The sequence below is a fragment of the Nomascus leucogenys genome, chromosome 25 (assembly GCF_006542625.1).
Source record: "Nomascus leucogenys isolate Asia chromosome 25, Asia_NLE_v1, whole genome shotgun sequence".
Lineage (NCBI taxonomy): Eukaryota > Metazoa > Chordata > Mammalia > Primates > Hylobatidae > Nomascus > Nomascus leucogenys.
In genome coordinates, this window is record NC_044405.1 from 901,014 (window position 1) to 973,102 (window position 72,089).

Consider the following 72,089-nt stretch of genomic DNA (forward strand, 5'->3'; position numbering starts at 1 on the left):
TGCTCTTACTGTTTCTTGGGTACTAACAGAAGACATGAGACTCCTAGATGAGAGACAGAGGACTTTATTACTTACATCACAGCAAGCAACACAAATGAATATAGTTGCATTTAGTTTCTCTTGTACCTAAGTCCCACGGGGTGACAGAGAGGGTGCAGATAGATGCTGTGCATGCATAGGGTGTATGTCACAGTCTGAAGAACACTGAGTTTGAGGAAATCCATCACTTCTGTAGTAAGCAGTAAGCAAGCCTAATCTCTGCCTCAAATGGAAGTTTTATTTCATCCCTCAAAGAAACTTATGAGAACACAGCCTTGGAAACTGGCCCAGGTAAACGAGCAACCAGGGCCTTGAAATCTCGGCAAGGAGTATGAGAATCCCATGAACAGCTATGTCTCCCAACAGATTCAAATGAAAAAAGTAAGGCTGTAGACAAGTGAGCATTTGAAGTAAAACCTGAAATTATAACAGGTAAATATATATTGTTATTGCTTAATGTCATCACGTAAAGCACGATAGGACTCTGATAAATATTCAAAAATCCGACAGAACTAGTTCATAATAATCTTGATCAGGGTTTCACCAGAGTTGAAATATATTATGGAACGCAAGGCACTGACAAATCTCCAAGGACTTCACATAAAGCGTACAATTTCTGAAATATTTGGATTAATAACATTAACCTTTACAAACTTAACCTGGAGAAAAGTGTGTCTTTCCAAATTTGACCATTTTTCCCATGCAGTTGTTATAATAGTAGCAAATCAAACAAAACTCATTATTTCTAGTGCCTCTTTTTATGAGCAAAAGAACAAATTTTTGTGATTGTTTTCCAGGAGCCCTCTGGGAAACCTCAAAGATAGTTTATGTGTAAATGATAGTCTGAATTTTTATTTTATTTTTTCCATACTTAGGACCTGAATTTGAGAAGGCTAAAATCACAATGTCTTCAGAGATTTGGAACCAAGATTGAGATAAGATGGTGGGTGCCTGAGAAATAATAATTAGTTACCTATTTAAGTAAAATGACAATAAAACAAAAATAAACATTTAAATTAGCAGGGTGGTGAAAACCTTAGTTCTAGGCTGGGCACGGTGGCTCATGCCTGTAATGCCAGGACTTTGGTAGGTCAAGGAAGGTGGATCACCTTAGGTCAGAAGTTTGAGACCAGCCAGCCTGACCAACGTGGTAAAACTCTGTCTCTACTAAAAATACAAGAATTAGTTGAGCGTGGTGGTGTGCTCCTGCAGTCCCAGCTACTTGGGAAGCTGAGACAAGAGAATCACTTGAACCTGGGAGGCGGAGGTTGCAGTGAGCTGAGATCATGCCACTGCACTCCAGCCTGGGTGACAGAGCAAGACTCCATCTCAAAAAACAAAACAAAACAAAACAAAACAAACAAACAAAAAACAAAACCTTAGTTCTATTATAAGTGAGGAAGCGTTCTTTTTTTTTATATATATTACAGAATTAAGAAATTTAGTCAACAAAAAGCACATAAAATAATGCTGGTAAAATAGAGAATCTCTGCTGCTATCCACATGGATTACACAGAAGGTAAAAAAGAACCTGTCAAATTGTTGGCAAAGACAATCCGTAACCTAAAAAAAGAAACTCATCAAGATTTAGTATATTTTGTTAAAATTTCAACACTTTTAATAGCTTGTTTTACACTCAAGTATTATGAACCGTAAGGAAAAAAATCACTTTTCTTTTTCGTTTGTTTGTTTGTTTTTGACACGGAGTCTTACTTTGTCGCCCAGGCTGGAGTGCAGTGGCGAGATCTCGGCTCACTGCAAGCTTCGCCTCCCAGGTTCATGCCATTCTCCTGCCTCAGCCCCTCAAGTAGCTGGGAGTACAGGCTCCCGCCACCATGCCTGGTTAATTTTTTTGTATTTTTAGTAGAGACGGGGTTTCACCGTGTTAGCCAGGATGGTCTTGATCTCCTGACCTCATGATCCGCCCGCCTCGGCCTCCCAGAAGTACTGGGATTACAGGCGTGAGCCACTGCACTCAGCCTAAAAAAAATCACTTTTAAAATTTCGATCTTCTTTATATTCTTTCACATTCTGGAATAAATTGGCATTTTACTTTAGGACAGATCTCAGGAGGCTCATGAGTAAAAACTTACTTCACAATAATGCTAAGATATTTATGTTAGCATGCAATGTATTCATCATGACTATATTTAAATAAATCCATAAATGTTTAAAACTTGTTTAAATTTTGAATATGATAAATATCGATATGTATAGCTCACAGAAGCAAAAGCTGAGTTCCTCAATAGGTTCCAAAAGCCTGAGAATTGTTACCTTAAAACAAAAGTACTTTTTTTCTTCCAAAATACATACACAGTTCATTTTTGGGTCATCATGCTCCAAGGGTAGTTTCTATTACTCGTGTTAATTTTAACATTTAATAAACTCTCACAGAGAAAACTAGGGTAGCCGAGTGTCTGTCATACAAAAGTATTTTAGCCAATTAGCAAAGCTCATGGACACACAGAAAATGTCTTTCAACAGCCACACAAATACATTTTATACTTTCCTTTCTTTTCTTTTCTTTTTTTTTTTTCTGGAGACAGGGTCTTGCTCTGTCACCCAAGCTGGAGTGCAGTGGTACGTGGCTCAATCATGGCTCATGGTAGCCTCGACCTCCCGGGCTCAAGCAATCCTTCCATCTGAGCCTCCTAAGTAGCTGGGACCACATGCATGCACCACCAAGCACAACTAATTTTTTAATTTTTGTAGAGATGGAGTCTACCTATGTTGCCCAGGCTCGTCGCAAATTCCTGGACTCAAATGATCCTCCTGTCTTAGCCTCCAAAGTGCTGGGATTATAGACATGAGCCACCTCACCCAGTTTACTTTCTTAATTAGGCAAAAATGAATACATCCATCAACAGGGACAAAGATAATAGCCTTCCTGTAGCATTAAAAAGGAATGCACATACAGTCATGCTTGGTAACCATTATTTCAATACTCCACATTACCTCAGAATTTCTGGGTATCCAAAGATTATCCACGCAAATCAATCCAATTTAATCAATTTAATGCAATCCACTCCATCCATGAGCTTGGAAATTGTCTTCCAGCTGGCACATTATAACACAATTACTGTTCAAACAAAACTTTGTTAGAATAATTAAATTTATACAAATGTGTCCTTTTTACAATATTAAACATTATATAATAGTAATGTTAGCTTATTTGATCAATAAACTTGGGTAAGTTTAAGAAAAACAAACGTAAATAGAATAAAATGCATGCTTATATATTAGCCTTGATAAAAAGGAGAGGACTGCTGTTGCTAGTAAACTGAAATTATAGATCTAGCTTCATTTACCAAAGATTTACCTTTATTATAGAAATTGGAGTTCTTAAACCATTTCCAAGTTAACTCATGTAAGAATGTTTTAATTCAAGCGCATTAAAAGTATTAAAAGTTTATTTTTATTATTTTTCTGGACATTTTAGTAATATTCATTTTTATGTATTTTTAATCTACTCAGAATACAGCTCCTGTAACTTTAGAGGCTTTGTAGTCTAATTAAATATCATCTAAAGATAGGAAGATTTTTTTTTTTTTTCGAGACGGAGTCTTGCTCTCTCTCCCAAGCTGGAGTGCAGTGGCGTGATCTCAGCTCACTGCAAGCTCTGTCCCCCGGGTCACCATCTCCTGCCTCAGCCTCTCCGAGTAGCTGGGACTACAGGCGCCTGCCACCAGGCCCGGCTAATTTTTTGTATTTTTAGTAGAGATGGGGTTTCACCGTGTTAGCCAGGATGGTCTTGATCTCCTGACCTTGTGATCTGCCCGCCTCGGCCTCCCAAAGTGCTGGGATTACAGACGTGAGCCACTGTGCCCGGCCAGGAAGATATTTTACATTAGCACAAAGAGGCAACATTTTTTCTGAATTATAGAAATATAAACATACGGAGTCACTGAGAGTGTATAGTTTCAGATTTAAAACTTGAGCCACAGGTTAACTGTAAACAGAGAAACACAAAAATCTCAGTCCAGATCAAATAGCTGCACTCCTTTCTAGTAAGCACAAAATTCTTAAGTATTCTAAGCACAAAAATAAACAAATTAACAAACAAGCAAAAACATTAGTAAACTAGTTTACCTCTTGTCTGTTACCCAACAGAGAATATATCTCTATCTACCATCTACAGAGCTCATAAATAATCAGACCATAAAAACAAATTTCCAATTATTGCTACCACCAGTGCATAACTCATTGGCCATGCACAAACCAGAAACAAAAACAAAACACAGGATCATTAGAAAGGAAAAAGAATTACAGAAACAGAGGTTAAGTAAATTTATAGTTCTATTGCTGCTTGTGATTCACTTCTGGGAGTCAAGAAGAGAGGTGTCTGGGCTTAGGCTGCCTACGAGGTGCCCTTCTCCAGCAATGTGGCTTACCAGGCTCTGTCACATGAATTCATTGGGCATCTTGGTGGAAACTTCAAAACTATTAAAGGGTAATTTTTAAAAGAGGACATAATCATCACTCTCATACAAATATCAAGTGAACAGATGCTCAGCGAGTAGAGCCAAGAGTCTTGATGACATTTGAGTACCAGGTTTTCATTATTCCTGGTCCCAGATAAATTTCTGTTCTTGGGGTCTGTGAGTCACTGTGTATCTTGACAACTTCTTTTTTTTTTTTTTTTAATATAGTTTGAGTCAGGTTTCAGTTACTTCATTTAGGAAGCATTTTTACAGGGGCCGTAATGCAGCGCTACTCTAGGAGGTGCTGTCCAATACAGCAGCCATCAGCCACATGTAGCTATTTAAACTTAAATTAATAAAAATTAAATAATATTTAAAATGTAGTCACATTAGTCATATTCCAAATGCTCAATAGCCACATGGGGCTGGTGGCTACGACGTTAGATACCACAGACCCACAGGGACCTTCTCGTCCCCAAGCCATATTGTAAAGCAGAGTTCACAGCAAATAGTTGCTGAGTTTACATCTCAGTTCAGTAGACTGAGCAAGAAACATTCTAAGAAATGTAGAACAAACTGTGATCAAAAGATGGTTACTTTAGTAATAATGTAAAAGAGAGTTTCTATATAAAAGTGGATGCAAACAAAATCATATGTCAAGTACAACCAAGATTTTTATTAGATCAAAATCACGGAGATACTATCAGATTTAGTGTCTGTGAGGTTATTTAAATTATTTTCTTACATTGCAATGGAAAGAAATAGATTGTATGAACCAAGTGTCTAGTATAAGAAATTGTTACAGGTTGAATTGTGTCCCCCAAAAAGTATGTTGAAGTCCTAACCTCCAGCACCCTCAGAAAGTGACCTTATTTGGGAATAGTGCCATTGCAGATGTCATTAGTTAAGACGAGATCTTGCTGGAGTAGAGTGGGCCCTTAATCCAATATAAATAGTGTATTTAAGAGAAGAGACACAGAGAAAACATAGGGAGAAAATGGCCCTATGATGATGGAGGCAGAGAATGATTGGAATGATGCATCTATAAGCCAAGGACAACCAGCAAATAGCAGAAGATAGAAGCAAGGGAAGATTCTTTAGGTTTCAAAAGGAACTTGGCCCTGCCAACATCTTGATTTCAGAATTCTAGCCTCCAGAACTGTGAAAAAAAAATTTCTGTTGTTTAATCCATCCAATACAATAAAATAAACATATCTGAAAGATTTTATTTAATTCATCAATTAATGAGGAAACCTCTACAACATCACAAGCCGTTCAAAGACTAAATCAAAGTATTACACATGTAAAAACAACAATGCTTAAATAAATGTACAAGTGAATACAAAAATGGCTTATTTTGTGGGAGTGAGAAAAGGATTTGGAGAAGGAGATTAATTGTATTTCCAATGGAAAAAATTTACTTGTATGGCTATGGATAAGAATTATTTGCATTGCTGTTAGTCATAGACAATTGAAAGAGTTGTAAAGTAGCTCAAAGACAACAAAAGGTACAGACAATCCATGGACAGTCGTGGAATAGGAGAACCCAGAATGTACCAGTAGACATAACCTTTTTGGCACATTTTAAAGTCTTTCATCATTTCTTCCTTTATCCATAACAAAACATTTTTTAAACTAACATTCATTTTGAACTTTATATTCTATTTTAGAGGCCAAAATGATACAGAAACTTCAAAAAATTATTTACGAAGGAGTAGTCTAAATTATAAGAAACTATAAGTTTTCTGAGAAACAGAAATTAAAACTCAGGGGAGTGGGAAGGTCTCGTTTCTTAAATCCATTTTCCATTTTTCTTAAATTTCACTTATGATGTATTTCAATTCAAATGTAGGAAGACCCAATTAAAATTATAATAGCTAAATGAATTTACAGATAGTCTAAGACAAAAATATGAGTTTGAATGAAGTTTATTTGATTACTATATTAAGATAGAAAAGTTAGCTGCTCTAACAAACATCTGTATCTCAGTTTTAATAAAATAACATTTTATTTCTTGCTCATAGAAAGTCCAGAGGTATTGGGCAGCTTTCTTAGATGTCTCTCCTTCAAAGGATAACTCAGGAATCTAAGTTCCTTTCATTATATGGTTCTGCCATTTGGGAGCCTTTCACTTCCACACACACAGAGCGAGCAAATGAAAAACCTCATGAGAGATATTAGGTACTAAGCCTGGGTTTGACTTTCAGTTCTTGTCTGAACTAGGCACATGGCCCTAACTCAACCGCAAAGAATTCTAAGAAATGTATTCATCCTGAGTGCACTGAAAAAGACAACAGGTTTCTCAGCAGCTAGCCTATTACTTCTATTATCATTCTTACTTATATAATTAATTGCCAGTTAAAACTGTTCCTCGTAAACTATGATAATTGATTTGACTTATCTTTTTTAAATTCTTTTAATTTATCTCTATTAATTTATAGCCAATGGAAAGTTGCCCAACTTTCTGACTTTGTCACTCTGAAGACCCAGTATGGAAGGTTCTTAACAGCAAAAGCTGTATCACATTCAGAAGAGGACAACCACATGGAAATAAATGAGCAGTGAAGCTGACACGGGTATCAATGTGTCTTTCAATGCTTCGTGCATCATCAGCTGTTTATTTCAATATTTTGTATGTCATCAGCACTTTGTCTGACAGCTCCATTTGCTCACTTTTCATACTTCTTTTGAGTAATCAGTATGTATAAGAGCTCCATTTTGGAACAGCACATTAATCTTCCCTAGTTAAGGGATGACTTGTTCTCACACTTATCATTGCACCTCTCTTGTGGTAAGACATCACCCCCTCATTTGCTGAGATAAATGCCAAACAACAACATCAGACTGGCATCTGAATTTCTACATTGTCTATTTGATTTGTATCACAACTTTGAAATATAAGGAAAGGAGGACACTAGTCATTAATGAAGCTACTTTTTTTTCTTGGCACTTTTATATTTTCTACAAGATTTGTACTTACTATTGAGAAACTCGGAGAGTCCTAAGCCAATTGTGTGGCTTGCTCAGTAGGCTAAATCAAGCTGTGCCTGAAAACCCAGACGTATACCCATCTCCCACACAATGGAGTGGCAACCAGCCTCCCTTGTCCTTCGGCACCCATGGGAAGCTTGTCCTCTAGAGCACTGAGTTATATGAGCCATGAGCCAATGGCTGCATTTAAAACAATTCTGGAAGGTTTCTATAGAAAAAAGACCTATGAAAGTTGTAATTCATTTACAAATAACTCATGAGTTCAGTCCTGTCCAGAAGGTGATGCTGAAATACTGTACAATAACAATGTTTGTTTGCCTAAAAAGGACATTCAGCAGCGGTGGTTCTCTACAGGTTAGGCACCATATTTCAATTCCTAATCAAATTCTATTTGGACCTTTCATTTCCTGAAATGACCTTGAAAATGTTATCTCTACTCTAGCTGTCACCCTTCCTGCTTGTGATCTCAGCTTGAAATCTAAGTATTGGAAACTGTAGAAGACTGTGACTGGATTTGGCATTGTTCCAGTTCACTATGAAGACATATTTAAACTGAAAAACCTACAGTAAACTAAATGAGATGAACTGATCTCCATAACAGGAGAAGGTAATACGATGATGGCTTATAATTTGGAATAAAAATCATGTAGTGTCTTTAATATCTTTCACCCACAAGACATTATGGGTATAAAGACTTAGAAAATTACAAAATTACGGGAAAACATCCAAATGTCCAAGAGCAAGAGAATAAATAAATTATGCTATGCTCAAATAATGAAATAATATGTGGCAGAGAAAAGCAGTAAACTACAGGCATGACTGACAATGTGTAGGATTCCCATGAACAAAAACGTTGGAAGAAAATGTCAAATGAACACAGAACAATATGGTATAAGATTTTGTATACAAACTTTTAAAACGTACAAAAGGATATTATACACAGCTAAGAGTACCTGCAATTATTGTACGAAAAACACAGGGGAAGAGAAATACTGGTGGCTCCCTCTAGAGGCAAGGAAGAAATGAGACGTGATCAGAGAGGAATACTTAACGGCACTTCAAATGGGCAGGCTGTGTTTTATTTGCTAAGCTGGTGTTCACTTTATTTTTCTTTATACTTTCCTTGTATGTGTAAATATTTGCAAAATAAAATGTAATAAAACCATGTAGGTGGCGATTCCTGCCCTTAGAAATTAAAAAATCTTATTATGGAGAAATGACACTTACACATTTTTTCAACTTTACATATATTTTATTGTTGCAATAATATAGACTACAAGAAATTAGCTTATTAAGTAAAATCTACCTTCATTTATATACATATATACATATATATATTATATATATATAATACTTTGAGTTCTGGAGCACGTGTGAATAACGTGCAGGTTTGTTACATAGGTGTATGTGTGCCATGGTGGTTTGTTGCACCCATCAACCCTTCATCTACATTAGGTATTTCTCCTAATGCTATCCCTCCCCTAGCCCCCCACCCCCCAACAGGCCCCGGTGTGTGATGTTCCCCTCCCTGTGTCCATGTGTTCTTATTGTTCCACTCCTACTTATGAGTGAGGACATGCAGTGTTTGGTTTTCTGTTCTTATGTTAGTTTGCTGAGAATGATGGTTTCCAGCTTCATCCATGTCCATTCAAAGGACATGAAATCATCCTTTTTTATGGCTGCATAGTATTCTATTGTGTATATGTGCCACATTTTCTTTATCCAGTCTATCACTGATGGGCATTTGGGTTGATTCCAAGTCTTTGCTATTGTGAATAGTGCTGCAATAAACATACGTGGACACTTGCACATTTTTAAAAAGGTAGATGACAACACAAGGTGACAAATGTGTAAATTCCAAATGAATCTTACTGATAACCTGATAATATTCCTGGAGTCCTCAGGGAAATTTTATTTGTGGAAATAAAATGTCTTATTATCAAAGAAGCAGATGGAAACAGGGAGAGGACTAAGAAGAATATGATCCATGTCCATACAATTATAATGTATATCTTCTTACTGGAATGTTATCTTCATGAAGGCAGGATCATCTGTTGTGTTCAGTGCTGAATGTTGAGTCCCTGGTATATCCTAGGTAAAACCTACACACAATAACTTTCATGGAGAGAAGACTGGCATTCTCTAATACCAGTAGTCTTGAGATAGAAAACACATAGAAATTCTGACAGGTTAGTAATATACAGTGTTTTACACAGCAGTTCTCAACCTCATAGAACTCCTTTTTCCAGAGAAAACATATGGTAGATATTTTAGGTTTAACATTTGTGGCTGATAGATCAGTATTGCATGAGAAAGAGAATGTAAGGGTGTATCTGATAAAGCAACTAGTTTGATCCTTTAACCTGAACCATGATGCTCCTGTAGCAACTAAAAATTAAAGTGGAACAATAACAACTAAATCTAGGACACTTCAACCATTGATGTCAAAAATACTGAATTGAGAATTAGTACACGTAAAATAAAAGTTACTCTATTGTTTGCACTTGATCTAGAGGTTGTATGAAAAAAAAAAAACAGAAACAGAAAATAGTGATGGGTTTTAAATAGTTCTTTGTGTCCTTAAAAGCCAACCAAACAACAACCAAAAACGTAGATCCCAGAGGCCTTTGCAGGCTGTACATTTCAAGATCAGATAAAAGGTGAGAGGTCTCAAGTGACAGACCAAGATGGGTCACAGGATGCCTGAGAAACCACATGATTAGGTGCAGTCAGACGAACAATTGTAGATTCAGTGAAAAATCAATCTGGTAGTGGCAGAAGCCTGTGAGTGAAGTGTCTTTTCCATATTTTTTAGCTATCACTCTGTCAATACACGCACTTGAAATTGGATGCACTTGAGAGTTAAAAGATATTAGATCTATAAAGCATTAGAACAGTGTCTACTAGGTACTAATGTCTCAATAAATACTGTCTACTTTGCTGAAGTAATAAGTATATTAATAACAAAATTTTTTAATATTGAATTAAATTTTTTTATTGTATATACAGAAGCTTCTTCAATGCTATCTTTTATTTTCACCATGGCTTCACATTACCCTATCACAAAATTCTACTCCTTACCTACGATCTCATTTAGGGGTTCTTGCACTAGGATGTACTAAGAACACCAAAGAATCTAAAGAACTCATGGTTATGGCAATTTCTAAAATGAAGATAAACAGGGATTGTGCAATTTGGTTGACATTCAGGTCCCCAGTACATACTCTTTGGCCTTTCATGTTCATACTATGTGCTGCTCTGCTTCTATTTATATCATCTTCATCAAATAACAGGCCTAGTAGGAGAATTGGAGGCAGGGGGTGAAGGAAAAAACAAAATGTATGAAACCTTCAACCAAACACATCAACTTTATATTGCCAGTACTGGTGGGAGATTTGTTATAGGACTAAAAAAATGCAGAAGAATTCATATAAGAATCAGGAGATCCAAGGCCTACTCTAATTTGCCACTAACTATCTGGGTCACCATGGGACTAATTCCTTAACATCTGTGAGTACAATACTATACTCAAACTAGAATATCTTCCAGATCCCTCCCATTCCATATTTATGATTTGTCGATGTTGCACCTTCCCAGATAACCAAGAATCACCTATAAATAGGAAGGGGCAGGCATTTCGCCTTTCTCATCACATTCTCTTTTCCAATAGGTGTTACTACCCTCTAATTTTTTTTTTAATAAAATCCTCTAGCAAAGGCAGTGATTCCTCTATTACTCATCATGAACAAAAGGGCCAGATATGTTTCCTGAGTCATAGAAATATCTAAATAAACACGTGGTGCAGTGTCAAAAGCCCTGGACATGGAAGATCTGGGGCTAACCTCTGATTTACTACTTACTAGCAGTTTTACTTTAGAAGTGATATAGAAATTATAATATTGGTGGCTACTGTCTTGGAGATTTTGTCTTTGATTTCACTCACTTTAGAGAAGAGCAAACACCCTCAGTGAGACCGAGGATAGATACTGCCAGAGACATGGTGAGAACATAGCGATTTTCCCCCCAAGACTTTGAAAACAATTTTTTGGTTTCAAAGACTGAAAAAAATGTTATTAATTATAACAAAAAATTCTTCCGGTAAAGGCCCATGTGCAACTTTAATATATTATCAGCTCGAAATGATATCGTTGTGGTGAAGAGAAGAAGCAAGAACCTTAGGTACTTTCACCTGACTTCTCCCACCTCCCTTCCCAGCCCCACAAGGTAAGAAAAACTCTGACTCCTAGGGCTCTTCCAAAGCTCCTCCTCAAAGTGGCCATTTGCATCACCTGAGAGCATGAAAGCCTTGAAAAATCTCAGGCCCCATTCCAGGTTCAGTGAATCAGACTCTACCATGTGACAAGATCCCCAGGTGGTATGTGTACACAGTGAACTTGAGAAGCACTGATCTAGAATACAATTTTAAAACTACCAAATTACCCCATGCTGTTCTTCCTAATTAAAATCTCTGGCTTAGCTTTCCCAATGCCTACTTCACAGTGTTGTTAAAACCAAGAGTGTGAACTCATTTTGTAAAGTACACATTCTATAAACAAAAGGTACTCTTATTCGTTCCAAGTCCTGGAAGTTTCTGCTACCTCTCTGCTTGTGTTCTAGCTTAAAATCTTGAAATTTCCATTAAAATAATTCTATATGATAATGCTATCCCCATGTCTTAGCAGATATTCACTAGGAAAACAATCCTTGTTTGATTTGCTTATAGAATTTCTGTGTAACAAATAATTCCATATGAGTTGTTTCTCTGATCTCTGCTTATCTAAGTCACTTTCTATGATTGAAATATTTAATTGTGTGTTACTTGCACCGTGTACTGGGTGAGCTGTATTTGATAAGTCAAGTGCTTTATCTAGTAATCACCCTTAAATCCCCTTCCCAATTAGTACACCCCACCTTAAATATTTCAAATAATGAAGTAAAGTCCATTTTAAAAAATTAATACAGCTAAACAACATATGAACCGATAGGTTATTAATAAATGATGGACACTCAAATATATTGAATGAATGAATTAAAAATTTGAAGAAATAAATTTCAAGGAGGTTCAGCAAATTCCTCACCAACTATTGTATTTAATCCTTTGTTTTTATCTGAAAATTCATTTCAACGAGGCTACTCTGTAATGCTAGTTTTGTTCCAACTTATAATGTGATACATAAAAACTTATGTTGGCAAGTTTCCAAAAAGCTCAAAACTATGCAGCTAACCTAAGTTTGTGATGAAAAGATTTGACTTATTGAGCTTTTTGTGTGTACCCTCCCTGGTTAATTAATTTAAGAAGAAGTCTCACTTACGTAACTGAGATGTTAAATGGCTGGATGATCTCATGATTCCCATTTCAGTACATTGACTTTAAAAAAAAAAAAACTTAATTGTAAGAGTTGTCATTAGATTACTTAGAAACAAGAGTATTAGAGTGTGGATTGATTCCTCTCTCTGTTTTCTTTCTATAAAAACTGTACAGATAGATGCATCTCCCGGCAGGAAAAGAAATAAAATTAACCCCATATCTATGTTTAATTGTCTTAATGTGAAATATATGATATTTTCAACCACCAGTAGATTGTATATCCAATCATGTCATTTTATAGCTGGATCTTAGAGATTACTATTACATATCCCACACTCATGCCCTATTTTCTCTCCAAACTGGTTGCATTTCCTTCCCTGTTTCTGTATATTTTATTTTATTTTTTGCTTTCTTGCTCTCTTTTTACAGTACTTTGGAATTTTGAAAACGAACATTAAGGTAGCACTAAGGTTATGAATTTAAAATGCTGGAGGTGAGCATAGGCAAAGGGTAAGTTTCTTCAAGTAACACTATATATGATTAAAAATAAACTATGTGCTTTCAAAAATGCATGCCATAAGGAAGAAATAAGGGGTGGGATGCTCACTGTTATATTGAATGAAAAGAACACATTAAAAAAGAGTCATATAATTTGTTTTCTAGGGTATAGAACCATGAAAAAGGTATACTTAAGCTCTTAAATGCAGTACATGATTCTTCCCTATCAAATACTTTAGTAAAATTTAATCCAAATATCCAAAAAATATTTAGTTTATTAAGATTGTAAGTGGCTAATAGCATCAGACTCAGAGGGAACGAAGGGGTAGAGGGACAGCCCTTCATAGGCAGCTAACATTTAACTGTCCCATTGTCATCCTTCGTGTCAGGAGAGCTAGGACTTTTAGGTTACAGAGGATTTTCCAAGTAAATAATACTGAGTAACTCTGCCAGCTGAAGTCTACACGATCTGAAGGAGAAAATAACACAGAAGTCCCCCTTTAGGTTTAGTTTTAAATACAACATCCACTGAGATGATAAGGAACTACTAGTGTTCGAGAAGTGTAGAGCCTAGAGCAGCTCGATGCTGTCTCACAATAAACTGACAGAGTTCATCTGGAGGAATTCAAAATTGTCTCAGAAAAATTTCTGAATCTACTAATTTTTTTTCAAAGACTATAACTTGTGATTCTAGCATAAAAGATAAAAGACAAAAATATCAAAAATAACTATAGCTACAACAATTTGTTAATGGATTTATAAAATTAAAAGGTGTAAGGTGTGACACAAATAGCATAAAATATGGTGGGGGTGCAGAGTGAAAATGTAAAGACTTTGTATGCAATTGAAGTTAAGCTGTTATTAGCTTAAAATAGAATGTTATAACCATAAAATGTTATGTATAAACTCCATGGTAGCCACCAAGAAAAAACTTCTAGAAGATACAGAAAAGATAAAAAGAAAGGAATCAAAGCATAACACTATAAAAATTCAACAAATCACAAAGGAAGACAGCAAGATTGGTAGAAGGGAACAAAGGAAATAGCAGTAATAAAATGGCAACAATAAGTTCTTGCATGTCAATAATTATCTTAAATGTAAATGGATTAAATTCTCAATCAAAAGACACAGTTGTTAAATGGAGTAAAATTTTGTATAAGTCCATTTTCCTGCTACCTGGCAAGGCGCAGTGGCTCATGCCTGTAATCCCAGCACTTTGGAAGGTCAAGGCAGGCAGATCGTGAGGTCAGGAGATCAAGACCATCCTGGCTAACACGGTGAAACCCCATCTCTACTAACAATACAAAAAAATTAGCTGGGCGTGGTGGCATGCACCTGTAGTCCCAGCTACTCAGGAGGCTGAGGCAGGAGAATCGCTTGAATCCTGTAGGCAGAGGTTTCAGTGAGCCAAGATCACACCACTGCACTCCAGCCTGGGCAACAGAGTGAGACTCCATCTCAAAAAAACAAAACAAAACAAAACAAAAAACCTACCTGAGACTGGGTAATTTATAAAGGAAAGAGCAGTTCTGCAGGCTGTACAGGAAGCATGGCTGGAAAACCTTAGGAAACTTACAATCATGGCAGAAGGCAAAGGGGAAGTAAGCACATCTTACCATGGCAGAGCAGGAGAGAGAGAGAGAAAGAAGAGAGCTCAGGGGGTAGTGCTACACACTTTTATACAAACAGATCTTATGAGAACTCCCCCACTATCATGAGATCAGCAAGGGGAAATTCTGCCCCCATGAGCCAATCGCCTCCCACTAGATCTCTTCTCCAACACTGGAGATTTCAATTCAACATGAGGTTTGAGTGGGGGTACAGAAACAAACCATATTATTCCACTCATGGCCCCTCCCAAATATCATGTCCTTCTTACATTTCAAAACCAATCATGCCTTCTCAGCAGTCCCCCAGAGTCTTAGCTCATCCCAGCATTAACTCAAAAGTCCAAGTCCAAAGTCTCATCTGAGACAAGCCAAGTCCCTTCTACCTATGAGCCTATGAAGTGAAAAATAAGTTACTTCCAAGATACAACGGGAGTACAGGCTTTGGGTAAATGTTCCTGCTCTAAATGGGTGAAATTGGCCAAAACAAAGGGGCTACAAGCCCCACACTAATCTGAAACCCAGCAGGGCAGTCATTAAATCTTAAAGCTCCCAAATAACCTCCTTTGCCTCCATGTCTCTCATCTAGGCCGTACGGATGCAAGGGGTGGGCTCCCAAGGCCTTGGGCAGCTCTGGCCCTGTGACTCTGCAGTGTCTAGCCCCTGCGGCTGCTTTCTCAAGCTGGCATTGAGTGCCTGTGGCTTTTCCAGATTTGTGGTGCAAGCTGTCATTGGATCTACAATTCTGGGGTCTGGAGGACAGTGGCCTTCTTCCCACAGCTCCACTAGGCTGTGCCCCAGTGGGGACTCTGTGTGATGGCTCCAACCCCTCATTTCCACTTTGCACTGCCCTAGTAGAGGTTCTCCATGAGGGCTCTGCCCCTGCAGCAAACTTCTGACTAGACATCCAGGAATTTCTGTACATCCTCTAAAATCCAGGTGGAGGCTCCCAAACCTCAACTCTTGCCTTCTGTACACCCACAGGTCCAACAACACAGGAAGCAATGACCCAAGCTGTACCTTCACCCCTTTTAGCCATGGCTGGAGCTGGAGCAGCTGGGATATACGGTACCGTGTCCAGAGGCTGCAGAGACCAGCAGGGCCCTGTGCCTGGCCCATGAAACCTTTTTTTCCCTCCTAAACCTCCAGGCCTGTGATGGGAGAGGCTGCCACAAAGGTCTCTGAAATATCTTGAAGACATTTTCCCCACTGTCTTGGCAATTAACATTTTGTTCCTCTTTACTTATGCAACTTCTGTAGCAGGCTTGAATTTCCCCCCAGAAAATTGATTTTTCTTTTCTACCACGTGGTAAGGCTGCAGATTTTCCAAAGTTTTATGCTCCTCTTCTGTTTTAAATATAAGTTCTCTTTGCTTATGCAAATGGCCATAGGATTTTAGAAGCAGCCAGGTAACCTCTTAAATGCTTTGCTGCTTAGAAATTTCCTCTGCCCAATAACCCAAATCACCTCTCTCAAGCTGAAAGTTCCGTAGATCTCTAGGGCAGCGGCAAAATGCTGCCAGTCTGTTTGCTAAAGCATAGCAAGGGTGACCTTTGTTCCAGTTCCCAATAAGTTCCTCATCTCCATCTGAGACCACTTTAAACCGGACTTCATTCTCCATATCACAATATGTGTTTTGGTCAAAACTACCAACAAATCTCTAGGAAGCTCTGAACTTCCCTCATCCTCCTGTCTTCTCCTGATCCCTCCAAATTGTTCCAACCTCTGCCCATTATCCAGTTTCAAAGTCACTTCCACATTTTCAGGGATCTTTATAGCAATGCCCAACTCCTCTAGTACAAAGTTTTTATATTAGTTCATTTTCTTCTCTTTTTTTTTTTTTTTTTTTTTTTTTGAGATGGAGTCTTGCCCTGGCTGGAGTGCAGTGGCACGATCTCGGCTCACTGCAAGCTCCTCTTCCCGGGTTCACGCCATTCTCCTGCCTCAGCCTCTCCGAGTAGCTGGGACTACAGGCGCCTGCCACCACGCCCGGCTAATTTTTTGTATTTTTAGTAGAGACGGGGTTTCACCGTGGTCTCGATCTCCTGACCTCGTGATCTGCCCGCCTCAGCCTCCCAAAGTGCTGGGATTACAAGTGTGAGCCACCGTGCCCGGCCATATTAGTTTATTTTCACACTGCTATAAAGAACTATGTGAGACTGAGTAATTTACAAAGAAAAGAGTTTTAATTGACTCACAGCTCGATATGCTGTACAGGAAGCACGGCTGGGAGGCCTCAAGAAACTTACAATCAGGGTGGAAGGTGAAGGGCAAGCAAGCATGTCTTACCATGTCAGAGCAGGAGACAGAGAGAGAGTGAGCAAACAGGGAAGTGCTACACACTTGTAAACAACCAGATCTCCTGAGAACTCACTCACTATAGTGAGAACAGCAAGGGGAAAATCCACCCCCTGATCCAATTACCTTCCACTGGGTCCATCCCCCAACAATGGGGATTACAATTTAACATGAGATTTGGGTGGGGACACAGAGCCAAACCATGTCACCTTTTAAGGATTTATTTTTAGAAGTGAGATCAAAGGGTATAAACATTCTTATGACAGAGGGCATGACATAAGAATTTAGAAAACAGAGAATTTAGAAAATAGTCCAGAATTGCTGTCTAGAAAATACTAACTATTGAAAAGAAAATAAGCATTTGAGATAGAAATATAAAGTTAAGCATAAAAGTATTAACATCTAATTATTGTAAACTTTCTGTAATTGAACTTGAACTGCTAGGACAATTTTTAAAGGCAGTGTAGTGGTTCAGCATTGCCTTTGAAGCCATCCTTTATGGGTTTAATTCCATTTTGCTATTTGCTTGTTGGGTATTGTATAATTTTGCTATGGTTTCCATAACAGAATACCACAGATTTGGTGGCATAAACAACAGACTTCTATTTTCACAACTCTGAAGGCTGGAAGTCCATGATCATGGTGCAGGGTTGGGTTCTAATGAGGCCTCTCCTCTTAGTTTGCAGATGGCCGTCTTCTTGCTGTGCCCTCACATGGTCTTCTTTTCTGTGCATGTGCATGCCTGGTGGGTCTTCCTCTTCTTAGAAAGTCATAGGTCCTATTGGATTATGGCCTCACACTTCTGACCTCATTTAACCTTATTAAGCTCCTTAAAAACTCTATCTCCAAATATAGTCACATCAGAGGTTAGTGATTCAACACATGAATATTGGGAGGACACAATTCGATCCATAACAGGTATGCTTGGCCAAGTTACTCGATGTCTGCATATCTGAGTTATCTCATTTGTAAAATCAAGGTAATAATACTTTATTGGCTATGATGGGATTAAATGTGCTTTTATGCACAAAGCATTCAAGAACAGTGCCTAGCACATGGTGAGTATTCAATAGACAAATAGTGTCACATTTAAAAATTGAAAGTGTACATGGACATGGTATGCATTAATCACAATACACTATAAAAATATCTTCCATAGCAGGATTTCTAAATTGGATACAATAATAATTCTTATAATTATTAGGAGTAATTAGTATTAATGGAGAAGAAATAGAAACATTAAGCAAGTAATCCAAAACCATATAATGAATTGACAGCATGATTAAGAATAAGTACAAATGTTTCAAGAAAAGTTATATCCTTTTAATTCCTTTTAAATTAAAATAACAGTCATAAAGAAGACAAGTCATCTTCTATAGTAAATATTTTTGAATTTTAGTAGGTGGAAACATGGACTTATAAGTTTTTTAAATCACTTGGAAGATTTCACTTATTTCAGCTTTTTTAAACTGCTCCATCCACATAGAAAATAAACCTCCCAATACAACTAGCTCCAAAATGTTTAGTAGGATGTTTAAGAATAAGAAAAATAGGCCAGGCGCAGTGGTTCATGCCTGTAATCCCAGCACTTTAGGAGACCAAGGTAGGCGGATCACCTGAGGTCAGGAGTTCAAGACCAGCCCCACCAACATGGTAAAACCCCGTCCCTACTAAAAATGGAAAATAAGCTAGGTGTGGTGGCACATGCCTGTAATCCCAGCTACTCGGGAGGCTGAGGCAGGAGAATCGCTTGAACCCGGGAGACGGAGGTTGCAGTGAGCCGAGATCGTGCCATTGCACTCCAGCTTGGGCAACAAGAGTGAAACACCTTCTAAAAAAAGAAAAGAATAAGAAAAATAAGTGTCAAGATACTAAGAGCATCCACATTACCCCCTTATTGAAATAAACTTACTGGAAAATGAAGCAACGCACAAGTAATATCTGAGTTGTATTTTGTGAGGAGTAGTGGGCAAGGTAACATTGAAAATGCAAAGGAAGGTATGATATGTAAACAGATAGTTAAGATAATATAGATATTCACATAATATCCTTGAGTATAGCTGAAGGACACCTAACTCAGCATGGCCAGCAGAGATTGGGCAAGAATTCCATCATCATAGTGGTCATCTTGGAATAAATGGAGAAATGGCATTGAGCTGAAGATGACTACAAGATAGCTACCAACAGGGGCAGTGGAAAGGGATAGCTTAGCCAAGCAGAGGTGTAGAAGACAGGCTTAAATGTGACAAAACTAGAGGCAGATAGAGTAGTAAAGACAGCTGTGATGATCCAGCCAGAATGAGGCAGTGGGGATAAAAGAAAAAGAGCAGAAAAGGTTGAGAAACACTTAAGCATTAAAAGTATTAGAACTATGGATGGGTAGGTATGGAACTGTGGGAGAGGAAAAGGATTAGACAGCAATTCAGGAAGAAGAGCAATTTAGAGGGAAGATGACACATTCAGATTTCAAAATATTAGGATCAATGTGATGATAAGTGGTTGACAGAAGGTTGAATATGTAAATCTAGAGCATGGGGATTAAGGCTGGGCTGTACAGCAGTTGAAACAAGAGACTGGACAAGATCACCCACAGAGTATTAAAAATGACAAGCAGGTAGGGAGAAGAAACGGATAAAGTTAGGTATAAAAATATAGTCAGATAGAAGAAATAATCCCTAGTATTAGGTAAATCAGTAATTATAGTAAACAATAACCTATTGCACATTTCAAAAGGGCTAGTGATGAATAATTACAATGCTTCCAGCATGAAGAAAATATAAATGTTTAAGGTGATGGATATCCAAATTACCCTGACTTGATTATTACACATTATGTGAATGTATCAAAATGTCACATGTACCACAAACACATTTAAATTTATCATGTATCAGTAAAAAATATTTTGACCAATGACTTAGAGACAGAAGCCTGGAAAACATCAATATTAAAGGAAAAAACACATAGAAGAAACCCATGAAGGATCCGGAGGAGAGATGAGAACCAGCAAAAAACTGAGTTACAGAAGATAAATGTGCAGAGATTCTAACACAGGGGAGCCTTTGATAAAAGCCCATTGAATACACCAAAAAGAAATTAATTTGTGATCTCAGAGATGACAGTGTCTGTATGGTGAGGGAACTAGGAAGATGAACAGATTGTAGTGAATGCCTCTGAGTAGGAGACGAATGTCTAGAAATACCTTAGAATATTTCTCAGCATATACAGCAAGAAATAGTGTCTCACCTAAGGTAATATCTCTGTAGTGAAACAAACTTAGACAGAAGTGTTCAAAGCAAATGATGTGCAGAGACTAGATGGAGAAGTCTGGCCCAGACAGCAGACTACAGTTTAAGCTAGGATTATCAGCCTAATGAAATGCTTTACTTGGGAGAAAACAGAATTTCAAATGGAGAACTAACCAATGAGAAAAGAAAATGCATCATTATTTCAAACAGAAAACGAAGGAACCACAAGCAGAATTGGCAGTAATGTTGACTTTTGATGACATGTCCTGCAAGTTACTCAGAAAGGATTCCTTAAATACCCTAGACTAAGGGCAGGACAAGTTTCAGAGAATGAACTGGGCTTGAATGTGTCAGTAAAGATCAAGTGGCTCCAACAAAAGGAGAGGAGTATGGGCACAGGGAGCTTGGGAAGCATAGGAATAGATTGACAGGGGAAAACATGATTATACAAGTTTAATCTGCATAGATATGCAAGATGGACTTCACAGCTAAACTGCTAGGACACATGAAAGAGTCAGGGAAGTAAATTATCCAATGGAATAAGAAATGGACAAAAGAAGAAAGAATAGCATGTCAGAAGTCAAATACGTGAGAGTTTCCATGCCTGGCACATAAGAATGTGGTAAAGTTTTATTGAATGAAGAAATGAATGAGTAAACAAATTAATGAAAAAAATACTGAATGCAAAGACTGGTCACAGTTTTATTGTTTCACTTTATCTAAATTAAGATAGAAAGACAGTATCCATGCTTCATCTAAAATTTCCATTTTTAAATTATGCATGGATTATCCCCCTCACCCCCAAATTTCTCTAGACAAGAGTTGACTTTATAAAAGAAAATTAAAAGTTAATTAAATTTTATTTATTTGGAAAATTGAAAAGAATTAGTGGGAGCCATTGATGAAAATCACAAACATAAAGAATTACTTTTCCTTTACTATTGTCTACTTTTCAGTTTCCTCTCAGTAGGAAAGTTATTAATCTATTGTGTTTTATTGCAGAATCATAATTTTACATTTAATTATACATACAAGCTGCACTAAGCATACCCTCACTAAAGAGCATACCTTAATAAAGATGATACAACATGCCTCTATAACCTAGCAAGGTCAATCCGTGAGAAGAATAAATAAAAACGTAATTTAGTAACTGCTAGAATAATCTGAGAAGATAGAAATGCAGATCATTTCTGGAGGACAAAATGATTTTTAAAAAATAGAAAATGATGAGGTCACAAGGTAAATGATTTTTAAAAAAGGCTGGATTTGGCGTCAGAAGACAGTTCTTGTTCTGTGACTTGCTTTGTAGTCTAGGACAAACCATTTAATGTGTCTTGCCTTGTTTTCCTCATCCACTATGCAGAAGCCACAGTGATCTTTTTAAAACATAAATCAAATCACATCGCTTCCCTGCCTAAAATCCTCCAATAGTTTCTTCTTACAATTGGAATAAAATCTAACCCCCTCCTCGTGACCTTCAGCATTGTGAACATGAACGGAACCCTGCCTACCTCTTTAAACTCCTGTCTTTTCCTTTTTCCTTTTATTCACTGTGCCTAGATTGTTCTTAAACCCCGTGAAGCTTACATTTGCTGTTCATCTGCCTGAAATACTGAGTCCTAAGTCCTCTTGTTGACTATTTCTTGTTATTTAGGTGTCAGCTCAGATGCTACCTGCTCAGAGATGCCTTACTTTACTTTCTATAGAAAAATAGCTACCTTACTCTCATCTATCAATCTCTTTCAAATAATTATAACTTATTTTGGTTAAACTAAGTATAGAAAATAATATATTATTCACTATTTATGTCTTTGTATATTGTGTGTGTCCTCCTATCAAACATCTCCTTGCCTATCTTGTTCATCACTGAAATCTTTGACTCTGGCTAACAATTTATGCTTCACAAGAATTTGTAGATGAAAGGAGAAAAAAGGAAAAAAAAGGAGAAGAGAGAACAGGAAAGGAGAGAAGAGGAGAAGAAAGGAAAGGAATGAAAGGGGAAGGAAAAAAGAGGAAGAAAGGGAGGGAGAAAACAAATAAATAAAACACTTTGGAAATAAAATGAGAAAAAAAATGAGAAATTATACTAGAAAAAAACCATCAAGGCATTGTTTAAATATCACTTCATGCTTGAATATATTTAAATACCACAAACTTGTTATGATTTAAAGGAACTCCAAAGACTATTGTTTTCGTTTTCTTGATATTTCTGTGAAGCCTGCAAAATGTATATGTGGGGAAGTGAGAGTAGATGTGTGATTTAATTTTTGTGCTTTATTTGGGTGAAACTGGAGTAGGAAGAAACATAAGAGACACCCTCAGAGCACAGTCAAGATGTCAGCATTCACAAACCCATGTGCTACCCCTCTAAATTATACTCCTCCAGATGGCTTGGTTAATTTTGAAGTGGATAAAGCTAACAGTGCCAGATCACACCCAAGCAGTATAAAACTGTATAAGAACACAATAAAACAGTAATAAACAATAGATTATTTTAGTGGCATATGGCAGATACTGAGTCAGGCCAGCCTCAAATGTAATCTTTAGATTCTGTTTAAAAATCAGTGTCTGAATTATAGCATTAGCATTCAAAGCACTCTTGTAAGCAGTAAGCAACTATTCTAAAGAAGAGAAAGGGAGGGTTAGATAAAGGAGAAAAAGAAAACGCAGTGGTCATTGGAGAAGAAAGATAAACAAGAAATAATAAGCAGTGCTTGCATGACAATCTACAAGGGGAAATATAAAATTCATGAAAGCATTCAACAGGAAGAGATGGCAACAAGTAGACCAATATGAAGGAAATGGATATGGGAACTCCCAGCAAGAAGGGGAGCAAAGGAGAAAGAGGAAAATGCACACAAACAAAAATAACAATTCCTCCCTTTTCTGAATATCTGGACATAAAATTTATTAACTTCCATTAAAATGACAAAAATTGTATGTTGCATCATAAAAGTTGGAAATACATTGTTAAAACCTTAACTCTGCAATCCCTCAGTAAAAATTCCCTCTTCTGAACATATCTTCACCCCTACACTAAACCCAACCATCTTCTCCTGGGAGAAGGATGTTGCAGAACAATGAGAGATCTGTTCAAATTGCTGAAATTAAAGCTTCCAAGTGAAGAGCCCAGGATATAGCCCCCTTTTACCTACTTATATCCTATTTATAGTACATATTTCAATGTAAACAAGACTTCCTCCATACCAAGTGAGAGATTGTACAACTAGACACTAAATAAAAAAGTATTTTTTCCAGAAAAATACTTTTCAAGTGAGAGTTTTGTTAATGGATAGTTTCTTGATAAGATGAGTGATCTGAATAAAGTTAGTTATCCACATAATTAACTATATGTGGCTGAATAGGAAGCCCCAGCCTTCGTTCCCACACAGAAACACTAGCTGCCCACAAATGTACACACTAAACATTTTTATAAGAATTCCAGATTCCAATTAAGATGTTGCAGTATTCCAAGTGTGCACAAAGTACAGAATAGTCAAATTGAATTGAGTAAGAAGAGCAATTTCATTTACCTGGGTCCGCCTCTCCCCCAAGTTAGCACAGCTCAGTGCCAAGACAGAATGCCCCTTCACATCTTTTTCCTCTGGGAGAAAAGAATGGAGCATGCCTCAAACATTCCAGCTTTTCAGAGAGCTGCCCAAGAAACTGGTCTCTTACTTCCTTGATTGGTGTGCCAACAGAACTAGCATAATTTGAATGTCTGGGGGTCACTGAGGACAATGGAAAGCAGCAGGTGGCTTGATATGGTTGGCACAGCGTGGCACAATTGGGGGAGGAAGTGCACAACTTAAGACTTCTTCCTTGGCAAGGAGGGAGAAGAGTGGAGCATGTGTTGGCATTCTGGCTCTTCAGAGGGCTGCCCGAGGGACTAGTTTCTGTCTTGCCTCACTTGGAGCACTGATGGAACTAGCATAGTTTGGATGCCTCAGAGCCACTGAGAGCAAAAGTTAAAAAAAAAAAAAAAAAAGCAGTAAGCAGTTTGCTGTTTGCTATAGCTACCATACCTCAGTAAAATCAAGAGAAGATGCACAACTCAAGGCTTCTCCTTCAAGAGGGAAGGAGAAACAAGCAAGAAATGAGTCTGTCATTCTAGCTTCTTGGAACACCAGCTTCTGAGAAACTGATATCTGTCTCACCTTACTCAGTGTACTGACAGGAAGCTGGCATGCTCTGGATGTTTGCCAGCCACTGACAACAAAAGAGAGTGGGAAACTTGCAGCTGTAGAACCAGAGAACTTGTGGTGGCACAGGCAGACATCAGAAAAGATAATGAGTTCCTGAGGGGAAACAAAAAACACAGTAAACCTCTCTGAGAAACTGCATGCACAGGCCCAGATACCCCAAAAAAGTTTCAGAGGATTCCAGAATCTCTTTCTGGGCTACTTAGTGGGAGTCTTATCTAAAGAAAGCCAGTCTGAAGACTGGGAGAAGTGACAGATCCTAATACAAAGCTACAAGTTGCGTGAAAAACAAGGAAACATGCCTCAATCAAAGGAATAAACTAACTCTCCAGAAACTGGACCTACAAAGAGGTATGTGGACAACTTGAAAGAGAATTCAAAATAATTGTCATAAAGACGCCCAGTGAGCTCAAAGAAATAACAAATGAACAGAATAAAGTATCAAGAAAGATACAGAAAATATAAAAAAGAAGTTTTGGAGCTGAAAAAGAAAATAAACTGCAAAATTCACTAGAGAAGTTTAATGGCAGACTTGATATTGCAGTAGAAAACATCAGCAAACTTGAATATGAGTTATGTGAAATTATCTGCTAGAGGTGCAAAATGAAAAAAGAATGACAAAGAATAAAGAAAACCTAAGGGACATATGAGGCACCATCAAATGGGCCAATATTTGCATTATTGTTGTTTCAGAAGGGGAAGAGAGAGAGAGAATGGGGCAGAAACATTACTTAATAAAATAACGGCTGAAAACTTCCCAAATGTAAGGATGGAAATGGACATCTAGATTTGAGAAACTACATGCTCCAACTAAGATGAATTCAAAGAAGTACACACCAAGCAACATCATAATCAAATTGTCAAAAGTCAAAGAAAAACAATTTTGAAAGCACCAGGACAAAAGCAACTTGTTATGAACAAGAGACTATCACCAGATTTCTCAGAAGAAATCTTCCAAGACAGAAGAGAATTGGGATGATATATCAAGACACTGACAGAAAAAAAACCTGCCAGTCACGAATACTGTATCCAGAAAAACTATCCTTTAGTAATTAAGGAAAAATATTCTCCCAGATAAAGAAAAGCTGAGGGAATTCATCATCACTAGACCGCCTTACAAGAAGTGCTAAAGGAAGTTTATCAAGTTGAAACGAATGGATGCTAAACAGCAGCATGAAAGCATACATAAATACAAAGCTCACTGGTAAAGGTAAATACATAAAAGCATAAAGAATACTATTGCTGTGATCTGAATGTTTGTGTGCATTCAAAGTTCATTTGTTGTAATCTTAACCCCCAATATAATGGTATGAGGAAGTGGGGCCTTTGGGAGACAATTAGGTCATGGGAGCCAAGCCTTCATAAGTGGGATTAATGCTTTTACAAAAGAGGCCCCTGTGATCTTGCTTGCCTCTTCTACTATGTGAGAACACAGAGAGAAGGTACAGTCTATGAATAGGAAGTGGGCCCTCATCAGATACCAAATCTCTTGGCACCTTCACATTAAACTACCCAGCCTCCAGAATTATGAGAAATAATTGTTTGTTGTTTATAAGCTACACAGCTTATGGCATTTTATTACAGCAGCCTTAAAAAACTAAGACATCTGTAATATTGTAACAATGCTGTATAAATCTTTTAATTTTTGTATAAAAGTTAAAAGATAAAATTATAAGAAATAATTATAAAAATCTAGCAATGGGTATACAATATAAAAAGATGTAATTTGTGACATCAGTAGCATAAAGTGTGGGGGAGGTGAGTAAAAGTTAAGCGTTTTTGTATGGAATTGAAGTTATCAGTGTAAAGTAGATTATTTTAACAATAACATGTTTTATGTAAGTTTTATGGCAACCACAGTGAAAGTACCTATCTAGCAGATATTCAAAAGAAAATGAGAAAGAAATCAAAACATGCCACTATGAAAAAGTCAGAAAAATACAAAGTAAGAGAGTGAGAGCAAAAGTGAGTCAAAAAGCTACGAGACAGCTAAAAAGCAATTTAAGAAATGGCAATAATAAGTCCTTTCCTATCAATACTTTAAATGTAAATAAATTTAACTCTCAATTAAAAAGACTGATATAGTGGCTGAATGCATTTAAAGAAAACAAGACTCAACTATATGTTGTATACAAGAAACTCACTTTGGACTTTAAGACCCACACAGGCTGAAAAAATAGAAAAAATAATCCACACAAATTGTAGTCAAAAAAAGACAGTAAGAGTGGCCAAATTTATATCAGACAGAGTAGATTTTAAGTCAAGAACTATCCAAAAAGGCAAAGAAGGACAAGGACATTATATAATGATATAAGGGTCAATCTGCCAGGAATATGTAACAATTATAAATATACATGTGCCCATAATCAGAGCACCCAAATACAGGAAGTAATCAATGAAATAATTTAATAGAGTAATAGACAACACACAATAACAGTAGGGAATTTCAATATACCACTCTCAATAATTGATAGAACATCCAGACAGAAGATCAATAAGGAAATAAATAAGAGGATTTGAACCAGACTATAGATCAAATGGAACTGACAGACATTTGCAGAACATCCCACCCTATAGCAGCAGAATACATATTCTTCCCAAGCATGCATGAAACATTCGCCAGAATAGATCACATGTTAAGTCACAAACAAGTCTTAACAAATTTAAGAAGATTCAAACTGTGTCAATTATATTTTCCAACAACAATGGAATGAAATGAAAAGCAAAGGAAAATGGAAAAGTTCTTAGATATGTGAATATTAAACAACACACTCTTGAATAACCAATGAGTCAAAGAATAAATCAGAAGGTAAACTTTAGCAAAATATTTTGAGACAAATAAATATGAAAAGAGAACATAACAAAATGTATAGGATGAACCATGACCAAGTCAGATTTATCCCTGGGTTACATGGATGGCCAAAATACAAAAATAATCAATATGAGACACCACATTAACAGAATAAAGGATAAAAATTACATTATTATCTCAATATATGCAGAAAAAGCATCTGAAACATTTAACACCCTTTCATGATAAAAACACTCAATAAGCTAATAGAAGAAAATTACCTCAACATAATACAGGCCACAGTTAATGCCATGCTATACAGTGAAACACTGAAAGCTTTTCCTCTAAGATCAGGAACAGTTAAGGATGCCCACTCTGACCACTTCCATTCAACATACTACTGGAAGTCCTAGCCAGAGAAATTAGGCAAGAAATATAATAAAAAGGCATCCAAATCAGAAAGAAAGAAAAACAAATTTTCACTGTTGGCAGATAATATGACGCTATATGTAGAAAACCTTGACAATTACACACACACAGACACACACACATACACAAACCATTAGAACTAATAAACCAATTAAGCAAAGTTGCAGGATACAAAATCAACACACAAAAATCAGTTGAGTGTATGTACACTACCAATGAACAATTGGAAACAAAAATGCAGAAGGCAGTCCATTTACAACTCAATCCAAAAGAATAAAATTCTTAGGAATAATCTAAACTGAGAAGTATTATAAAATATGTAGACACTGAAATCTATAAAAGATTGCTAAAACACGCACACAGACATACACACACACAAATAGGGGGCGTGATGCCATAAGCCAACCAGCCCACAATGTCAAGTTTATCATCCAGAACACCAGTGCGTCAGCGGCCATTTCGATTCGGAGTGTCTTCTTCTCTGAGGTGCCCATAATAGTCATTGTCTGGGTTCAAATTGATGCCAGTTCCTCAGTTCTTCATGATGAGTTCATGGCTCACAAACTTAGATTAATTCCCCTCATTGGTGACGACATTGTGGACAAGCTGCTATCCTCCCGGGACTGCCCATGTGAAGAGTTCTGCCGAGTGCTTGGTGGAGTTCACCCTCGATGTGCAGTGCAGTGACGACCAGATTTGACATATCGCATCTTGAGACCTCATCTCCAACAGCCCCCAGGTCATTCCAGTGCACCAAGATGATGACCCTAATGACTTTGTGGAGCAGGATGACATTCTCATCATCAAGTTGAGAAAGGACCAGGAGCTGAGACTTTGAGCCTATACAAAAACGTGTTTCAGCAAGCAGCATGCCAAGTTGAACCCTACTGCAGGGGTGGCTTTTGAATACAATCCAGACAATGCCATGAGGCATGCAGCGTACTGCAAACCCAGGGAGTGACCAAAGACTGAGCACTTGGAGCTGGATGAGGATAAGTCACAGGTGCCCTGTGACCCCACGGGCAAGCCAGAAAGGTTTTACTACACCAATAATTCCTATGGCTCTCTGTGTCCTTAAACCATGTCCTCTTAGCCCTCACTGGATTGAAGAAGAAGCTGAGTGACTTACAAACTCAATTAAGCCACGAGATCCAGAGTGACATGCTAACTATAAACTAGCTGCAGCTTGCTGCTTCAGCAAGAATGGAGATTCAAGCCAGCAGCTGGATTTGGGGGGTCTCTCTTGAGACTCTTCTAGTTTTTGGAAATCTAGTCTACTGTTGCTTGAGCTTCTTGGCAGGTCATCAGTACCAACTAGAAGCGGGTGATAGATTACTAGGGATGCCAGCGGCATTTAAGCAGGACAGTTTTTTACTGGCCCTAACTGCTAATTGCCAGCAGTGCTCCACAGATCCCAAAACATCCCTTTTAGCCTGTTTCCTAATGCACCTGTAGGGGAGCCAAACGGACTTCTCTCCTGGTTAGTTCAGCTCTTTACTTTAAACGCTTTCTGTCCAAAAGGAATAATTTCAGTTGTACCTTAGATTTCCGGTATTAGGATTGAATGACACAGCCTTCATTCAAAGGGCCTATAAACCCTTCCAGTTCTTTCCCCAAGGCTGTCCTACTAGCACTTCAAATTCCCAGGTGTCTTTAATTTGAGAAGTAACCTTCTGGGAATAGCATCAGGCCATGGCTGTGCCCTCTCCCCTATGTAAACACAATATTTCACTCTCTACCCAGCAGTTACAAACCCCTTCACCACCAATACCTGATTATTTAGTTTGTTGTTGGTGGTGGTGGTAGAGGTGGCAGCGACCAGCAGGAGCACGGCCCCTCCCACATACACAGAAGTATTTCATTTCTCACAAATGAAGGCTCTGGCCCTGACCTCTTAACACTGTCTCCAGGGAGGAACATACACAAAGCAGTTAATTAGGCAGCCTGGAAAAAACACAGAAAGAAAGAGATATTTATTGATTAACAGAAGTTGTGTTTTTAAAAGTGTTTATTTTTGGCAATGAAGAGCACAACATAATCTCAAAAAAGTTAAAAAAAGAAAAGAAGACACAAATAAATGGAAAGACTTCCCATGTTCATGGATTAGAAGACATTGTTCAAATGTCCATACCATCCAAAGTCTACACATTTAATGCAATCCCTATTAAAGTCCTAGTGACATTTTTTGCAGAAATTGACAAAACAATTCTAAAAATTGTACAGAAGTACAAATGACCCCAAAGTAGCCTAAACAATCTTGACAAAAAGAGCAAAACTGGAGGCCTCAAACTTTTTACCTTTAAAACATATTACAAAGCTATAGTCATCAAAAGACCATGGTACTGGAATAAAGATAGACATATAGGCTAATGGAACAATACTGAGAGTCCAGAAATAAACCCACACATATACAGTCAAGTGATCTTTGACAGGATGCCAAGAGTACACAATGGGAAAATGATAGTATCAAAAAATTGGTGCTGGAAAAACTAGATATTCACATGCAAAAATAATAAAATTGGATCCTTATTTTATACCATACACAAAAATCAACTCAAAATAGATTAAAGACTTAAACATAAGACATGAATTTATAAAACTCCAAGAAGGCAACATAGGGTAAAATCTTCAAAACATTTGTCTTGGCAATTAATTCTTGGCTATGACACCAAAAGCACAAGTAACAAAAGCAAAAATAGACAAATGGATTTACATCAAACGAAAAAGCCAGAAACTAAAAATCTTCTGCATAGCGAAGGAGATAATCAACCGAGTACAAAAGCAACCTACAGAATGAGAGAAAATATTTGTAAACCATATATCTGGCAGGGGGTTAATATAAAAATATACAAGAAACTCAATAGCAGAAAATAAAAATAAAAATAACTATCTTCAAAGAAGAGATACAAATGACCAACAGGCATATGAAAAGACATTCTTCACTAATCATTGGAGAAATGCAAATCAAAACCACACTGAGGTATCATCTCGCACTCATTACGATGGTCATTATAAAAAATTAAAAATTAAAAAAATAAAGTGTTGGCAAGGATGTGGAAAAATTTGAACGGTGTGCACTACTGGTGAGAATATAAAATTATGTTGCCACTATAAAAAAACAGCATAGAGATTGATAGAAAAATTAAAAATAAAAACTACCATTTGATCCAGCAATCCCACTTCTAGGCATTTATCCAAAAGAGCTGAAATCAGGACATGGAAGATATTTGCCCTTCCATGTTCATTGCAGCATTATTCACAATAGATAAGAATTAGAAACAACTGGTCGGGCACAGTGGCTCATGCCTGTAATCCCAGCACTTTGGGAGGCCGAGGCAGGCAGATCATGAGGTCAGGAGGTTGAGACCATCCTGGCTAACATGGTGAAACCCCGTCTCTACTAAAAATAAAAAATAAAAAATTAGCCGAGCGTGGTGGCAGGCAGGTGCCTGTAATCCCAGCTACTCCGGAGGCAGAGGCAGGAGAATGGTGGGAACCCAGGACTGGGAGCTTGCAGTGTGCGGAGATCGCGCCACTGAACTCCAGCCTGGGAGAGAGAGCGAGATTCCATCTCAAAAAAAAGAAAAGAAGAGAATTAGAAACAACCTAAAAGTTTATCAGCAATATGTATGGATAAAGAAAATGTAGTATATATTTATACAATAGAATATTATTCAGCCATGAAAAGAAGCAAATTCTGTTACATAGATATACCTTGAGGACATTATGCCAAGTGAAATACGCCAGTACAAGAAAGACAAATAGTACATGATTCCACTATATGAAGTATCTAAAATAGTGAAACTAATGGAAATAGAGTAAAATTATGGTTTCTAGATGCTAGGAAGAGGGATAAATGGGAAAATTGCTGTTCCGTGAGCATAAAGTTTTAATCATACAAGAGGGAAGATTTTCACAGATTTGCTCTACTTATGCTTATAGTTAACAATGCTGTACCATACACCCAAAATTTAAGAGGAAAGATCTTACGTGTTTTTTACCACAATAAAAAAATTTTGTAACATTCACAGAAAAAAAAAAATTTTACTCTATTTGTACATATGATAGAACCTTTTGATCTATAGCTCAAAGGCAAAAAATAATCATTCCAAATTAAATTATCTTGGTTAATATGGCTGTTTACAACAGGGAATATGGCTCATCACACTCCAACTGAAAAATAAAGACTTTCTAATCTCAATAGCCTGGCCTGTAATAAGAATATAAAATTATAAACGCAAACTTTCAACTCCCAAGTGAAGCATGAAATTCCAGAGCCACTGTATATTGAGAGTGGGGAGAAGTGTATGCTTAAGGGTAAGATTCATATTTTATATTTTATCTCACTGGAGGAACAGCGTCTTTCCTCAAAGAGAGAGCCATCACAGTGTAAAGCATAATACAATGGCAATCAAAGGGACATCCACAGATAACCATGTTCATTACATTGCCTTTAATTGCTTTAGCCTAAAAGACAGCAGCCCCAAAGTATAGATCCATGGCAGATCATTGTACTTAAACAGTCAAATATGTATCCTTCATATTTTAAAATATAGCCACTGGCCCACCAAATAGGAGTTCTACTGTCCACTTCTCTCACACTGCCTTCTACACAGTATAAAACCTTTCATCTTGACATAATTAGAAGAATCTTCCAACCAAGTAAAACTATGACTTGCTCACATGCCTACTTTTCCCACATGACCATGGCAAAATCAGATATTGTCAAATAACTGGAGGACCTCAATTCACCATAGAATTTTCATAAAATGGTTAAGAGGTAGGAGCCTATGGTTCATGGAGGAAATTTGGGAAGAACTCATGCTTAGTCTAATAAAAAATACAGTTCATTCATTCTCCATGAAGACGGGAAAACTATGCCATCCTGATCTTCACTATATCAATGGTCTGTAATTGTTCAGTAAAAATTCTTCAAATGAAGGAATGTCCAAAGTTGTCTGGATTCAGTCTGTAAAAGAGTAATTAAGCTTTTGCCTTTGCTTTTGCTTAATTTACGTGCCTTGACAGTATATTAAAATGCTTAATTAAGCAGCTTTTTTATGGTCACAGAAGTCTTTGTGAGGTTTAACATTATGAAATCTACATATTCAGAGCCACTTGTAGTCTATAAAATTTAAGTATTTACGTATAATTTAATCACTTATATTTTCTTCATAAAAGGAATTATTTAAGATATGGCAACTAAATCAGAGAATTCTGGATAATTGCTTTTATTCATAATTTCATCCAAATCATGAAGTTCATAATTACACAATGTTATAGTTATTAATATATTAAGGAAGACCTTAAAAGCTCACAGCAAAAGAGTAACACAGTGACTGAGATTATGCAATATATCAAAGAGGATATTGACTTTACTCTGGGTAATATGCAAACAAATTTACATTTATGTCTTAAACTTAACCCCAACCTTATAAATGATTGAATGCATCCAGTGGCTTATTTTCTGTAAATCAGTAAGTAACCTCAAATGAATGCATCAATTTTCATAATGCATGCCTTGTTAGTATCATCTAATCTTTTTATTTCAAGTAAATAACCATATTATTCATGCTAGTAGCTGGTACAAACCTTTACCATTCTTCTTAAATTACTTAGCTGGACTCACCCACTCATTTGTAACAGATGGCCAAGCCTCCTACCTCACAGAGAAAATAGCAGCCATCAGTCACAAACCACACCTCTTGTATTATCTGCATGTTCCCCAGCTTTCCCTTCTTCCCTTCTGTCCCAGAAGATGTGTTGCCTCTCTTCCAAAGATAACACTTTAATCTGTACTCCTGATTTCATCATCTTTTTTTCTTCCTCTCTATGTTTATTGAGTGCCTTCTGATGCCAGAATATTCTAAGCCTGGGGACACAGTGGGAAACAAGACACAAAGCCCCTCTCCTTGTGGAGTTTGCATTCTATTATGTGTCCTCCAAGGCCTTTTCAATATTCACCACCATTTTTTGAATCTTCACGGTATCCTCTGTCATGGCTGTTCTCTTTTAGCTTACAACCCTGTTTAACTTGTCCTCATCCTTAAAATGAATCTGCTTATTTTGCTGACCTTGAAGGCATGTATCTCCTTCCCTTACTGCTGCACTTCTAGAATCAGCTGCAGTTTCTGTTTCTACTTTCACTTCCCTTTTTCACTCCTCAGTGCACAGCTATCTATTTTTCTTTTGTTCTCTGTACTCCAGTGAAACATTTATCCTCAGCCTTTGACAAGTCTTCCTTCCCTTGAGTCCTCATGAATCCTAGGACAGAATATAGTTTATTCTCTTGGCTACACTTTTTGCTACTGCTTCATTCTCTGCCTGCAACCTTACTGTTTGACTCTCAAAGATTTCATCTTTGGCCTTCTTTTCTCATTCTGCTCATTCTTCCTGAATCATCCTACTCACACCCATGGTTTCAGCTACTACATATGTGCTAACAACTCCAAAATTCTGTTTTCAGAGCCTTCTGAATTCCTTATCTATATTTTCAAGTACTCCAAAAGCATTCTCATTTAAATAGCCATATCATGTGCTAAAGATGTGGTATGCATTGCCACAGAGAAACATAGAGAAAATATTACTAGCTGTGATTATAGAAAAGCTCCAACATCTCAGTGGCTTAATAAAATATGAGTGTTTTATTGTTGGTGGTGGTGGTGTTGGTTTCGTTTTTGCTCATGTAAGGTCCAGTTGGAGGTGGTGGTGGCGGCAGTGTGGTGTGGAGGGTAAAGGTGGTTCTGAGACCCAAGTTCAGGAAGAATCTCCCCTCTTTATGTCGCTTGCCAGGTCATTCAAGAAAGTTTTATCCAGTCAGTGGATGGGAAAAGAGTTTGGAAGTGGTGGAAGATTTTATGTGACAGTTTTGGAATTGTTATATTTTCACCCACATTCCATTGAACAGAATTCAGTGACAGGGTCCCACCTAGATGCAAAGGGGTTGGAAATGATAGTCCATGTCTGGGCAGCCACTTCATAGCATCCTCTATATTATGCAAGAAGAGCAAATCTTTAGTAGTTGGTTAAAAACGTTTGCTACAGAAATCCATGGGTGACCTTTCTAGACAGAATTTTGTTTCTGATCAGTTGAATAAGGATTGCAAAGAGTGAAAGTGGAGATGAACAGGGTGATTCTTTTCTGGAAGCACAATGTTAGTGTTTAGGTGCTCATTTAATGTTCTTAGAACCAAAACTTGGTGGTTAGGGAAACGACAAAGCTCAGGAAGCAACTGATTTCTCTACCTTCCATTTTTATTCCTTTAATCCAAACTTCATATAATTTGAATGTCAGAGTGTCATATTTTGCTGGATGTAGTTTGGATGTTCGTCCTCTCCAAATCTGATGTTAAAATGTAATCCCCATTGTTTGAGGTGGGGCCTCATGGGAGGTGTTTGGGTCATGGTGGCAGACGCCTCATGAATGGCTTGGTGCCATCCCCATGGTAACGAGTGAGTTCTCGCTCTGGTAGTTGATGCAGCAGCTGGTTGTGTAAAAGAGTGTGGCACCTCCCTCCTCTCACACCATGTGAGAGGCCCACTCCCTCTTTGCCTTCCACCATGATCGTAAACTCCCTGAAGCCCTCAGCAGAAGTAGAGACGGGCACCATTCTTCTTGTACAGCTCACAGAAACATGAGCCAATTAAACCTCTTTTCTTAGTAAATTACCCAGTCTCAGGTATCTTTATAAGAACACAAAAACAACACTAACAGATTGCTCTCCTTCATTCTTTATTTTTTTCCTCTTTAAATATATAGTTATTTTTCTAATAATAAAAGTATAGATTAATCTTTCCAAAACTAAGTTAATTATTTAAATCCCTGAGTTAAGACATTCAATAATATCTCCAATGATTCCAAGAGGAAGGGCAAACACATATGATGTCATGAAAGCCAGTACAATGGCACTCCAGCCAGCCTTACCTGCCTTTCACTGAGCTTTATTGTCTGCTATCATTTCTGTACCACTTTAGCACCCATAAGGTCTATTTTCCACTGCCAGAAAGCAGATGGCAACAAAGAAAATGCTGGGAGTACTCTTCCCCATGTGGTTTTTGTTTAGAGTCACTATTGAGAAGCATCACACAAGACGTGGAAAGCAAATGCCTCCAAATCCAAATTCCAAAGATTGGGAGGGCATTATTCCCCAGATATTGTGAGCAGACACATGGGTGGTCATGAGATTTGAAGCACATTCTGAATGAACACTTGAAAATCACCTCAATAAATATTCTGCACTGAGATCGTCTTTATCTCCCTGAAAGCCTTCCAATGAGAATAAACTTCTAATTCCCTGCAATAAACATTTCAAACTTGCAATACATAGAGTAGCTGAGATTTCCTTGAACAAACCTTGGCATACAATGTCCATCATTATGCCATAACGCTCTCAAGTGGGGGCACACACACACACACACACACACAAACCCAAATTCTTACCATTATCAAAATCCAATTCAGTGTTTTGATACATGCTTTTCTGTATGGCATGTCCTTTTCCTGACATGCCATTTCTGTCTGACAAAAGTCCTGTTCATCTTTCAAATTCAAACACCACCATCTAACTGAGTCCTTCCATAATTCATGCTCCTTGGGGAGCCCATAACATCTTGTTCATACCACTTACATGGTATTTATAACAACATTTATACGCCCTCACCTTGTAGAGAGAAATTATGTTTCATTACGCTCTGTGGTCTTAGTTCTTAGTACAAACATTGTCATATAGTAAGCATTCAATAATGTGTTGGATAAATGGTCCATTTTGAAACAAAATGTTATTAATGTAGGTGAACATTTTCTTCACAGCATACTCGGAAAATTGGGAGAGTAAACCTACATGCTGGGAGTATACTTAAGGCTGACTGAAGCGTTTCAGGAACCACCCCCTCTCTCCAGTAGGACACAAGCATGAGGGATAGATAAATGAGCAATGGGAAGACACACGCCATCTTCCACCTCTCCCTCACTTTTCTCCTCTCAATCTCTTATCACTTATAAAATTAGTTACTTCATTTATTGGCCTACTGGGAGTAGGTTTTATACCAATCCCTGACTCCAGTATCCACCATTACAAGCTTTTTCCTCCTGAAGACTTACTGTAGAGAAAAGGGCTTCTCCAGGTCGTCACATTAATGGTTCTACGTGTCTGACCTTCCTGTAGGAGGTGCTCTAGTTGCCCAGACAAGTGGCGCCACCTGCCTGGGTGCAGGGGAACATGCTCCCGACGCATTGCAAGGCAGGAGCAGCACTGCCAGGAGCTGAGTGAGCCCCAACTGCAACATCCGTTTTCCTTCATTAACATAGGGTCAAAATGGCTCCACTTTTTAAAATGACTCCTTTTTAATTAAATTGATGCCAGCTTCTGTGTTTCACCCTATCCCAGGAATTTTCAGTCCGTGACTTAAGGCAAGGACAGAGAAAAAATAAATAATTTGATTAGCCCTTTCGCTTGGATTTTAATCTCCAGAAGCTTTGTTCAGGTCAAATACCATTCAACAAACTCACAACCACATATTCCATTGACTCATGCTGCAAATACGGCATTGATTGGGCAGTGAAATTACTGGGGTTTTTCTGGGGGCTAGAGTAGACTGATAAAATAAGCGTGCTCTTTACCCTCTTGGAGCTTACAGTTTTGGGAGGAAGTAAAAGGAGAAAATAAATAAAAAGAAATGTTCAATATAATATAAGGTAAGAGGTAAGTTCTATAAAGTAAAATAGAGCAAAGCAACAGGATAGAGAGGGTGGGAAGGGGCAGATAGAGCACACTATTTTAGATGGTGTGGGTAAACGTCTCCAATGTAATGAGGAGCCTTCTGTGCTAGACCTGAGTAAAGGAAATAAGCCATAGAAATGGAGAGATCTATGGGAAGAGCATTCCAAACAAAAAAGAATAGAAAGATCCTGAGGCCTGGAGTGTCTAAAGACACTCCACAAGAAGGGCTGATGTGGCTTCAACTGAGTAGGGGGAGACAAGCTGGAGAGGCGGGCAGGAGCTAGTTCTGTGAGAGTCTTGCAACAGGAGTCAAAACTTCCACGTAGGTCTAAATTATTGTGACACTTGTGACAAGACTTTAATTAGGGCCATGCTCAATGTTCCTTATTCCTCTTGAGGAGTGAAAATAAATTAGGCAATCTAGAATAAGTAAAACCAAGAAAGTTATTTCTGGTGCCAATTGTCCTGTTATTTGTCATGCTACCTATTTTCTAAAAGAAATTACCTTATTAAAGCATCTCATTTATTTACACCCAAAGGGCTTTGCATAAACCGAAATTAAATCGGTGTAAGGGATTTTACAAAGTTGGGGGAAATTACTTCTCAGCCTGAAAGTAGTAAGGGAGATTTTGACAATGACCTTATGAAATCTTTTTAACTTCCTAGGAGTGCAATCATGTTTTCAGATCTTTCTGAAGAAACCTTAGAGAGATCTATTGTTTTAGATATGAGAACACTGTTATTTCTGCAAAAATCATCCAGGTCGTTAGTGGCTGATTCATTCACATTTCTGCAGTAGCTCAGTATGTAGAGCAGGCTTTGAACCAGATACAACCAGACTTACAATCTATTCTCAATCTTTCTACCACTCTGAACCTCAGTTTTACAAATCAATTGATGATAGAATCAAATGTAGATACCTGCTCTAGTGCCTGGCACATCACATAAACTTTAAACCAGTGTTTCTTTGTCCTTAGCCAGTTGTATTTCATGAAACTTGTGGACAAGAACATTGCTGTACTTATTTCCCTGCAAAATATTCTCCAATGCCATAGCATATTTTGTCCCCTTCATTCACTTTTGCCTTTCAATTACCATGTTTCTTAGAGGCTAAGTCAGTTTAAGAGCCCTCCTTTCTCCCCAAATATGAAAGCCTTCAAACTGGAATGGGCCTCTGAGGTAACTAGGAACTGTGTCGTATCATATAAACAACAAACAAATAGATTGCAAACCTATCCGACAGGACTTGAAACATATAATCTGAGCCTATCTATTTCATCTCACAGACCCATGTTTTGATTTGGAAGACATTTCAGCACATGTAAATTCACTCCCATTGATGAGTCAGACACTTAACCTCAGAATATGGTGTATGAATGCTGTCTGCTTCCAGGATCTATAGCAGCAATGTGTTACTTGGAGAAAGAAAATATATAGTAGAACCTATCACACATTTGTTTCTGGCTTCTTTCTGTAACGGGGTTTTCAACTTCTAAGCTCCTGAGGAGACATCCTTGACAAAATACACACACACACACACACACACACAAGCACATGCATGCACTCACACGTGCACACACACACACGCACTCATACTTGCTGTGTGTATGTAAGGGAGCATTTTGCGGATTATTCCAGAATCTGCAAATCATTAAGATCAGAGGCAAACCCAGAGTTTACTGATTGGCAGTTTTGTTCACTTGCTTCCAATGCATTGTCACCTCTATATAAAAATGATCTATCCCGCCAGGCGCAGTGGCTTACGCCATAATCCCAGTACTTTGGGAAACCAAGGAGGGTGGGTCACCTGAGGTCAGGAGTTCGAGACCAGCCTGACCAACATGGTGAAACCCAGTCTCCACCAAAAATACAAAAATTAGCTAGGCGTGGTGGTGGATGCCTGTAATACCAGCTACGTGGGAGGCTGAGGGAGAAGAACTGCTTGAAACCGGGAGGTGGAGGTTGCAGTGAGCCAAGATTGTGCCATTGCACTCCAGCCTGTGCAACAGAGCGAGACTTCATCTCAAAAAAACAAAACAAACAAAATGATCTATGCTACACAGGATACAGACCTATCTGCCTATTCTGTAATGAACTGTCCCAGACAATGAAGCCTGAGACAAGCCAATAGCTGGGTTTTATGCTAACATATGGCATCACTCCTCAGTCCATTCTTGCCACAAATTGGTTATATATCATTGTCGGTTTATTAAAGCTCATCTCAAAACACATGTATAAAATTTAAGTAGTAAAATTGCACACAGATCCTAGACTTCCTTAACAATCTCAACATGTGAAACACATTTGCCTTCATCCGTGGCCTTTGGTGCTTTTTTCTTCTGAATATGCATGGTCAGGACATTGGGGCAGACTTATCTGAGAGTCAGATTTCCTGAACTTCAAAGGACACTGAAGAATCTCGGATGTGTTGAGGTTTATATTTTTGTACTTTTCCCGACTGGGTTCTGAGAAGCTAGCAGCTGAGTTGGAGCCATATTGAGGAAAACAGATCAGAGAAGAGACTTGGAAAGCCACTATAACACTGGGAAAAGGCAAAGTAACCCTCTTCACTATTGTCACCTTTTCCCTTGTCTTTGATCAGAGTTCTTTCCTTCTATCCCTGAGTTTTCCATTTGGTTTCTATGCCCCCCATCCACCAAAAGCCACACCTAGTGCATCTTATATACAGTCTTGCCATATTATTTGTCTTTTCAACTTCAACAAATTGGACAGAGAATGGTTTTTAAATGTTTGCATTTACAGATTCCAGTTTTCACCTTTGCTATTCTGAAATATGTCAAGCACTTCATCAGTGTCATCTTCATTAGAATTAGTGATCATTACCACTCATAAAAATATTGTAATATGAAACAAATAAATGTCATCTGCAAGAAATAATATCCTAATTTGCTGAAAATTCCCTACCTTCACTGTGAAGAATCTTTTGGTAAATCCTCCAGCATGAGAAGGAAATAACCAACATTTCAGAATGGAAATTATCCAGTGTGGGCAATTATACCATGGGCAAAAGTACTTTACCATGCTCTGAAGGAAAGTTTTAGCAAAAATATCTTTAGAATATCTGGTTTACTATATGAAGAATGAGATATATTAGGTTGATGCAAAAGTAATTGTTGCTTTTGCCATTGAAAGGAATGGCAAAAACCGCAATTAATTTTGATCTGACCTAATAAATCAAATTCAAAAAACTTTTTTGGAAACATTACTCCCAGTGAAAACATTCGCATGTTAACAACTTGCTTTCTTCTTTAGATCTGCCTTCTTACCCTTCCTTATATTGTCTTACGCTTAATTTTCTTTTTTTTTTTTTTTTTTTTCTTTTTTTTTTTTTTTTATTATACTTTAGGGTTTTAGGGTACATGTGCACAATGTGCAGGTTTGTTACATATGTATCCATGTGCCATGTTGATTTCCTGCACCCATTAACTCGTCATTTAGCATTAGGTGTATCTCCTAATGCTGTCCCTCCCCCCTCCCCCCACCCCACAACAGTCCCCGGAGTGTGATGTTCCCCTTCCTGTGTCCATGAGTTCTCATTGTTCAATTCCCACCTATGAGTGAGAACATGCGGTGTTTGGTTTTTTGTCCTTGCGATAGTTTACTGAGAATGATGTTTTCCAGTTTCATCCATGTCCCTACAAAGGACACGAACTCATCATTTTTTATGGCTGCATAGTATTCCATGGTGTATATGTGCCACATTTTCTTAATCCAGTCTATCGTTGTTGGACATTTGGGTTGGTTCCAACTCTTTGCTATTGTGAATAGTGCCGCAATAAACATACGTGTGCATGTGTCTTTATAGCAGCATGATTTATAGTCCTTTGGGTATATACCCAGTAATGGGATGGCTGGGTCAAATGGTATTTCTAGTTCGAGATCCCTGAGGAATCGCCACACTGACTTCCACAATGGTTGAACTAGTTTACAGTCCCACCAACAGTGTAAAAGTGTTCCTATTTCTCCACATCCTCTCCAGCACCTGTTGTTTCCTGATTTTTTAATGATGGCCATTCTAACTGGTGTGAGATGGTATCTCACTGTGGTTTTGATTTGCATTTCTCTGATGGCCAGTGATGATGAGCATTTCTTCATGTGTTTTCTGGCTGCATAAATGTCTTCTTTTGAGAAGTGTCTGTTCATGTCCTCTGCCCACTTTTTGATGGGGTTGTTTGTTTTTTTCTTGTAAATTTGTTTGAGTTCATTATAGATTCTGGATATTAGCCCTTTGTCAGATGAGTAGGTTGCAAAAATTTTCTCCCATTCTGTAGGTTGCCTGTTCATTCTGATGATAGTTTCTTTTGCTGTGCAGAAGCTCTTTAGTTTAATGAGATCCCATTTGTCGATTTTGGCTTTTGTTGCCATTGCTTTTGGTGTTTTAGACATGAAGTCCTTGCCCACGCCTATGTCCTGAATGGTATTGCCTAGGTTTTCTTGTAGGATTTTAATGGTTTTAGGTCTAACATATAAGTCTTTAATCCATCTTGAATTAATTTTTGTATAAGGTGTAAGGAAGGGATCCAGTTTCAGCTTTCTACATATGGCTAGCCAGTTTTCCCAGCACCATTTATTAAATAGGGAATCCTTTCCCCATTTCTTGTTTTTGTCAGGTTTGTCAAAGATCAGATAGTTGTAGCTATGCGGCATCATTTCTGAGGGCTCTGTTCTGTTCCATTGATCTATGTCTCTGTTGTGGTACCAGTACCATGCTGTTTTGGTTACTGTAGCCTTGTAGTATAGTTTAAAGTCAGGTAGCGTGATGCCTCCAGCTTTGTTCTTTTGGCTTAGGATTGACTTGGCGATGCGGGCTCTTTTTTGGTTCCATATGAACTTTAAAGTAGTTTTTTCCAATTCTGTGAAGAAAGTCATTGGTAGCTTGATGGGGATGGCATTGAATCTATAAATTACCTTGGGCAGTATGGCCATTTTCACGATATTGATTCTTCCAACCCATGAGCATGGAATGTTCTTCCATTTGTTTGTATCCTCTTTTATTTCATTGAGCAGTGGTTTGTAGTTCTCCTTGAAGAGGTCCTTCACATCCCTTGTAAGTTGGATTCCTAGGTATTTTATTCTCTTTGAAGCAATTGTGAATGGGAGTTCACTCATGATTTGGCTCTCTGTTTGTCTGTGATTGGTGTACAAGAATGCTTGTGATTTTTGTACATTAATTTTGTATCCTGAGACTTCGCTGAAGTTGCTAATCAGCTTAAGGAGATTTTGGGCTGAGACAATGGGGTTTTCTAGATATACAATCATGTCATCTGCAAACAGGGACAATTTGACTTCCTCTTTTCCTAATTGAATACCTTTTATTTCCTTCTCCTGCCTGATTGCTCTGGCCAGAACTTCCAGCACTATGTTGAACAGGAGCGGTGAGAGAGGGCATCCCTGTCTTGTGCCAGTTTTCAGAGGGAATGCTTCCAGTTTTTGCCCATTCAGTATGATATCGGCTGTGGGTTTGTCGTAGATAGCTCTTATTATTTTGAGATACGTCCCATCAATACCTAATTTATTGAGAGTTTTTAGCATGAAGGGTTGTTGAATTTTGTCAAAGGCCTTTTCTGCATCTATTGAGATAATCATGTGGTTTTTGTCTTTGGTTCTGTTTATATGCTGGATTACATTTATTGATTTGCGTATGTTGAACCAGCCTTGCATCCCAGGGATGAAGCCCACTTGATCATGGTGGATAAGCTTTTTGATGTGCTGCTGGATTCGGTTTGCCAGTATTTTATTGAGGATTTTTGCATCAATGTTCATCAAGGATATTGGTCTGAAATTCTCTTTTTTGGTTATGTCCCTGCCAGGTTTTGGTATCAGGACGATGCTGGCTTCATAAAATGTGTTAGGGAGGATTCCCTCTTTTTCTATCAATTGGAATAGTTTCAGAAGGAATGGTACCAGTTCCTCCTTGTACCTCTGGTAGAATTCGGCTGTGAATCCATCAGGTCCTGGACTCTTTTTGGTTGGTAAGCTATTGATTGTTGCCACAATTTCAGAACTTGTTATTGGTCTATTCAGAGATTCAACTTCTTCCTGGTTTAGTCTTGGGAGGGTGTATTTGTCGAGGAATTTATCCATTTCTTCTAGATTTTCTAGTTTATTTGCATAGAGGTGTTTGTAGTATTCTCTGATGGTAGATTGTATTTCTGTGGGATCGGTGGTGATATCCCCTTTTTCATTTTTTATTGCATCTATTTGATTCTTCTCTCTTTTCTTCTTTATTAGTCTTGCTAGCGGTCCATCAATTTTGTTGATCTTTTCAAAAAACCAGCTCCTGGATTCATTAATTTTTTGAAAGGTTTTTTGTGTCTCTATTTCCTTCAGTTCTGCTCTGATTTTAGTTATTTCTAGCCTTCTGCTAGCTTTTGAATGTGTTTGCTCTTGCTTTTCTAGTTCTTTTAATTGTGATGTTAGGGAGTCAATTTTGGATCTTTCCTGCTTTCTCTTGTGGGCATTTAGTGCTATAAATTTCCCTCTACACACTGGTTTGAATGTGTCCCAGAGATTCTGGTATGTTGTGTCTTTGTTCTCGTTGGTTTCAAAGAACGTCTTTATTTCTGCCTTCATTTCATTATGTACCCAATAGTCATTCAGGAGCAGGTTGTTCAGTTTCCATGTAGTTGAGCGGTTTTGAGTGAGTTTCTTAATCCTGAGTTCTAGTTTGATTGCACTGTGGTCTGAGAGACAGTTTGTTATAATTTCTGTTCTTTTACATTTGCTGAGGAGAGCTTTACTTCCAACTATGTGGTCAATTTTGGAATAGGTGTGGTGTGGTGCTGAAAAAAACGTATATTCTGTTGACTTGGGGTGGAGAGTTCTGTAGATGTCTATTAGGTCCACTTTATGTAGAGCTGAGTTCAATTCCTGGATATCCTTGTTAACTTTCTGTCTCGTTGATCTGTCTAATGCTGACAGTGGGGTGTTAAAATCTCCCATTATTATTGTGTGGGAGTTTAAGTCCCTTTGTAGGTCACTCAGGACTTGCTTTATGAATCTGGGTGCTCCTGTGTTGGGTGCATATATATTTAGGATAGTTAGCTCTTCTTGTTGAATTGATCCCTTTACCATTATGTAATGGCCTTCTTTGTCTCTTTTGATCTTTGTTGGTTTAAAGTCTATTTTATCAGAGACTAGGATTGCAACCCCTGCCTTTTTTTGTTTTCCAGTTGCTTGATAGATCTTCCTCCATCCCTTTATTTTGAGTCTATGTGTGTCTCTGCACGTGAGATGGGTTTCCTGAATACAGCACACTGATGGGTCCTGACTCCTTATCCAGTTTGCCAGTCTGTGTCTTTTGATTGGAGCATTTAGCCCATTTACATTTAACGTTAATATTGTTATGTGTGAATCTGATCCTGTCATTATGATGTTAGTTGGTTATTTTGCTCGTTAGTTGCTATAGTTTCTTCCTAGTCTCGATGGTCTTTACAATTTGGCATGTTTTTGCAGTGGCTGGTACCGGTTGTTCCTTTCCATGTTTAGTGCTTCCTTCAGGAGCTCTTTTAGGGCAGGCCTGGTGGTGACAAAATCACTCAGCGTTTGCTTGTCTGTAAAGTGTTTTATTTCTCCTTCACTTATGAAGCTTAGTTTGGCGGGATAGGAGATTCTGGGTTGAAAATTCTTTTCTTTAAGAATGTTGAATATCGGCCCCCACTCTCTTCTGGCTTGTAGAGTTTCTGCTGAGAGATCAGCTGTTAGTCTGATGGGCTTCCCTTTGTGGGTAACCCAACCTTTCTCTCTGGCTGCCCTTAACATTTTTTCTTTCATTTCAACTTTGGTGAATCTGACAATAATGTGTCTTGGAGTTGCCCTTCTCGAGGAGTATCTTTGTGGCGTTCTCTGTATTTCCTGAATCTGAATGCTGGCCTGCCTTGCTAGATTGGGGAAGTTCTCCTGGATAATATCTTGCAGAGTGTTTTCCAACTTGGTTCCATTCTCCCCATCATTTTCAGGTACACCAATCAGACGTAGGTTTGGTCTTTTCACATAGTCCCAAATTTCTTGGAGGCTTTGTTCATTTCTTTTTATCCTTTTTTCTCTAAACTTCCCTTCTCTCTTCATTTCATTCATTTCATCTTCCATCAGCGATACCCTTTCTTCCAGTTGATCACATCTGCTACTGAGGCTTCTGCAATCTTCGCGTAGTTCTCGAAACTTGGCTTTCAGCTCCATCGGCTCCTTGAAGCCCTTCTCTCCATTGGTTATTCTAGTTATCCATTCTTCTAATTTTTTTTCAAAGTTTTTAACTTCTTTGCTGTTGTTTTGAATTTCCTCTCGTAGCTCAGAGTAGTTTGATCGTCTGAAGTCTTCTTCTCTCAACTCATCAAAGTCATCTTCCATCCAGCTTTGTTCCGTTGCTGGTGAGGAACTGCGTTCCTTTGGAGGAGGAGAGGTGCTCTGTTTTTTAGAGTTTCCAGTTTTTTTGGTCTGTTTTTTCCCCATCTTTGTGGTTTTATCTACTTTTGTCTTTGATGATGGTGATGTACAGATGGGTTTTTTGGTGTGGATGTCCTTTCTGTTTGTTAGTTTTCCTTCTACCAGACAGGACCCTCAGCTGCAGGTCTGTTGGAGTTTACTAGAGGTGCACTCCAGACCCTGTTTGGCTGGGTGTCAGCAGCGGTGGCTGCAGAACAGCGGATTTTCGTGAGACCACAAATTCAGCTGTCTGATAGTTCCTCTGAAAGTTTTGTCTCAGAGAAATACCGGGTTGAATGAGGTGTCAGTCTGTCCCTACTGGGGGGGTGCCTCCCAGTTAGGCTGCTCAGGGGTGAGGGACCCACTTTAGGAGGCAGTCTGACTGTTCTCAGATCTCCAGCTGCGTGCTGGGAGAACCACTACTCTCTTCAAAGCTGTCAGTCAGACGGGGACATTTAATTCTGTGGAAGTTCTTGCAGAGTTTTTGTTTGTCTGTGCCCTGCCCCCAGAGGTGGAGCCTACAGAGGCAGGCAGGCCTCCTTGAGCTGTGGTGGGCTCCACCCAGTTCGAGCTTCCTGGCTGCTTTGTTTACATAAGCAAGCCTGGGCAATGGCGGGCGCCCTTCCCCCAGCCTCGCTGCCGCCTCGCAGCTTGATCTCAGACTGCTGTGCTAGCAATTAGCGAGACTCCGTGGGCATAGGACCCTCCGAGCCAGGTGCGGGACACAATCTCCTAGTGTGCCGTTTTCCAGGCCCGTTGGAAAAGCGCAGTTAGGGTGGGACTGACCCGATATTCCAGGTGCCGTCTGCTTCCCCTTTCTTTGACTAGGAAAGGGAACTCCCTGACCCCTTGCGCTTCCCGAGTGAGTCAATGCCTCGCCCTGCTTCGGCTCGCGCACAGTGCGGTTCACCGACTGTCCTGCACCCACTGTTAGGCACTCCCTAGTGAGATGAAACCAGTACCTCAAGCAGAAATGCAGAAATCACCCGTCTTCTGTGTCGCTGGGGCTGGGAGCTGGAGACCGGAGCTGTTCCTATTCGGCCATCTTGGCTCCACCCCCGCTTAATTTTCATAGATCATTATTTCGTTAAAGCAAAAAAAATAAGGGATTAAAAACAAACTCATCTTTGCCTGGTACCTACAAGGAAATGCCCTAAATATCATTAATAAGAAGCTCCCTTCTTTCCATGTCACATTTTTTTTCCTCAGGTTTCTTCTATTGCGTGAACATTATTTGATAGGGTAAGTGTAAAATAATTACAGCAACACATATGTTGCAGGTAGCCCCCAAAATACGAAGCAGCAAATTTGTGCTTTTTCATAAGTAGAGAAATAGAAATAAAATAAACTAAAATAGCATTTCCAAAATGTGAGCCCTAGATCAGTAGTAACAATACCATGAGGAACTTGTTAATAATGCAAATTATTAAGGATCTATCTCATAGATACTGAATTAGAAATTCAGAAGTACAGCCCAGCAGTCTGAAGTTTAAACAACCTCTCCAGGTGATTTTCATGTACCCTAAAGTTTGAGGATCACTGACATAAAGGTGGATTTTCTAACTAGGATAAATAAATTGTTTCTACCTGTGTCCATACCTGAAGATCTTTAAGTAGCCCTGCTTCATGACCAACGAGAAAGTAACAAACTTGTTACACAAGAAGCCCAGAGTCAACTGTGGAAGTTGCCTGTTAGTATTGAGAAGACTGAAATGGGCCCGGGTACGTAGCTTACAGAGGAAAAATGAAGACTTTATCATAAAAAAATAAAAATGCAAAGACTGGTGCATCTATGCAAGTCACAATGTAACTATTTTAATGCTATTATATGTTCATAACTATTAGAAATGAAACAAAAATTCGTTTAAGTAAACTAAAAGAATGTCACCTGAGGATGTGTGGTAGGCAGAATTCGGGCCCCTATAATCTTTGTCCTTAGTTACTCCCAGGAATATTTTAAATTGCATGGCAAAGGGGACTTTGAAGATATAATTAAAGTAACTCATCAGCTGACTTTAAAAATAAGAAAGATTATCCAGGTGGACCTAATCTAACCACACGAGCACTTAGAATCAGAGGTTTTTCTCTGGCTGATAGCAGAAGGAGAAGTAAGGTTCAAAGCATAAGAAGGATTAGACTTCCTATTTTGGGCTTAAAAATTAAGGGGGCCATATGTGAAGGAAATACAGACTCTAATATAAAACTGGATTCTGAAAACGACCAGTGAGTTTGGAAGCAGATTCTTCCCCAGACCCTCTAGGTAAGAAGCACTCAGCCTTACTTACACCTTGATTTCAGCCTTTATAAAGTGCTGATCTGAGAGGACCTAGCTGAGCCATGCTGTACTTGGACTCTGATTCATGGACTGTAGGATAATGAATGGGTATTGTTTTAAGCTGCCAAATTTGCGGTAATTTGTTACAGCAGCAACAGTAAACAAATACGAGGTGTTGATTTTAAATGCTGTTACAGTCATCCCACTTTGAAAAGAGCCTGCTGCCTTTGACAGCAAAAGAACCAATTGGCAATTTAACATTCAGAACACAAGGTGTTCACCAGCTTTTGTAACATTCAGAATATCTGGATGATCCTTTTGGCTTCTACAAACAAGCACTCCTTCAGTACATTTGTCTTGAGGGCACACTCACTTTTCTTGTAGACGAGACAGCAAGATCTAATATTTACATAACCTCTGGAAACTAAAAAGAAGTCCCTGTCTCTTTCTTTTGTGCTGTTGCTTCAGAAGGATCTTTCTATGTACAGGAAACTTAGCTCACATGGTGCAGGGAAAAGCCACAAGATAGCTCCACTGCCCCAGCTTGGCAGACTTTAATATGTGACATATTGTCAGACCTCAGCACTTACAGGAAAATGGAGTCTTTCAAATGTGAGTTCAGTCCAGCAATTTTTCATTTTGCAGACAAAGATGATACATTTAACTCTTTTTATGTAAGGGAAGTATGAAAGGGACTCAGAAGTTTATGAACACTATCCACATAGTAGAGTCCCCAGTTTCTTAGAGAAGTCATGCTGACAAGGAGACCTGGAGCAAATGGGACAGGTGGTATATTAGTTTTTTAGCACTGCTATAATGAAGTACTGTAGACTGGATGGCTTCAACGACAGAAGTTTATTTCTCGCAGTTCTAGAGCCTAGAAATTTACGCTCAAACTGTCAGCAGGGTTGGCTTCTTCTGAAGGCCTCTCTCCTTGGCTTGTAGACGGCAGTCTTCTGGTGTCTTCACCAGTCTTCTGGGTATGTCTGTGTCCTAATCTCCTCTTCTTATTAGAACACCAGTCATACTGGATTAGGGTCCACCGCCAATGACCTTGTTTGACATTAATGACCTCTTTAAGATTGTTATCTCCACATACAGTCACATTCTGAAGTACTGGGGTAAAGACTTCAACATATGAATTTTGGAGGAACATGATTCAGTCCATAACAGGTGAAGTCCAGTTGCTTCAGGAGTATAACCTCATCTATTCATGACTGCCAGTGACCCTCCCAGACAATGCACCAGAAACTTTCCCACTGCTGTCAAGGGACCCTAGAAGAGGTTTATCTTCCATATATGACCAAAGAGGATAATAGGTGTTTTCGCAAAAGTTAGGTGGTGGGAAGTAATACAGCCAAGATAAAGCAAAGTCTCCTGATACGAAACCCAGTGGCTTTTCTATTGCATTGTACCATCAGTCCTGATTTACAACAGAAAACTCCTCAAGAAATCATATGCACTCTGTCTTTATCAGAGTTAGTATATTCCATTACATTAGAAAATCATTAACTGTTTATCTCTTTGCATTCTCGCCATGCTTCCTGAAGTATCCATAGAATACAGATGATAATTGTGGCTTAATATCATGTATTTCTTTCACAGAACATAAAAGTTAATTAGAAGAAACCTCGACATTTATTGAGTCAAAATGTTACAGATGCTGTGCTGAGTGGTTTACACACATTATCTCAAGAAACTCACAATAACTGTATGAGCTAAATACTATGGTTACTCCAATGTTACAGAAAAGAGAACTGATGTTTAAAGAGATTCAATACCTTACCAATGCCAAAGAACCAGTATGTAGTGGAGCCAGGTCTACCAAAGACTATGCCAACAGCCTCTCTGATAGTGACTGTCTTCTGAATATAGTAAGCAAAACCTCTGTCATAGAATGAAGAAAAGTGACATCATCATTCATGAGTTCCCATATATGATGAACAAATACGCTGGCAAAATCCACTACAATTTTTGTATTATTATATAATATAAGGACAGGTCATCACCTTATCATTACAAAGTTTGTTTCTGTATGTGAAATATTTCGTGGGCTTCTAAAGGTGTGAAGCCTCTTTCTGTAACATACCAGAGTATAAGATCCTCTGTTTTTAAAAAAGCATCACCTTCATATATTAAAATGAAATTAATAGTAGAACGTAATCTTCAGACAAATGATCACGTACTCTGGAATCCAGGTCCAAATCACTAATGTAAAGAAAGTGGGAAAAAGTTATGGGCATTTTCAAGAGAAAAACATTAGTGTCAAGTACTGCTTTAGCGAGGACAAAGAGACCTATCTCTTATCCTGAAAGCAAACCTAGACCAATTCTTTTTCATGAACAAAAATTAAGCCATAACACACTAGTAAACTTCTTGCTAGGAAAAAATAATTAATATTTGAATAACACTATGAATTCCTACTGATCTATTTCAAGTAAACTATTACCACTTCCTAGTAATATTTTTTTATTTAGCTAGTAGGCTGTGGAGAGCAGCTTCTGTCTTTTCTCATCAAGCCTTACATTGAAACAACGCTGTCTGCAAATTCAGCGCCAAGACTAGGACTCCAGCTTCATTGAAAACCGGGAGGTCTGCTGGAAGCACCTCAACATTTATCCTCATCCTCAACTCTGGAGAGGCACATGAGAAGTATGACAGCTCCCTCAAGATTGTCAGCAATGCCTCAAGTATCACCAATTGCCTTTGCCCTCTGACAAGTCATCCAGGATAACTTTGGCATCATGAAGGGAGCAAAGTTCTTATGATCACTGATAACAGAAGACTGTTAATGGCCCATTTGAGGAATTGGCATGACAGTGTGGGGCTGCCGAGGACATCATCTCTGCATCTCCTGAATCTGCCAGGTTAAAATCCTGGGGCTACAGCACAAATATCCTTCAAAGAAATGAAATAAATATTTCATATAGCCATGTGCTGCAAAAACGTTCCACCAGCAGATCTGCACTAAAAGAAATGTTAAAAGAATTTCTTTTGGCACAGAAAAATTATACCAGATAAAAACTTGAATCTACACAAAGGAATGAAGAGCACCAAAAATGGTAAATATATGAATAAATATAGAATGAGGTTGTCTTCATTTTTAAGTTTCTTAAAAGATAATTGGCTCTCTGCTCCTTTCTGTTCCACAAACAGCCATGTGTTCTTGTGAAGTGCCAGGTACATACCTAAGACATAATGGTAAAGGTCCAAGTCACCAGATTTGTCCACATACAGCACCTGGACTCTAGGGCTGCTTTAAAACTTCAACAAAGAGTCATCATCAATGACTCCTTCATTGTATAAACATGGTGTACATATTCCAGTATGATTTAATACATGGCAATTTCAGTAGCACCGTCGAGGCTGAGAACAAGAAGCTTGTCCACAGTGGGAAGGCCATCTCTATTTTCCAGAAGCCATATGCTGCCTACATCAAATGGGATGATGCTGTTCTGAATATGTTGTGGAGTCCATTGGTCCTGGGGCTCACTTAAATGGTGGAGCCAAAGGGGTCATCACATCTATCCCTTCTACTGATGCCCTCATATTTATGATATTCCCAACTTCAACACAGTTTCCTTCCCAGACTCCAAGAACCATGAGAAGTATGACAGCTCCCTCAAGACTGTCAGCAATGCCTCAAGTATCACCAATTGCCTTTGCCCTCTGACAAGTCATCCAGGATAACTTTGGCATCATGAAGGGAGCAAAGTTCTTATGATCACTGATACCAGAAGACTGTTAATGGTCCATTTGAGGAACTGCCGTGACAGTGTGGGGCTGCCCAGGACATCATCTCTGCATCTCCTGAATCTGCCAGGATTGTGAGCAAAGTTATGCCAGCTGAATGAGAAGTTCTCCAACTTGGCTTTCTGTGTCTGTGTCCCAACTGTGTTGGTTGGGGGCCTAGCCTACCATCTGGAGAAAGCTGCCAATTGTGATGGCATCAAGAAAATAGTATAGCAGGTATCAGATGACCTGTAAGGAGCATCCTGGGCTACACTGAGAACCAGGTTGTCTCCTTTGACGTTAACAGTGGTGCCTACTATTCCTCTTTTGATGCTGGGGCTGGCATTGTTCTCAAGGACCACTTTATCCAGCTCATTTCCTGGTATAATAATAAATTTGATTACAGCAAGAGTGGCGAACCTTATAGTCAACATGGGCACCAAAGAGAAGAGCCCTGGGCCACTAGTTCCAGCAATAACAAGAGAAGAATAAAAAGGTTTTCAGCTGCTGGGGAGTCCTCGACCCAACTCAACTTCCCAACACACTAAAAAGCTCCCACTCCCAACACGGTTTCTATCCCAGACTCCCTGAAGAAGAGAAGCAGCTTAGAGAGCCCTACCTTCTCATGTACCATCAATGTAATACAAGGTACTTCCCCCAAAAAAGATAATTTTTAAATAAAAACAATATGCTAGGGTTTGTAATAGATAGAGGTTGTAAATGTATAAAAGTGGCATATATAACAGGAAGGAGGAATGGAAGTACATTGTCATGAGGCACAGAAATGATATAGTAAGATTTGAAGACAGACTGTGGTAAATTAAATATGCATTCATAAGCCCTACACACAAAGCAGTCACTAAAATAATAAAGTGGTGTAGATAACAAGTTGAGTGGTGATAAAATGGTATTCAAAAATGCTCAACCAAGAAGATATCAAGAAGAAGAAAGAAACAAACAAAACCTGAAAAAATTAGAAAGAATAGCAAGATCATTGATTTATCCCAATCAGATTGATGGTTAGATTCAAGATAAGTGGGTGGATTGGATTTTTTTAAAAAAGAAGACACAGCAAAAAGCACACTTCAAATATTAATATAAAGGCATAGATAGATTTAAATAAAGAATGCAAAAATATATATAATACAATTAATAAGTATTAGGGAGTTGGATTAGCTATATTATTATCAGGCAAAGTAGACTTCAGAACAAGAACTATTATTATTTGGGAAAAGAGGGACATTTCATGATGATAAAGGGGTCAATCATGAACAAGACAAAGCAAATCTAGATGGATATGTACTCCAGAACAAAGCTTCAACAAAGTTTAGCAAAAATTAGTGGACTTGAAAGGAGAAACCAAAAAGTCTACAATTATTGTTAGAGATTTCAAAATTTCTCTCTAATCTGCAGAACAATTAAACAGAAGATCAGTTAGGATACAGAAGATTTGAACAACAGTCTCAACTAACTGGACCTAATCAATAGTTATCAAACACACTAGCCAACAGCAACAGAATATACATTGACAGCGAAAAAGTTGCCATAGACCTGGTGGACCTGAGACATAAAGGAAGTCTCAACAATATTTTAATAGACAGTTACAAATTTTATTATAATTCATAGTAGCAAACACTTTTCTGTGGTAAACACATAAATTTAACCATCTTAACCATTGTTGAGTGTACAATTCAGTAGCATGAAGTATATTTATATTATTGTTCAACAAATTCTAAAAAATTAAAATAATGCAAATATGGTTTTGGACTACAACAAATTTAAGTCATCATAAATGACCAGCAATTGAGAAAATGAATGAAAGCAAAAAGCTAGACCTTTGAAAAGACCAATTATATCAATCAATTGAACTTCTAGCTAGGCCAATCGAGAAAAAATAGAAAGGGGACATAAATTACAATATTTTATAAATTACAAAAGAAATATCAGAGCAGAACCTATGAATATTAACAAAAAGATATCTGGAAAGTCCCCCAATATAAGGAAATTAAAAATACTTCTAAATGTGCCACAGATCAAAGAAGAGGTCCCACAGAAATTTAGAAAATATTTTGAACTAAAAAAATGAGAGCATAACTTATCAAAACTAAAACTGCAGCTAAAGCAGTTCAATCTATATATTATAAATCTATAATTTCAAATGCTTATGTATAAAAACAATATTTTTCTAATATTTATGCTCAGAGCTTCTGTCATAAGTTGCTAGTAAAGAAGAGAAAATTAAAGAGTTAGAAAGAAAGATGAATAAAACCAAGAGTGAAAATCAATAACACAGAAAATGACCCACAATGGAGAAAATCAATGAAAGCAAAAAGCTAAATCTTTGAAAAGACCAATTATATTGATCAATTAAACTTCTAGCTAGGCCAGTTGAGAAAAATAGAAGGAGGGTATAAATTACAATATTCTATAAATTAAATTAGTGGAAACTACTAACATTAAAAGGAAATTGTAAAGGAATATTAATTGAATACATGGAAATATTATGAACAATCTTCTACCAATAAATTTGACAACATAGATGAACTGATAAAATTATTTAAAAGACACAAATTACCAAAACTGACACAAAAATAAATAATAAAATTGAATATACTTGTGTGAATTATACAAATAAAGTTTATAACTTAAAATCTTTCCACAAACAAAATTCGGGTCTCTCAAAATCTTAAAATATAAGCAAATCAAATCCAGCATAATTTATCAAGAATATAAGGTTGATTAGATATTCAAATGTCAAAAATATAATATTTTAAAAAATACATAGAGAAAGCATCTGATAATCTGGATCCAGAAAGAAAAGCATGTGACAAAATTCAGTACCACACATAAATTAAAAAAAAAAAAACTCAGCAAACTAGGAATAGCCAGGAACGTATGCAATCCAATAAAGGGAATCTTTGAAAAACCTACAGAAGACATCATATTCAGAGGGAAAAATGGAACATTTTCCCCATGAGACTAGAACAAAGCAAGAACCTCTCCTCTCACCATTTTGATTCAGTGTTATGTTGTGGCTATATGTCTTATGTTATTATATTGACCAGTAAATATGTCTATTTACAGGTAACATAATCTTCCATGCCGAAAGTCCTGAAGAACCACCTAAAAAGCTAATAAATGAATTTTACAAGGCTTTAGGATACAAAGGTACAATGTCAATATCTATGTCAACTGTTCTTTCCATATGCTAGTAATGAACAATCGGAAAATTTTAAATAAAACATTTAAACCAGTACAGTATCCAAAAGCATGGAATACTTAAGAGACAAATCTCCATCCCAGACTCCCAGAACAATAAGAAGTACTATAACTCCCTCGAGATTGTCAGCAATGCCTCATACACTATATGCTGAAAATTATAAAACCTTGCTCAGAAAAATTTTAAAAAGAAGCCCTAAATAAAGGGAGATATAAACTATGTTGATTGAATAGAAGACCTAAGATTGGTAAATTGTCAGTTCTTTCTAAACTGATCTACATACTTGATATGGTTTGGCTGTGTCTCCATTCAAATCTCACCTTGAACTGTATTTCCCATAATCCCCCTGTGTCATGGTCTGAGGGACCCGTTGGGAGTTAATTGAATCATGGGGGTGGTTACCCTCATGTTGTTTTCCTGATAGTGGATGAGTTCTCATGAGATGCAATGAGTTGTTTTGTTTTTGTTTTTGTTTTTTGAGACCGAGTCTCGCTTTGTTGCCCAGGCTGGAGTGCAATGGCACAATGAGATCCGATGGTTTTAGAAGGGGCTTTTCCCCCTTTTGTTCTGCACTTCTCATTCCTGCCACCATGTGAAGAAAGACATGTTTGCTTCCTCTTCCACCATGATTGTAAGTTTCCTGAGGCCTCCCTGGCCGTGCACAAATGTGAGTCAATTAAGCCTCTTTATAAATTAGCCGGTCTCAGGAAGTTCTTTATAGCAACATGAGAATAAACTAATACAGTACTCAACAAATCACAGTTAAAAATCCCAGAAGGCTAATCGTAGATATTGACACACTAATTTTAAAGTTTTTATGGAGTCTGTTCCAAGATGGCTGAATAGGAACAGCTCCAATCTGCAGCTCCCAGCATGATTGATGCAGAAGATAGGTGATTTCTGCATTTCCAACTGAGGTACCTGGTTCATCTCACTGGGACTGGTCAAAAAGTGGGCGCAGCCCACAGAGGGTGAGCCAAAGCAGGATGGCTCATCACCTCACCTGGGAAGTGCAAGGGTTCAGGGGATTTCCCTTTCCTAGCCAAGGGAAGCTGTGACAGGTTGTACCGGGAAAATTGGGACACTGCTACCTTAACACTGTGCTTTTCCAACAGTCTTAGCAAAGAGCACACCAGGAGATTATATCCTGTGCCTGGCCCAGTGGGTCCCACACCCACAGAGTCTTGCTCACTGCTAGTCCAAGATTGAACTGCGAAGCAGCAAGCTTAGCTGGGAGAGAGGCGTCCACCATAGCTGAGGCTTCAGTAGGTAAACAAAGCGGCCAGGAAGGTCGAACTGGGTGGAATCCACTGCAGCTCAACTAGGCCCACTTGCCTCTGTAGACTCCACCTCTGGGGACAGGGTATAGCTGAATAAAAGGCAGCAGAAACTTCTGCAGACTTAAACATCCCTGTCTGACAGCTCTGAAGAGAGCAGTGGTTCTCCCAGCATGGTGTTTGAGCTCTGAGAATGGAAAGACTGCCTCCTCAAGTGGGTCCCTGAACCCCGTGTAGCCTAACTTGGAGATACCTCCCAGTAGGGGCTGACTGACACCTTACACAGCCGGATGCCCCTGTGAGATGAAGCTTCCAGAGGAAGGATCAGGCAGCAATATTTGCTCTTCTGCAATATTTGCTGTTCTGCAGCCTCCACTGGTGATACCCAGGAAAACAGGGTTTGGAGTGGACCTCCAGCAAACTCCAACAGACTTGCAGCTGAGGGACCTGACTGTTAGAAGGAAAACTAACAAACAGAAAGGAATAGCATCAACATCAAAAAAAGGACATCCACACCAAAACCCCATCTGTAGGTCACCATCGTCAAAGACCAAAGGTAGATAAAACCACAAAGATGAAGAGAAACCAGAGCAGAAAAGCTGAAAATTCTAAAAACCAGCACCCCTTCTCCTCCAAAGGATTGCAGCTCCTCACCAGCAACTCCTCACCAGCAACAGAACAAAGCAGGATGGAGAATGACTTTGACGAGTTGGCAGAAGTAGGTTTCAGAAAGTCAGTAATAACAAACTTCTCCAAGATAAAGGAGGATGTTCGAACCCATCACAAGGAAGCTATAAACTGTGAAAAAAGATTAGACAAATGGCTAACTAGAATAAACAGTGTAGAGAAGACCTTAAATGACCAGATGGAGCTGAAAACCATGGCACAAGAACTATGGGATGCATGCCCAAGATTCAGTAGCCTATTTGATCAAGTGGAAGAAAAGGTATCAGTGATTGAAGATCAAATGAATGAAATGAAGCAAGAAGAGAAGTTTAGAGAAAAAAGAGTAAAAAGAAATGAACAAAGCCTCCAAGAAATATGGGACTATGTGAAAAGACCAAATCTAGGTTTGATTGGTGTACCTGAAAGTGACAGGGAGAATGGAAACAAGCTGGAACACACTCTTCAGGATATTGTCCAGGAGAACTTCCCCAATCTAGCAAGACAGGCCAACATTCAAATTCAGAAAATACAGAGAACACCACAAAGATACTCCTCTAGAAGAGCAACCCCAAGACACATAATTGTCAGATTCACCAAGGTTGAGATGAAGGAAAAAATTCTAAGGGCAACCAGAGAGAAAGATTGGATTACCCACAAAGGGAAGCCCATCAGAATAACAGCTGATCTATCAGCAGAAACCCTATAAGCCAGAAGAGAGTGGGGGCCAATATTCAACATTCTTAAAGCAAATAATTTTCAACCCAGAATTTCAAACCTGTCAAACTAAGCTTCAAAAGTGAAGGAGAAATAAAATCCTTTACAGACAAGCAAATGCTCATAGGTTTTGTCACCAGCCGGCCCACCTTACAAGAGCTCCTGAAGGAAGCACCAAACATGGAAAGGAACAATCGGTACCAGCCACTGCAAAAACATGACAAATTGTAAAGACCCTCGATGCTAGGAAGAAACCACATCAATGAACAGGCAAAATAACCAGCTAAAATCATAATGACGGATCAAATTCATACATAACAATATTAACCTTAAATGTAAATGGGCTAAATGCTCCAATTAAAAGACACAGACTGGCAAAATGGATAAAGAGTCAAGACCAATCAGTGTGCTGTATTCAGGAGACCCATTTCACATGCAGAGACAGACATAGGCTCAAAATAAAGGGATGGAGGGAGATCTACCAAGCAAATGGAAAGCAAAAAAAATAAAAATAAATCAGAGGTTGCAATCCTAGTCTCTGATAAAACACACTTTAAACCAACAAAGATCAAAAGAGACAAAGAAGGCCATTACGTAATGATAAACGGATCAATTCAACAAGAAGAGCTAACTATCCTAAATATATATGCACCCAATACAAGAGCACCCAGATTCATAAAGCAAGTTCTGAGAGACTACAAACAGACTTAGACTCCCACACAATAATAATGGGACGTTTTAACACCCCACTGCCAATATTAGACAGATCAACAAGACAGAAGGTTAACAAGGATATCCAGGAATTGAACTCAGCCCTGCACCAAGCAGACCTAATAGACATCTACAGAACTCTCCACCCCAAATCAACAGAATATACATTCTTCACAGCAACACATCACACTTATTCCAAAATTGACAAAATTGTTGGAAGTAAAGCACTCCTCAGCAAATGTAAAAGAACAGAAATTATAACAAACTGTCCCTCAGACCACAGTGCAATCAACACTAGAACTCAGGACTAAGAAAGTCACTCAGAACTGCTCAACTACATGGAAACTGAACAACCTGCTCCTGAATGACTATTGGGTACATAATGAAATGAAGGCAGAAATAAAGATGTTCTTTGAAACCAACGAGAACAAAGACACAACATACCAGAATCTCTGGGACGCATTCAAAGCAGTGTGTAGAGGGAAATTTATAGCACTCAATGCCCACAAGAGAAATCAGGGAAGATCTAAAATTGACACCCTAACATCACAATTGAAAGAACTAGAGAAGCAAGAGTAAACACATTCAAAAGCTAGCAGAAGGCAAGAAATAACTAAGATCAGGGCAGAACTGAAAGAGACAGAGACACAAAAAACCCTTCAAAAAATCAATGAATCCAGGAGCTGGTTTTTTGAAAAGACCAACAAAATTGATAGACCACTAGCGAGACTAATAAAGAAGAACAGAGAGAAGAATCAAATAGACACAATAAAAATGATAAAGGGGATATCACCACTGATCCCACAGAAATACAAACTACCATCAGAGAATAGTATAAACATCTCTACACAAAGAAATTAGAAAATCTAGAATAAATGGATAAATTCCTGGACACATACACCCTCCCAAGGCTAAACCAGGAAGAAGTTGAATCACTGAATAAACCAATAACAGGCTCTGAAATTGCGGCAATAATTAATAGCCTACCAACCAAAAAAAGTCTAGGACCAGACAGATTCACAACCGAATTCTACCAGAGGTACAAAGAGGAGCTGGTACCATCCCTTCTGAAACTATTCCAATGATTAGAAAAAAAGGAAATCCTCCCTAACTCATTTTATGAAGCCAGCATCATCCTGATACCAAAGCCTGGCAGAGACACAACTAAAAAAAGGAATTTTAGACTAATATCCCTGATGAACATTGATGCAAAAATTCTTAATAAAATACCGGCAAACTGAATCCAGCAGCACATCAAAAACCTTATCCACCAAGATCATGTTGGCATCATCCCCGTGACACCAGGCTGGTTCAACATATGAAAATCAATAAACGTAATGCATCACATAAACAGAACCAATGACAAAAACCACAAGATTATCTCAATAGATGCAGAAAAGGCCTTCAACAAAATTCAATGGCACTTCATGCTAAAAACTCTCAATAAACTAAGTATTGATGGAATGTATCTCAAAATAATAAGAGCTGTTTATGACAAACCCACAGCCAGTATCATATTGAATGGGCAAAAACTGGAAGCATTCCCTTTGAAAATTGGCACAAGACATGGATGCCCTCTCTCACCACTCCTATTCAACATAGTGTTGAAAATTCTGGCCAGGGCAATCAGGAAAGGGAAAGAAATAAACGATATTCAATTAGGAAAAGAGGAAGCCAAATTGTCCCTGTTTGAAAATGACATGATTGTATATTTAGAAAACTCCATAATCTCAGTCCAAAATCTCCTTAAGCTGATAAGTCACTTCAGCAAAGTCTCAGGATACAAAATCAATGTGCAAAACTCACAAGCATTCCTATACACCAATAACAGACAAACAGAGAGCCAAATCATGAGTGAACTACCTTTCACAATTGCTTCAAAGAGAATAAAATACCTGGGAATCCAACTTACAAGGGATGTGAAGGACCTCTTCAAGGAAAACTACAAACCACTGCTCAACAAAATAAAAGAGGACACAAACAAATGGAAGAACATTCCATGCTCATGGATAGGAAGACTCAATATTGTGAAAATGGCCATACTGCCCAAGGTAATTTATAGATTCAATGCCATCCCCATCAAGCTATCAATGACTTTCTTCACAGAATTAGAAGAAACTACTTTAAAGTTAATATGGAACCAAAAAAGGGCCCATATAGCCAAGACAATCCTAAGCAAAAAGAACAAAGCTGGAGGCATCACCCTACCTGACTTCAAACTATACTAGAATGCTACAGTAACCAAATCAGCATGGTGCTGTTACCAAAACAGAGATATAGACCAAAGGAACAGGACAGAGGCCTCAGAAATAACACCACATATCTACAGCCATCTGATCTTTGACAAACCTGACAAAAACAAGAAATAGGCAAAGGATTCCCTATTTAATAAATGGTGCTGGGAAAACTGGCTAGCCATGTGTAGAAAGCTGAAACTGGATTCCTTCCTTACACCTTATGCAAAAATTAATTCAAGATGGATTAAAGACTTACATGTTAGACCTAAAACCATAAAAACCCTAGAAGAAAACCTAGGCAACACCATTCATGACATAGACATGGGCAAGGACTTCATGACTAAAACACCAAAAGCAATGGCAACAAAAGCCAAAATAGACAAATGGGATCTAATTAAACTAAAGAGCTTTTGCACAGCAAAAGAAACTACCATCAGAGTGAACAGGCAACCTACAGAATGGGGGAAAAATTTTGCAATCTACTCATCTGACAAAAGGCTAATATCCAGAATCTACAAAGAACTTAAATAAGTTAACAAGAAAAAATCAAACAACCCCCATCAAAAAGTGGGCAAAGGATACGAACAGACACTTCTCAAAGGAAGACATTTATGCAGCCAATAGACACATGAAAAAATGCTTATCATCACTGGTCATCAGAGAAATGCAAATCAAAACCACAATGAGATACCATCTCACACCAGTTAGGGTGGCCATCATTAAAAAGTCAGGAAACAACAGGTGCTGGAGAGGATGTGGAGAAATAAGAATGCTTTTACACTGTTCAGGGGACTGTAAAGTAGTTCAACCATTGTGGAAGGCAGTGTGGTGATTCCTCAAGTATCTAGAACTAAAAATACCATTTGATCCAGCCATCCCATTACTGGGTATATACCCAAAGGATTATAAATCATGCTACTATAAAGACACATGCACCTGTATGTTTATTGCGGCACTATTCACAATTGCAAAGACTTGGAACCAACCCAAATGTCCAGCGGGGATAGACTGGATTAAGAAAATGTGGCACATATACACCATGGAATACTATGCAGCCATAAAAAAGGATGAGTTCATGTCCTTTGTAGGGACATGGATGAAGCTGGAAACCATTATTCTGAGCAAACTATCACAAGGACAGAAAACCAAACACCGCATGTTCTCACCCATAGGTGGGAACTGAGCAATGAGAACGCTTGGCCACAGGGCGGGGAACGTCACACACAGGGGCCTGTCATGGGGTGGGGGAATTGGGGAGGGATAGCATTAGGAGAAATACCTAATGTAAATGACGGGTTAATGGATGCAGCACAGCAACATGGCACATGTATACATATGTAACAAACCTGCACGTTGTGCACGTGTACCCTAGAACTTAAAGTATAATAAATAAATAAATAAGTAAATAAAAGATTTTATGGAAACATAAGGAAATTAAATAGCCAAACAATTTTGGAAAACAAATATGAAAGATGACTAAATTTACAGAAATCAGAAAAGGTAGTGCTAAATGTTTTTTTAAAAAGATATATGGATCTATAAAATAGAATAGCAAACTCAAATATAGACTCATACAGACATGGTTAATAGATTTTCAATATAGATGACAAGGTAATTAAATGGGAGAAAGAAAGTCTTTTCAACAATTAATGCTGGAATAACCAAATAACTGTATGGAAACAGCTGAAATTCAACACTCACTTGACACCACACACAAATAAAACTCAATGTGGCTCATCAGGCTAACTGTGACATTTCTAGCAAAAAAAAAAAATGAGAAATAAATCTTTGCAAGCTTGAAGAAGGCAAACTTTTCTAGACTGGACACAAAAACCATGAACTATAAACAAATGGTATATGCGAATATATTGGACCTTATTAAGATTAAAAACTTCTACTCTTCACTAAAAAATGTTAAGAAGTGAAGGAACAAGCCACAGGTTGGGTAATCCATAATCTGGTAAAGGATCTATCTGTAGAAAATATAAATAACTCTTAAACTTAAAAATAAGAACATGCGCACACACACATACACACACACAATTTAAAATGTCCAAAAGGTTTAAACAGACACTTTCTAAAAGAAGATACACCAATGACCAATAAGCACATGAAAAGATGCTATATTATTAAGTCAGACTACACAGACTCATAAGAATGACTAAATTTAAAAAGACAATACCAAGTGATGAAGAGGAAACAGAGCAACTGGAATTCTCATACACTGCTGATAGGAATACAAAATAGTACAATTACTTTGGAAAAGAATTTGACAGTTTTTTCAAAGGTTTAAAATACATACCTACTATATAATCTGGAGATTCCACTCCTACATATTTGTTTAACAGAAATGGAAATGTATGTTCACAAAGATTTTACTTGAATGTTCATAAGCAGCTTTATTCTCACAGTTTCCAAAACCTGGAAACCAACAAAATTTCTAACCTCAAGTAAATGGTTAAAATAGAATGTGGTATACACATACAATGGAATATAACACTGCAGCAGAAAAATATAGACTATTGATGCAGTAACATCAGAGATGAATCTCAAAAATATGCTGAACAAAAGAAAAACACAAAAGATTTCATTAAAAATTCATTTATATGAAACTTTTTAAAAGGCTAGACTATTTTATTGTGAAAAGCAGATAATTTGTTGCCTGGGCCCAGGGATGGAGGAATTAACTGGAAGTAACATATGGGTACTTTTGGGGGAGTGATGAAAGTATTCTATGTCTTAATTTGGTGGTATATATGAGTTGTACATTTTTTTAAAAACTCATTTTATTGTACACTTAAGATGCATGCATTTTATTATATGTAAGTTATGCTTAAACAAAATTTTAAGGGGAAAAAAGGAAAAATGTGGGGGCCATTCTCAAACTTATCAATTTGACCAAACAGGCTAAGTTCTCTAAAACTTAATCCCGTCTTCTTAGTTTGAAATGATTCCCAGAAAACTCCTACTCTTTCCTCACATGTCCGTGATATTTGCCCTTTGAACTTATTCTCTTAAGAAGACACTCTACTTCTAACCTGGGATGTTCTTGTTACCATCACCACCCAACCTGCAGATCCTTCTGGGAAATAGGATATAGATTTCTAAACTATGTCCTCGCTACTAACTAAAACGGGTATACCAATATTCTTTGTTTTACCACTTTTACTTGATTTAGCTATGGAGAAAAAGACTTAGATGATGACCATAACGAAGAATGGAGAAAACTACATACTTGATACTTGCCCAATACTTCACAAGGGCATAAAATATGCCAACCATTCTAAGGTTTATCTCAATCTATGGGAAATGCTAAATATTTGACTTTGGAATCAGTCTATAAAACTGAGAGTGCCCTGGATGTTAGGATGAGTTAGTGGATCTTTCTATCTCTCCTCAGAATTTATTTCTTACTCTAAAAGCCAAGACTCCACCTTTTTCTGTTAATATCTTCCTAGTTCTCATGGAAATAATAATAATGAACAAGCAAATGATTGAGTGAATGAATGACATTCCCATGGTTCTTCTAAATAGTCACTTAATGAGAACATTCTAAGAGCAGGCTCTTACAATAGGCTAACACGTACCACACTTATTTCTGATTTTGAACTTAAGTTGCTCACCCACACCTAGTCTATTGAACATCTTTTGCAGAGAAATAGAAAACATATTCATTTACAGATATTCTTCACAGTTGAAAGTTCTCTTGCTTATTACCTTCAAGTGTGTGAAATAATGGATGGCAACAGCAGTTCTTTCTTTACAGAGCACTCAAAGAGATAACCTACTCTATGGATGGCAGCCATGACAGGTGTCTACATGGCCCATCAGAGGAAATGATAATTTCACAGTTTATTCAGTGTGTTAATAGGTTTGGTTTTGAAAACAAACCACCCTAAAATCTTAATACTGTGGTTTGCAACAATAGATGCATTTTTGACTCACAGGTCTGAGAGTTGCTGTTAACTCTGCTCAGCTCTACTCCAAGTATCTTTTTATGCTGGGACCCAGGCTAGGCTGATGAAGAATACTATCTGCTAAAACATGGCTTATATTATGTCCATATACATCCCCTAATAAAGTCACATGTCCAAGCTTACCAATGGCACTGTAGGTGTATTCTCTCTAGTGGATTGCACTGGTAGTCAGATGGCAAAAGGAGTGGGTGTACACCTCTTGGGAAAGGAGCAGACAATTGGGAACAATAATAATATCCACCACGTGTGGTTAACTAAACTAAAAAAAGCGCCACGCAGAAAAAGGCCATGCTGTCCCTTGCCACTTCTCAAGTCATCTACAACTTAAGTATATAGAAAAAGCAATCATTACTCTCTTGAAATATCTGCATGGCACCTAATATTGAGTACAAAAATGCAGGCTAAATAGATATGAAAAGAGATATGGCAGTTTCTGGAAAAAGAACTTGAGGTTGCGGCTTGTCTGCCATTCACCAGATGCACAGAATCCATTACACAGCAAGCATTAAAGCCTGGATGACAAAAAAAAAAAAAAAATCTGATTGAATCAGGAGGGAAGGTAAATACTCTTTCATTCATCTGTTCTGAGTGAAAAATATACAAAATTTAAATGAAAATAATTTCCTCCAGCTACCCAAGTGTGATTTACTTTAATAAGGCACTAATTGATATGTTAAACTTATTATTTTCACCACGTCTTCAAATCCTATTATACAAGTCAACTAGACACCAAGATAACCACTCTGATCTCCTCTAAAAAGCCTATTGAAAACAATCTTGGTCTTAGCCAATTCACTTTTTGTGCATGAAAGACAGCTAAGGAGTCCTAAATTACAAAATAATTATTTTGAAGCCCAGCCTTGGGTGCAGATAGACAGGTCCGTAAAGGTGGACTCTAGAGGTGAAATGACACAAAAGAATTCTACTACTTTATATACTTTATGTAAATATTTTGAATAAGTCTCCTTTCAATTTGCTTTATAAGAGAGATTCAGAATTTGAAGGGCTGGCCAAACAGGCTAAGTTTTCTAGAAATCCATGGAAAAAAATAAGCAAATATCTGCTTAGACCAAAACCTTCTTGTTTTATGCTAAGTAATTAGGAAGATAAGAACTTCATTGAGTTTACTAGCTAGTATCACCAAAATCACCATCTAAGGGAAGGGAATGTAGCCCTAAGAGCCTTACAAATAAAGTAGGGCAGCAACACTTTCTTTGTTAGGAATTAAGGGAAACCACTTTCCTTCTGTGGTAGCCAATTTCCCACTGATTCCTGCCTCCTGCTATTTATACCTCTGTAGAATCCCTCCCACTTTGTAGCAAGGTTGGTTTTTATGGCCAGTGGTATACAGCTTAAGTAATGGCATGTCATTATCAAGATTAGTTGGTTATAAAAGTTTTATTTTCAGCAGGGCGTGGTGGCTCATGCCTGTAATCCCAGCACTTTGGGAGGCTGAGGCAGGTGGATCACAAAGTCAGGAGATCGAGACCATCCTGGCTAACACGGTGGAACTCCGTCTCTACTAAAAATACAAAACAATTAGCTGGGCATGGTGGCAGGCACCTGTAGTTCCAGCTACTCGGGAGGCTGAGGCAGGAGAATGGCATGAACCTGGGAGGTGGAGGTTGCAGTGAGCCCAGATGGTGCCACTGCACTCCAGCCTGGGTGACAGAGTGAGACTCTGTCTCAGAAAAAAAAAAAAAAAAAAAAAAGTTTTATTTTCACCTAGTTTTGATCAAAAATCTTGGCAGCTTCTGCCTTGGGCCCCCTCTCTCTCTCACTCACCCTAGGGAAAGCAAGCTTCTATGTTGTGCACTGCCCTATGGAGAGGCCAATATGACAGGGAACTGAAAGAGGCCTCTGACCAATAAGCAGAAAGAAAACAAGGCCCTCAATCCAACACTCCGTGAGGAACTGAGGACTGCCAATAACTATGTGAATGAACTCAGAAGATCCTCCCCAGTTGAGCTTTTGGATGAATCTCAACCCTGGCTAACAACTTGACTGAAAAAACAAAGATCTTGAGCCAGACCAGCTAGCTAAACCATTTCCAGATTCAAGACCCACAAAATCTATAAAATAATAAACCATGGTTGTTTTAAGCTGCTGTTTTAGAGCAATTTGTTATGTAAGAATAGATATTTAATATAGCCTCACTGTTAAAGTTGTGTCTGTTAGATCTTATTCTTCAAAGAACAGAGACAAAAATAAGCCTGTGTTCTTTGTTCCTTGCTTCTTCTAATTTTTCTTTAGTATTAATGTCAATATTTTACCATATGCACCATCTAATTTCTGGTAATGTCGAGAATCTTAAATTATATAGATATATAAAATATATATAACTTAACTGGTTTGTTCTTATGCTGCTAATAAAGATGTACCCAATACTGGGTAGTTTATAAAGAAAAGAGGTTTAATTGACTCACATTTTACATGGCTGGGGAGGCCTCAGGAAACTTATAATCATGGTGGCAGAGAAAGCAGATGCGTCCTTCTTCACATGATGACAGGAGACAGAATAAGAGTAAAGGAGGGAAAAGCCCCTTATAAAACCATCAGATCGTGTCTGAATTCACTCACTCTTATGAGAACGGCATGAGGGTAACTGCCCCCATGATTTAATTACTTTCCACCAGGTCGCTCCCATGATATGTGGGAATTATGGGAACAGTTCAAGATGAGATTTGGGTGGGGACACAGCCAAACCATGTCAAGGGTCAATATCTATCAATATAAAATTTCCCTTTGTAGACTGGAAGGTTAAAAATCTACTTTTTGTGATATATAATTCATTTTACAGGCATTGGGTAATGTAATATCCGGTGATAAGAAAGCGTTCTTGTTGCTTCTGTTAGACTATCACAACAGTCACCAAATTTTTCCAATTTTTAAATAATCACAATAGAGAAAATCTAGTATAATATTAATATTTATATCATTACCACTTATGTTACTTTGGGGCATTATTATTTTTATATATTTTATTTTATTGATTTTTTATTTTTTAGAGACAGAGTCTTGCTGTATTGCCCAGGTTAGAGGTCAGTGGCATGATTATAATTCACTGCAACCTCAAATTCCTGGGCTCAAGCAATTCTGCCTCAGCCTCCCAAGTAGCTGAAACTACAGGCATGTGCCACCATGCCTGGCTAATTTTTTTTCTTTTTTTTTTTTAGTGACAAGGTTTCACCAGGTTGCCTAAAGCTGCTCTCAATCTTCTGGGCTCAAGCAATCCTCCCACCTTGACCTCCCAAAGCACTGGGATTACAAGTATAAGCCACCATATCTGGCCTCAGTATTATTTTAATACTTATCATACTAACTTGTGAAACAAAAACGTTCTTATTAAATTGTGTTGTTCAACATTATAAATGCTTTTATCAAGAGATTCACATATAGAAGACAAAAAAAGTAGTTTGAAAGTAAAATGGAAGGTAAATATCAAATGAATATTTGTACTTGTTATTAAGACGTCCTAAAATTTCAGTGTAGCCTTGGAAAAATACAACCTTGATGTTACTAAAATTTGAGAATTAAGCTTTATGTGTATAGTAAAAACTAGTTTGAACAAATTTTTCCTCAGACTACACTGACTTTAATTGATTGACCAGTTGGCAGATTTGATAAATTTACTTGGTTAGTAGTGATATAAAAGTTAATATATAATGAGTATTTTATAATAAATGCAAGCTCGTGTACTTGAAACACCTGAGCACAGATTTTGTTACTCTAAATGGGAGAAGGCCAAAGTTTTTATTTATTTATATGTATGTATGTATGTATGTATGTATTTATTTCTTGAGACCGCAATCGCGGCTCACTGCAACCTCTACCTCCTGGGTTCAAGCTATTCTCCCACCTGAGTCTCTCCAGTAGCTAATATTACAGGCGCCCACCACCACACTCAGCTAATTTTTGTATTTTTATTAGAGACGGGGTTTCACCATGTTGGCCAGGCTGGTCTTGAATTCCTGACCTCAAGTGAACTGCCCGCCTTGGCCTCCCAAAGTGCTAGGATTACAGGCATGAGCCACTGTGCCCAGATGAAGGTCGAAGTTTTAAAAATTATAATTAAATTGTCTATGGTTATACTGATAGTAAGTAGCAGAGGATTTATAGACAACCTGTCTTCCTCTAGAATCCCTAGTTTTATCACTGCACTCTACTGTATGTAGTTCAGGACCCACGTGACTGATAATGTACTTGTCCATTCTTCATTATCATTCTTTATCTAAACTCCTACAGGTCTAAATACATTCTATGCCAGAAATGCAATAGACTGAAAATGTTGTGTCCCCCAGAATTCATATGTTGAAACATACTCATTAGTGTGATGGTATTTGCAGGTGGGGCCTTTAAGCAGTGATTAGGTCATGAGTACAGAGTCCTCATGAATGGGATTAATATCCTAATAAAAGAGATCCCAGAGAGCTCCCTCATTTCTTCTGCCATGTGACAACAGTGAGAAGTTGGCCATCTATGCACCTGCTGGCATCTTGATCTTGGACTTCCCAGCTTCCAGAAGTACAAGAAATACATTTCTGTTGTTTATAAGCCACCCAGTCTATGCTATTCTGTTACAGAAGCCTGAATGGAATAAGACAGCTGCTATGGTTTGAATATGTTCCCCTAAAGTTAACGTGTTAGAAATTTGTCATTGTTACAGTACTAAGAAGAGGGACCCTTGAGAGGTAAGTGGATTAATGCTTTTATTGTGGGAGTGTGGGAGTTATTGCAAGAGTTCAGCCCCCTTTTTCTCTCTCTGTCTCAAGCACTCATGTGCCCTCTTCCGCATTTTTACTCTACCACCCCTCTGCTATAGAATAATGTAGCATGAAGGCCCTTGCAGGAGGTTGGAACAACGCTTTTGGACTTCCCATCCTTCAAAACTATGAGCCAAATAAGCTTCTATTGTTTGTAAATTACCCAGTCTCAATTATTCTGTTATAGCAGTAGAAAATGAACTAAGGCAACAATGTAGGATTCAAAATGATGGTGATGACAGTGACAATAAAAATGAAAATGATTATCATGATAGCTTTGCACATTGAGTCCTTAATATGCTCTTAATACTCGCTTTACAAGTGTTATTTAGTTAATCCTCATAACAATTATGATAACATGGACAAGGCATGATAATGATGTCCGTTTTAAAGAAGAGGAAAATGAGGCACAGCAATTTTTCATTGTTTAATGTAGAAAAAACAGTAAATTAAAACATTAAAAAACTTGTAATTGAGCCCCAACTCTGCCATAAAATCCTATCATCTCTAAGATTGATCTCTATGAGTTACTTAAATAACACATAATTTTTTTTTTATGAAGTAAGGTGGTTGAACAAGATAGTTTTTTTTTTTCATTTTATCAGCCATTACATATTTGTCTCATCTAATGTTGAAATCCAGGGCTGTATTTAATATATCTACTTTCTCATTAACTGCAAAAGTAGAAGCAGCTCAACAAATAATGCTGAATTTCTATGAACTCTAATTTAAAAGGGAACAAAAATGCTAGTCTCCATATTAGAAGCTTTTATCAACTACATCATTAAGTCCCCTTTTCTGATGTTCTTGAACTTGTGAAATTCTCCTACAATACCTCTAACTCTGTGACCAATGTTTCTTTCATCATGATAATATGTCTTCTTTACTAATTTGTTACTATATGTAAGATCCAAGAAATTTATGTAATTTTCTATTAAAGTTCTGTATGCTATTGAAATGAGTTGTTCATTTCTAGATATTCAATAATTTTCATGATTATTTCTCTAATTTTTGCAGAAATCTGTTTTTTCACCTACGAAAGCCAAATTCTGGCCTCTGTAGCAATCTATCATTTGACAATGTATTAGCTTAAATGATGAAGTGCTTTCTTAAATGCTAAGTAAACAGTGTCATAGAAGAAACTGCCCGTGTCAATCTGCAATAGAACCTTATACTAAGAGTTAAGGTTAATTAAGAAGAAGTCCGTCCTCCTAAATCCAAATAAGTTGAACATAATAAAGAATAGATCAATTACTAGATATATGTCAAGAACATGAATCCATAGATTGAATATTTGGCAATGATGTCAAAAAGTCCAAATCACCAAACATAACAGAAGACTAATTAAAAGTTTCAAACGTAAATCATATATAAGTGAAGAAGTAAAAAATTATTTTTGTATAGTTGTTCAACTGTGTATTAATCTAAGCTGTTTAAAAACATATTTCCCTATCTACTGTTATAAGATATATTTCTAAATAATAACCTGGATTAAGGAATGAACATGAAAATACCTGTCTTTATAGAATGTCCTCAATATATAATGACTAATCTTGAAAATATGCTGAAAGATACTTCAAAATTTTAGTAACAAAATAAAAATAGTTGTAAATATCTATTTAAAAGTTAATGAGATTTTCACATTTAATATTTTTAATTATACATGTTTATCATCCCCTATTTTAAAAGCACTCCCAAGTATTTGCAATTAAAAATATTTTAGTATACCCTATGTGCCAAATATTTCGTTTAGAATTGTACATGCCCTATCTCATTTTACATTTACAGTAATTCCATTAAGTACTGTTATAATTATCCCCATGTAACACATGAGGAAAATAATATTGAAAGATGGCACAATTTGCCACACAGTTAGTTAGTAGCAGAGGTGAAATTTGCTACCAGAATTCGAACCCTAAATCACTTAACAATGCTCTTAATTTCAAGACAGAAGTCAGTATTTGACAAGCTGATTTTACCTGTTCTCTGAAATTGTTTATATGCTTTAGTTTCTCCAAGCCACATAAGACTTCATTTAGCCATTCATTCACTGTCAAGAAATATTAAGCCAAACTATATGTTGAGTATCATGTTAAGCACGGGACAAAGTGTCATGCTCATTATTTCCCAGAACATCCCACTTTCATTCTACTTTTACACTTTATTTTTATCCCACGTCTTTTGCCTGAAATGTCTCCACCCACCTAGCGCCATTTTAAGGTCCATCCATATGACCTACTTAAAATGTTATTTCCTTTAGAGAATAAGTCTTCCTTTGAATGCCAGTAGCCCTTATTATACCTACCACATATTTGGAAATTAAATAAAACTAACCACCTTCATTATTTACACTTTTACAAGAATATATTATAAGCCCTTGAGGGAAGGGTTATCCTAAAGTCCCATCCTTGGCACTCTTCTCTGCCAACAGAAAGCACTCCAAAAATATATATAGATGATAAGGTAATGATGCAGTAGTTTATTTAAACCAGTTTTTTAAAATTGATATAAACTTTAGAGGCAAGAT

General features: G+C 37.8%; 1 pseudogene; it reads left to right on the top strand.

Annotated features, from left to right (window-relative positions):
• Nucleotides 1-22,741: 22,741 nt before the first annotated feature.
• Nucleotides 22,742-29,008, top strand: LOC100607686 (annotated as a pseudogene).
• Nucleotides 29,009-72,089: the final 43,081 nt, after the last annotated feature.